The sequence below is a fragment of the Streptopelia decaocto genome, assembly GCF_964273445.1.
Source record: "Streptopelia decaocto genome assembly, chromosome: 3".
NCBI classification, from domain to species: Eukaryota; Metazoa; Chordata; class Aves; order Columbiformes; family Columbidae; genus Streptopelia; species Streptopelia decaocto.
The window spans coordinates 60,197,246-60,263,029 of record NC_138656.1 but is presented as its reverse complement, the minus strand read 5'-3'; the positions used below and the strand labels follow the sequence as shown (position 1 = coordinate 60,263,029).

At 42.0% G+C, this 65,784-nt stretch overlaps 2 protein-coding genes across 2 annotated transcripts; both read right to left on the bottom strand.

The window, feature by feature from the left end:
* Positions 1-31,349: 31,349 nt before the first annotated feature.
* On the bottom strand, positions 31,350-46,290 carry LOC309437918 (p53 apoptosis effector related to PMP-22-like; the record flags this gene model as incomplete). The annotated part of the gene is made up of 3 exons (XM_082048744.1): positions 31,350-31,564; positions 31,826-31,969; positions 46,080-46,290. 3 exons carry the CDS (start codon positions 46,288-46,290, stop codon positions 31,350-31,352), a joined length of 570 nt encoding a protein of 189 aa, XP_081904870.1.
* Positions 46,291-54,636: 8,346 nt separating this feature from the next.
* On the bottom strand, positions 54,637-65,473 carry PERP (p53 apoptosis effector related to PMP22). Its single transcript, XM_082049001.1, has 3 exons — positions 65,062-65,473; positions 57,758-57,901; positions 54,637-57,102 (listed from the first exon to the last, which is right to left on the bottom strand). The coding sequence occupies exons 1-3, from the start codon at positions 65,270-65,272 to the stop codon at positions 56,867-56,869; spliced, it is 591 nt and encodes a 196-aa protein (XP_081905127.1). The 5' UTR covers positions 65,273-65,473; the 3' UTR covers positions 54,637-56,866.
* Positions 65,474-65,784: the final 311 nt, after the last annotated feature.

Below are 65,784 nucleotides of genomic sequence, written 5' to 3'. Positions count from 1 at the left end.
AAATCATCCTGGATACTGTAATGATTATAAAAAGCAGGTAGTCAAGAAGAAAATGAGTTATAAAAGTTAGTCACATCCAAAGTAGTTGAAAAAAAAAAAAAAAAACCTAGCAGAACACTTCTGAATTAAAAAAACAAAACAAAACCAAAAACGGCAGTGCAATCAAAGCAATATTTCACAATGTCACATGAGTTCTGCCAAAATACTATTTCAGGGGAAATGAGAAATTCCTAACATAATCAGATGATCTACTTAAATTTGTCATTAAAAAAAAAAAAAAAAGACCACTGAAACTACAGGTTTTTGTTAAATTGAAATTCCTGTGCTAGTCCAAGATAGACTAATTGCAGGTCTAGACTTTTTTGCTGAATTGCTATTGTTTGTCTAGCATTATTTGGTGATAATTCCAACATCCAGGTTTCAATTTGAAAATCCTTTACTAAATAAAATCTTCAGCCCCTTTTAATGATTTTTTATTTGCTTTCTTAAAGATTTTTGACATAACAACTTGATTTCTAAATGGTAGAAGAAAAGAAAAAGTTTAATATACAATGTGTTCTTTGTCCGTGAGTGTTATCTTTCCTTTTCAGATTCAATCAACATTTTCAAATATGGCTGACTGAAGCTAAGTACCTATATCCATGCATAAACTACCCCTGAAAATGCAAAATTAGCATTTATTTCCCTCAAAGAAGATGACTGCATTTATGTAAAAGAGTAGAAGTGGATGTTACAGGACACAGAAATCCATGTTAGCTAAGATGTTGGCACCTCTGCTTTCACACACCCCCAGTAGGTACCAGGAGCCAGAAAAGCATTTTAAAGAGAGGAGTATACTTTCTGGTAATTCCTGACAAACAAAACGGCAGAGGAAAAAGCTTTCAGAAGATGCTAGATGGCAGCACATTGCTTCAGCTAAGCAGCATATTGGGTTTTTCATCTTCACCTTTCATCTTGTCCAGGGCCTTACATTACTATTCTGCCTGGACTATGTTACAGCTGAATGGGACTATTGTAATTTACGACCCTACCTGGGAGGCATGATCCCCACCTGATGGTCACCTCCTCTGCCCTGGCATGAGGTGCCCCATGCTGTGCTTGTTGCCAGCTCAAAGCAGTGTGAACATGCTGCCAAGCCATTGGGAACCATTGAAATAACTCACCTGTAGGGAACTCACCTATGGAGTAGGCACACAATTTCATTTGGTCTTAACTTTCAATCTGCCCAATCCACTGAAATCATTGCATCATTTCACATTTCATTGAAGATATTTTAGGTTTATTAAGGTCCTACTTTAGATGCCATCTAGAACCCAGGGCCTGACAGGACTGTCACAGTATAATTAATACTGAAGACCATTTCAAAGGCTTGCGAAGTATGAACCACATAACTGGATTAAAGTTTTGCTTTCTAGGTTGCAGTGACCAGAGATCTCTTGTTTTTGACTTTCACTGGAAGCCTAAATGATCACAGCAATACATTTTCTGCTGACAGAACTAATTTTTCCTTTTCTCTAAGAACAAAAGTGATTCTCTAAGCATGAGTCACTAGATGCTCTGTGGAGAAGAGATAATGCACCACTGAAGTTTTTGAAAGCACCCCTAAACTATCTTTACCTTGATTTGGCAATAACGAGAGAAGCCATTGTCAGTCTTGGGGAAGAAGTGTTTCAACAACAATACAGACGTAGTCAGACAAATAATACTACTTTCCCTGAATTCACAGGAGCTACTATGGATGCACCAACCACATCCACATCACAAGCCCTTCCCTTCTTTGCCTAAGCATCCACTTGAGGTCTTGTCTCAAACAATACCCAGTGGAGAATCTTTGTAGGCACCTTTGACAAGACCTCTCCATAACATTAACTAACCCCATAATGCCCTCATCAGATGTATCCTGTGGCTCATGGAGTCCTGCTCAAACAAATGGCCTTACCCATAGCTGACTTTTCTGTTGTAGTGGTGCACAAAACTGAGGAAGAGAGCTTTCTGTCTGGATTCAGAGACCTTCACAAGGCTGGCCTGCCATTTTATCACTAGGGCTATGAATCTATGACTAGAGAGAGCAGAAGGTGCGAGTCACCCACCCCTAGATACATGGCAGATTGGTGAAGCTGACAATGGTCAGCATGGGATTACGGAGATAAAATGCAACACTTTTTGGTTTACTCATGTCCATAGAAGTGCAACAAAAGAAGGCACGGACAACTAGCCCTCTTTTGACCTATGTTACAAATATGTTTTAACTGGCAATAAATTACATCGATATTCCCCAAGTCATGTCCAGTTTGCCTGCTACAGTAATTGGTGAGCAATGTTCCTGTTTTTTTTTCTTAGCCCACAAGCTTTCTCATCCAATTTTCTCCCTCTGTCCTGCTGAAGGAGGGAAGAAGGAGTGAGCAGCTGGGTGGGATTTGGCTGTTAGTCACAGTCCTCTTTTGGGATCTGTGGACTTCTCCTTTGAAAGAAGGAGTAGAGGCATTCTACTTGTGCTTTACTCTTCCTCTGCCACCCAAAAGTATGATGAGCACAGCCATAGACTGACCATTACTCCATATGTGGGACTTTTAACAACATCTCAAACTGAGGCAGGAGAGAGTCCCCAGAGTCCAGGCAGGAAATGTCATCCTTGGCCTTTGTTAGAATTAGGCTGGGTCTAGCACTAGAGGACAGCTCAGGACCTACATGCTCAAGCTTAATGTTGACTGAGCTATCCTGTTCAGGCTGGTTTTGTGAAGAGCTACTGCATAAAACTCAACACTGCACACCAACAGCCCTTGTGATCTGAGGTAGCCCAACTAGCAATACACAGCTAGTAATCTTGTCAAGGTGAGTTGTCCTGCCTCTTTGGCCTGTCCACATGAATTTGTCCATGAAAAGACTAACTGAGCTTATAAAAATGATAATGCATCTGTAGTATGGATTATAGCAAAATAAGAATGTATGTGTGGCCCTTTGTTACTGAATACAGCCATCTAGTGGTTAATTCTTGTTTATTCCCTACAGTTTTCAAAAGAGAACAGTGCTGATGAGAGACCAAGAGAACGAAGGTGCACAAGCAATAAAGTTCCCTCCCTCTTTGTCCAGTACATAAGGGTTACCCTGGAGGTCTGACCAGAGGAGGCCACTTAGCCATCTCAACCTGTGGCTATGGGTAGACTTTGCAAAAAGGAGCCATGGTAAGGTCTGGGTACTGAATCCCCGTCAATAACAGATGAGTACCTCCTGACAGAAATAGCAATGCTTCTATTGCTCCTTGTATTAATCCAGTGTTTGTGTGATTACCTATCTATAAAAATCCCATAGCCAAACAGAACTTCTTGGTGTACTTTTGGTCGTTTTCCTTTACACAGTTTCATTTGCTAAATAAAATATTTTGTTACTTGTTTTCTAAAAAGATCCTTGGCTGTTTTAGCATTTCTACTTCAGCTCAGAGAAATGCTGATTCAAGAATCTTAAAGAAACACATGAAAATTAAAATAAAAAAGAAAAGCAGAGGTATGTAACAGGTTTCATATAAATTGGTTCATACATCCTAAACAGGGTTGTGTAGGAATAGTTATTATTTAGCTAATAGTCAAATGACAAAATAATAAAATTGTGGAAGAAACTGTAGAAATGTCTAATGATTGATCTAATATTCCCTGTCACCAGGTGAATACTTGAAAAGCTCGCTGGTAGACCTGAGTAGCAGCTTCCGTTTCCTGCTGAATTACTATCACAGGGTAACAGAATTCAACCAGTTTCCTATTTCTGTTCTGTCTTCTGCCTTTGCCTTCCAAGATGATGTGCGATGATTCCTGGTGTGGGACAGGCACCACCACACACACAACCTTCTCTCCCCTGCACATAGGAAGCCATTGCCCACAGGCCATGCAAAGGATGGCAGCTCAAGGAATGGGGTTATTGCAGCAGAAGAAAAGAAAAAGCAGTTTTGGTCCTTTAGACCCAGCTGTAGGTCTCCCAGTACTATGCTGCCTATGTGCTGTGTGAGCTATCATGTTTCCCCCAAAATAAGACAGGGTCTTCTACAATTTTTGCTCCAAAAGATGCTTACTTTTTTACATGTATAGCTGCCTGGACATATTTCAATTGACTTTTTTAATGAACTGTAACTAGGGCTTATTTTTTGAGAGGGGCTTATATTTCAAGCACCCTCAAAAATCCTGAAAAATCATGCTAGGGCTTATTTTCAGGGTAGGTCTTCTTTTTTGGGAAACAGGGTATTTAGGGGCCCCACGCATGAAAGGAGGCAGGGCTCCCTGCTCTGTCTCTTCATGCTGCTTACTTCAATCAGGGACACACATTGCAGTCTAGCCCTTAAACTGTCAAAAATAAAATGAAATGGTATATCTCTCAGCATTTATGTTTGTATTCTCACACCAGAACAGCTTGTCTACCTTATGTGGCAACCTGCCTACAGAAGCAAACCAGCATTTCAATCTGAAATGCATACAAAAGAGCCAAAACCTATTTTAACAAGTTATAGCTACATCATGAAGACAAACTTTTCCAGGCACACATTATTATCACAGAAGACCATGTAAATTTATACAGGTTTGTGAGAAAAATGTAGAAATCTAGGGGCAGAGGAAGCATCCCAGTTCTGTGGTTTAACCTCCAGCATCACATCTGCAACATATTTCACTGGTAGCCTTTGATTGTATTTGAGCGTGAATATTATTCCACCTTGCAGGACGGCAATGGGCTGGTCCTGCTGAGCTCCCCCCTTGAGCTCGCACACTACCAGGTCAGGCATGTTTCTGCCACCCATAACCTCACAGCCCAGGGATTAGGGTGCTTGCAAGCCAAGGCCCAGGTTTGCAAGGCACAGCTGCATGACCTTGCTGCAGCTTTAGTTAGGACACTGTGAGAGTACTTAAGCTAAAGTCACACAACATAAGAGAAGTAAAAACAAAGACAGGAGTAAAGTTGTTGAGGCAGGATTAGTTCCTAACAACAGGACTCGAGACAAATGCCAACGTGAAACACTGTAAAACTCAAAGACATAAAGCAGGGAGTTAAAATGGCTCAACAAGACCAGGCATCAGCCTTTTCCCGAGGACCGATGGAGGCTGCCGCTTCCCCTCAGCACTGAGAGCAGCCTAGCCAGCAGGAACACATCACGTGTCTGCATGCCAAAATGCAGTGCAGTAGCACATGTGCCCCAACTATCTTCTCTGCATTTCACTGAACAGATTATTGCTGTATACTAGTAAAGTTGTGCGTACCTTGCTTGCACAATCTTCCTGCACAGCAAGAGATGCATGAGCAACAGCAAACCAGCAAAGGGATGGTTACAAATCGTACTGTGCTGAGAACATAGTAACACCAATGAGGAATGATGCTAATATCAGGATTTCCCTGGAGAAGAGAGGGTCATCTTGCAAGTTCTTCCGTTTTAGTTCTACTCAGTGTCACTGAGGTTTGGAGTGTTAGAGGGCTAGCTAGAAGCTGACCACACAGGGCTCTGTGTGTTGTGTGTGTGTGCTCAACACCCCTGCAGCATCCCAAATCAGCTACACCCCAAAGCAGCTGGCAGGGTCACAGCCCACAGCTCCTATGGGGACAGGGTTCAGCTGCGTTGGCCTTGCTGGGTTTCCACCCATCAGGCCAAGACCTTCCCATGCAGCCAGCCTGTGGTACCCTTCCTCCTCTTGGGCAGAGGTCACTAATCTATCTGTCCATCCCAATCTGTGGAGGACATATTAATAGCTTTAAATCACAGGTGCTTCTGGGAGCCTGTCCCCGGTTTCATATGAGGGTTTTTTAGCTGTGTGGCATGTTGCAGTTGGAGAAGACAGTCTCCAAGATGCATGAGGCAAGAAGGCAGCCTAAGCTGTTGCCTGGCTGCTGCTAATTTCTTCTCTTAGGAAGGTGAAGAGTGTGAAGTTGTGCTTGCTGACAGGCATCCAAGAGCACTGTGGATGCCACGGAGCAGAACCACTCCACCTACCACAGGCATAGGGGCTCCTTCTGCCCCAGGTACACGGAGACTGATGTCTGCCGGGCCAGGGACAGCTGCCAAACGCCCCAGCTACCACATGGCCCTGCAACAGAAGTTTCCTGGCCTGTCCTTTCTTGTGGCTTAACATTTCACAGAAAAATTAGAAGTGCCGCCAGGGGGCGGGCGTGGGCAGAGCAGCCGCGGCGGGGGCGGGGACAGCGCGGGCGGGGAGAGGGGACAGCCCCGGCCGGGGCGGTGGGGGGCAGCCCCAGCAGGGAGGGGGGACAGCCCCGGCCGGGGCGGTGGGGGGCAGCCCCAGCAGGGAGGGGGTACAGCCCCAGCCGGGGCGGTGGGGGGCAGCCCCAGCAGGGAGGGGGGACAGCCCCGGCCGTGGCGGGGGAGAGTATTCCCGGCGGTGTAGGCAGCAGCAGCCCGACAAGCCATTTCACTCGGCACTGGATGCCTTAGGAGAATACTCCTCCGTCCTTACTGCGGGGATAAATAAACACTCTTCTCACCGGTAAAAATCCCTGTATCAGGGTACAGGGGCGATTTAAGCAGGCAGGTGACAGCTAGCAGTTTCTGGGGAGTGGTAACCATTCACCTCAGATGGAGTCCCCTTGGGAAAGTCAACGTTTAGCTGTTTTATTATTCACAGAAAACGAGGTGGAGCTCCCAGTTCCAGGTGGGTGCAAAGAGTGAGGATGAGTTCGGGGCCTGACAGCATCTCCGTGGATCGATAAACTCCGCTCTCTGGAGCCACCACCACCACCCGGCAGGACAGACAGAGTCCGGCTTGTGCCTCCCACCTTCCCCTGGGCCACAGAAACACCCTCTCCCAGGCCCTGCCCAGCCCAGCCCTCCTCTCGGGGAGGCAGCTTTCTTGTGTCTGGATGTAAAGGTTTGCTGACCATCACGGCACTGGACAGACTAAGCAGTCAAATCCTGGGTCTTGAGACTGGAAAAAAATTGCCCTCTCCCTGCTATGGCACCGTTTAGTATCAAAGACATCTGGGCAGCTCAGGCATTTTCTGATTTTTGTGTGCAGTCATTCCTGATAATTTTAGTCACTGGTGTCTTTCAATAGAGGCACCCTGTCTTTGTCACTCAAAAAGACTCACACACAAAATGAGAGTAGTTGTCTCACATTGAAAAAAGCACATTCTTTTGTGTGGCAAATCTCTCCACGGTATCACTGGGAATTCAGTAACTGTTTTGGCAAAGGCTGAAAGTGGCACTTGCTGCAGTCTGGGACACCTTCAAAGAGCAGCTCCCCACACAAGTGCCACACTGCACTGGCTTGCGGTCACCGTGTATCTGCACAGAAGTTCTCAGCCTTTCAGTATATTTATGTCTGCAGTTTGCTCATAAATATTCTCTGCACTTCCGCATAAGAACTAACGCCAAGGACTCTGAGCTGGAAGCCCAAAGTAATTATTTCTCTAGCAAACATAATCATCACAATTAAGGCTGACAAGGACACTCTCCTGAAGCAGTCAAGGCCTTGTATGGGAAAAGTAATTCAAGTTACCTTGGTGAATGACTGGTTGTATCGTATTGGGGAGACCATGTTTTTTCATGCAGTGTGAGCCCTTAGGGTCTCCATCATATATTTCTTAAGGTAAAGGAAATAATCCAGATTTTTTGCCAAATTCCAATCTGGGTGTCTTAATCCATCCTACTGTAAATTCCCCTGTAGGTTCAACCACTGTTAACGCAACATATAGGTATTTTCCCAGTAGATGTCCACTGCTGTGATATGCTGTAAATCAGCTCCTTTATTAGGACTTGGGCAATGTGGAGAGGTGAAAAATAAAATTACTGTATGAAGTGGCGATATTGGATTCTTTTTGAAAGAGCTGCTACAGTGGACGCATTTCTGCAAGTCTTTTTCCAAAATATGTGCAGGTCGGAAATTAATCCCCAGTGCCAAATGCAGGCCAGCTAGGGCAGTGAAGTGTGACTGACAGAAAAGGGAGATAAGGAAACAGTATTTCAGTGTAGAGTTGCAATTTATTGAATAATCCCTGTGATCTTGTTCTCCCTCCTGCATGGGGGCAGAGGCCATGCACTGTGATTATGGCTCAGAAAAAAAGGAGGCAGAATGTAATCTCAGGTTGTTCAGTCACTTTATCTTTTCTTCAGCGCTTGAACATGCCTAACCAATTTGAGGAGACTGCAGCTTCCATCAAGGATATAATTCCCTTGGTGCAGAGGAGCTTAGGAGTTGGAGATTAGTAGCTGGAGAGCTGTACATGATTTCTGCTTTTCTGTGCACAGGGGGAGGCAGGAAGGACAGATTGGCAGGCTCTTTCTGATTGAAACCACCCCGATTTGGGTGGAGCAGGCATCGCAGCTCCAGCTGACGTTTCACTCTGTCAGTAGGCCAAGGTAAGCAAATTAAACTGCCTGGAGTTGCTACAATTAGACATTAATCTCTGCCTCACTGCTGATTAACTCCTTAATGCCACACTGCCTACCAAACAATTTGTTACTCAGCTGTAAACATGGATCTCCAACAGCTTACTGCCCCTCCTGTAAGCACAAGGGCAGTGACTCTTCCTCCCAAATCGACAGCTCTTGTTATAGACTTGGCAGAGATCATACCCTCTCCTCACCCTAGGACTGGCACAGAGCTTGCCAGGGCAGAAGGAAGCTGGAGAAGACACCTGCTACAGGAGAAAGGATTCATCCAAGAGAGATGAAGATCTCTGCCATGGTTCTTAAAGTGCTTTTAGAAGAAAGACTGTGCCTGCCAGGCTACTGACGGCATTCATTCGCTGTTCCTTTGGGCCTTTAGAAGGCCTGAAGCTGATTCCCTAAGCAACAGAAAATCAAAATGCAGTTATAATGTGGTTAAGCTTTTCAGTAGCTGGACAGGACCCAGAATGTATTTGTACGAGCTGAAATTATATGGTTAGACATGATTAATGTTGGTCTTGCATTGGCTGGAAAGGAATCACTTAGGTAACTACTTTACCCCTAATTTAGAGGGCATGACATATCAAGCATTTTTGCTCGTTATTCTAATATCTATAATTTTGCAACCCTTAAGTATGTTTATACCTGCAGTTCTCTCATAAATATTCTTTCACTCTTCACTATTGGTCAGAAAGATGAAGTGCTTGAAAAGACATTGGTAATGAAATGGTGCATTGTCAGAATGAAGCGCTTAGACTCAGATCAGCAAACTCCTGTTCGGCTGCTGTCTATCGTCGAAGGTTTCTGAATACCACAGGTGTCTGGCTTTTTGACAGGCACCAACAGGTAGGGTAGTCACAAGGCCATGGGAACCCTAGGTTCAGCTGCTTCCCATGAAAACATGACGATGTCCCCTTCCCTCAGGTTGAGTCTCAATTCTTCACATCTGTCTCAGCTACCAAGTAGCACAGTTCTGCAGCCCAGTGATGAAGATGTTTACGTGACTGAGAAAGGACAAGACGTGGAAACTGGATTAAAGCCACCTCTGTCCGTGAGCATGAACATACATACATACATATTCATGACTTTATAACAGTTCTTAAATGTATAACTAGTACTTTGAGCAAAGACAGAATCTTGGGTATAGTCTCTGAGCTCAGGGCAGTGATCCCTTCTGTCTATTGCTTTGCCCTTTAATTTACCTTGTCCTCTGAAGTGTCCCCATCTCAGGAGAGAGCATGAGTGCCACCTGGCAGAGGGGGACAGTGGGTGTGAGCTGCCCCAGGCAGCAGGGGCAATTGCATCCCACCCACTGGCAGCACGTTTCCCCACTGAATTAATAAATGTAAGGGAGTTACCAGCTCCCTCAGTGTCAGAATGACCACTGCTGAGTTTAGGAAGCACTTGGTGTCTTTGTTAATGGGGATGCTAAATTATAGGTCCAACATGAAGAAAAATGCATTTCTCAGCCCTGAAGAGTATCTAATACTCCAGCTAAGGTAGTTTTTAAGAACTGCTCCTGTCTTCAAACATTTCCCATCTTTCATCCATGAAAGCACAGCTGTCCTTTACTGCTTTACCCAAAGTGATTTCACAAGGGTATGATTGGCAGGCAAAACAACAAACTTCTTTTTGCTAAGACTCCTGAGGCCTAGGATGTCTGGCTGACTATACCTCTGTCTCATAATTTTCTGAGGACAGAACAATCTGTATTTTGAGACCAGGAGACCTCTTGCTCAGGGCACTGCTATGGGTTTGGGAGGGTGCTGCACTGCAGTCCAGAAGCACTAGGCACTAAGGAGCAAGCACGGAATGCACCTCACCGTCCATGTGCCCATCAAGGAGCTCAGCTGCACTGGGGAGATTAGTCTCTTGGGATTGTGCTCTCTTCTAGACTAAGTATTTTGATTTTTACTTTTTTTTTTTTAATTTCGCCTTAGCGACAACAAATTACATAAGCAACTTTGCTTCCTCTGGTAATTAGTGCAGCCAGCACTCCCATTGAGCATGACACCCTGCCAGCACCTAATGCCACTCTGCTCATTAGCAGCACCAGTATGGCCACATCACTATCACTGTGTTTGTTTCCTTACAGGTCACTCTGCCCCACACACTCACATGCAGCATGTTCTGCATCAGCAGGTTTGGAAAATTGAACCTTCTCTTCTCTAATCTGCCAAATAGAAGTCAGCTCTCGAATGGCTTTGTAGCTTCCCCTAACCCCAAGAGCTTAATAACTTTGAATGTGCAGGCAATGTCATTGTAATGTGACATGAAAGAGGGAAACTATGACCTCATCTGTTGCAGATGTGTACGAACCTGGTAAGCAATGCAGACACATGCCCACCAAGTGGCATATGATGACAGGACTTGGCCAGTCCATTAAATGATTCACTGTCAACAATTTGAAACCGTAAGAGAGAAACTCAGTTTTGGTTTTAATCCAAGGGTCTAGCACTTTTGAACAGGATCCCATGTTAGAAAATGTGTCAGAGAATATATGGAAGACAGGATTTCTATATGTTTCTCTGTCTAAACAGTCAGTTGAAGTATCACAGCTCTGCATGTGTGGTCTGCTTCTGGGCTGACTTAGCTGAGGTTTTGCTGTGAGCTTGAATAAGGACAACACGAGACCAAAACGAGACATATTACTCACAACAGCTCTGTTTGCAGTTTTTAGCCCTATGGGAAGTTTCAGCCTTCTCACTCACCATGTTCACATCCAAAATACCCTTAGATCATGGGACCTGCAACCTGGGCAGGGACAGCAAAAAACACCTGCTACCGCAGAAGACAGAGAAGCCAGTATCGTTGCTACAATGTTGTGTGCATCTCTTTCTGTATAAGGGAAGAAATTATTTTATTTGTGTACAAGGAATCAATTGTGTCTTATAGAGCTATGAAATCTGAACTATTTACTAAATTTACTCTGTCAGTTGAAACTCATCATATCATTGAGTCTTTTAGGTCCATGTCCTGGTTTTGTTAAAAACAAGTTTCTCTTTTAGTGATTTTGCCTGTCATCTAAAGCCTTCATATTAGCTGCATTTCCCTGGAGAACCAGACACATGTTTTGGTAAACCTAGCAGTGGAATGCAAACTTATTGATAAGCACGGATGGACATCTCGCGAGAGGGGTGACGAGAAACAAGTGACCATGAAACTGACCAACTGTGTATAACATTCCATTCACGTGAATACTTCCTATAAAAGTGGGAGATCACGAGGATCTCGTCCCTTTTCCCTTCTGCTTATGGCCGACATTAGGAGAGGACCTTGCTAGTCATCCCTGCAAACTGAGGCCTAGTGAGAGACTGAATCCAGCTACGGCTGGCTGTGGAGTCTAATCCAGGACTTTGGTTGCCAGCTCTGCAGTTGCTGGGACTTTCAAGATTGGTTTTGTATATTTTGTATATTTTCTCTATTCTTATTAGTAGCATTAGTAAAACATTGTTAATTTTTCCAACTCTCTTCTCTCTGTCCTTCTTTTCTTCCCGATCGCCTGTCCTTAATGGGAAGGGGGGAGAGGGAGGGGAAAACGGGGAAGTTGGGGGGGGGAGGAGGTTAACAATACATCTGCCAGGGTTTTTGTTGTCACCCCGCAATCTAAACCCTCGACAGTCCATTATCAAAATCTCAGTGTAAGCTGTTTTGGCCATATGTCCATGGGAAAGGGGTAAAACTTTCCATTAGAGTAGATGAAAGTAATATTTAGAGCTTTCAAGACAGTTAGAGTGCAGGTGGCCCTTATTTTATATATATATGGTCTAACATAAATTATATCGATGGAGCTGGGTTTCTCAAAAGATCTGAAGGGAACTGGGTGCTCAGTTGTGTTAAAAATTAATAAGAATGGGGATCCTTACATATCTCTGCTTAAAAATCCACTTTTTCTTTCTTATTTACAAATATTCTTTTTAATGTTATGACAAGTGGTAAACTAGATCAGTTACAAAATAAACAAATGAAGAGAAGACATACAAATATCTGTATGACTGAATTTCAGCCTTATCCATGAGCAGTGCTGTGCTCTTACTTCCAATTCTTTAGCCATTATTGCTTTGATTTAATGCCAAAAGGGACATGAGACAGATCAATAATGAGTGGCTACTGGAAATGTCTGAGAAATTTTCCAGACTTTCAACTAAATTTAGTAATTGCTGGGGCAGGGGTATGTTAAAAGGCTCTCTAAGACCACCAGACCATTTGTGCTGTTGTTGACAGTTCTTTCCTCCAAAAAATAACACACCTTTATAGCCACAAGGTTCAACCGGCTCTGCCCACTGAGGAAACTACCCGAGGGCATGTGTTTATAGTTTGCCAGGTAATCTCTAGCAGGGATTACAACCTTCTTACTCCAAAAGCTAAGCCTCTAGAAATGAAATAAAAATACGTCAATGTAACTACTGATAATACGGAAATCTACGATTGCTTTCTAAGTCAAACAAATGAGAAAAGCATCACTTCAAAACTTAACCAGCAACCACATAATAAACTAAACTGTGGTCAGCAACTACGTTTTATGTGGGTGGACTCACTGATCAATTTTTAAAGGCATTATAGCCTTGCATAGCAAGTTATTATTTTTACTACATAATAAAAAGCAAATCAAAATGTAAAAAAAAATGGGTGAAATGCCTAAAGCAGATCATTGATACCTAAAGTTTTACTTTAGAAGCTACTATTCTGGCTGTGGTATTCAATCTGAGAAAGCAGACTACTTTCTAGAACAGTTTGGAAACAGTAACATCCTTGAGATCCTTGTGAGATATTTTTAAGAGAGCCCTTAAAGGTCCTAATACTTTTCTACCTGGGAGATAAACTTGCCTGGTACAAGAGGATTAATAAATATGAATCCTTTGTTCCTTCCAATTAAGACCCATAATGATCCACAGCTGATTTTTGTTTACTACAAATTTTTTAAGATAAACTTCAAAGAACTCCAGGGCATGATAAGCTGCAGCTGAGCTTGTGACAGTCTTCCTGGTGAAAAAAGCATTGCTCCTAAAAACTATCTTTTGACTGTTTCGTGCATAAAAGGAAAATCTACACAACTGGAATAGGCATGTAGATACTCTATTAGAGTTGCAGAAGGTTCGCTTGTAAGTGTGTTTAATAGCATATTTGCACATGAAGTTTGTTTGTACAGGTATCAGAGGGTAACAGTGCCAATAAGTACTAGTAGCCTTTCCTAAAGCTGAGTTAATTCTTCCTTTCGTGAGTACTGTCCCCTACTTATTGCAACATGCATGGCAGATTGGACTGAGGGTATTTTTTCTGTTTTGGAGTGTGGATGCAAAACACCAGCCATATGATCAGATTTAACCCTTTCTCTAAGAGATTTTCATGGTAAAGGTCAAGTTCAGTGAGGTGTAAAACAAAGAACTGAAATAAAAGCTCCTATGCTTCAGCCTAAACTGAGAGTGAGGCTGAAGGCTTAACAACTTAAATTATGGGGCTTTGACTACAGAAAGCAGGATTACATAATCTCTGGAGGGGTAGATGTTAATGAGACCCTTTACAGGTTCTTTGGGCTAGAGAAGCAGATACAAAACCAGCACTTGAACTGCATTCCATAAAATGGAGTCATAGGCAATTTTGCCATTCACTTTCACAGGGAGCAGGCTTACAAAAAGACGCAGAAGCCACAACTATGGGAAACTTTTCATTCTAACACACAGTAGTTAGCATTACTGTGCTTTCTGGCAGCCTGGTTGAAGTAGATTTCCTCAGACTGCTGATAAGGAGCACTGTAGAGATGTCTCTGGTGGCTTCCTGCAATGTCACCAGCTCTGAGGAATTCACACTTAGGGACTCAAGGAGGGAGAGAAATCTCAACCAGCTGTAATGGGCAGAGTACAAAATGCAGGGAGCATTGGTAACTAAGGTGAAATTAAAGTTAGTATCTTCTCAATATTATTTATTTATTTTCTATCACACACCCCTCCCTTTTTTTTTTTTTTTTTAATAAGGCCAGTTATGTGATTTTATATAGAAAGTCTTTACTCAGTAATTCCAGAAAACATTATCTGGGAAGAGTGGGAAAGGATCCCCAAAGGGGATTATCAAAGTCTAGAGCCACTGCTTTATGCCTGATGTCCTCAGTTGACCAAGAGCAAAATGAGTACTGAATGTATACTCGTATTACAAACAAAAATGTCAGTACTACTGGTGCCAGTATCAGTAAAACCTCACATTTTGACTCATGAAGCACTCCTGACTTTGGGTAATCCAGGACAGGCCCAAGTCTTGTTAAAATTTTCCCAGCCAGTACACTAAAACCAAGTCTTTTCAGTTCTTTCTTTATTTTACAGACTTTCTGTTCCTGAGACCTGCCAGAGGCTAATGACAGAGGCCTCTGGCCCCTTTCCTGCAGCGTGAGAAGGGAGCCATCCCTCCTCCCGTCTCCATCCCTCCTCCCGTCTCCATCCCTCCTCCCGTCTCCATCCCTCCTCCCGTCTCCCGTCCTCAGAGTGTCACCCTCAGCTTGTTCCAGGAGAGGAGATCCTTGGCCCACACAGGTTTCTCTGGGTCAGGAGGTCTCTCACAGGTGCCCAGTCACAACAGTAAAGCATTGGGTCCTACAGGCCCAGATCTGTAGGAGAGTTTAGTCTCATGCTAACCACAACTCTTCAGTGTGGAGAATATGCACAAAATCTGTAAATTCTGAGCAGCTTTTTCTTCCCAATTTAAGATGATCAGGGATTAGAACAGGCAGAGGGGGTTTGCTTGGTTGTTTTTTTTTTTTTTTTTCTATTAATCCTTCAAAAGAGTAAGCACTTTAAAAGTTGGAAAAGTGATCTCACTCTTCTGACAAATTACCTATAAAGGCTGAGTTTGGCAGTATTGACATTTCATTCATTACAAAATAACACTTAGAGTTGTGACATGCAAGAGGCAAGACTGTAGTAACAAGTCCCTTACAGCCTTAAAATCTGAGATTATTGAAATCAATACACAAGTCAAGAGAAAGTGAGATGGACATGTAGCTAGGTTAACCTCCTTAAATGTCTATACAAAAGTTGCTCTGGCTGGGCTCACCTTCTCCTCAGCAAAGGAGTGCATGAGATGATTTTCCTCATAGACTCTGCTGACTATAAAATTACTAACTGTCAAAGGAGGCTGCACTGCAGCTGTCTAAATTTTTGTCTCAGATCCATTTCAAACCTTCCTTATTTTCATGTTTACTGCACACTTCTTTCATGTGAGATGCACCCAGCTACCACTTGTGGTGGAAGATGCAATCCTTCATTTACCAGCAGATATGGTGTAAGAAGCAATGATGGAAGCTTCCCCAGTGCTGGCTTATTAATGTGTTTCAGCTCTTGATTTAAGAAAGGAGAAAGGGTAGTTCAGTTCAATCAATCTTTCCTGCTGATGGTGCCAATAAATTGACTCCCTTTGCTTTTGGGAATTAGTAGAAAATAGTTTAAATTTTTGCTTTTTATTTCAAAGGAGAATTTTTCTTAAAATTGTAGAATCCCAAACCCAAACACAGATCTGTTGTACTCAGTATATGACTTGGAATATTAATATATACAAATGGTCTTGGTTTTGCTTGATTACTTTGGATTATCTGTTGTGTGTACTCAGAAAGCCAGAAGATCCTGAGATACTGTAGATATTTTACCTGTGTACTTGAAATATCTTGACCTTTTTTGTGCTGTTGCCTTTATTTTTCCCCAGTGTACAATGGATTTTTCCTTTGAAACCAGAGAAAACATCAATGGAGAATTAACTCTGCATTCGGGCTACAGAGAAGTGCTTTACATTGTCTGTGGGATTTCAAAGGAAACAGGCAAAGAATTAAGTGTAATTTGAAAAAATAAATCATATCCTTGTACACCTAAAGAAGGGCTTACCAAAGACCTTGATGGAAACCCAGCTGGAGAAGCTCTCAGAGATATTGCAAAGACAGGACCCTCTTCTGGGTACAGTGACAGCAAAAAAAGTGATTCCAGGCTGCTTTTTTCTTCCACAGCTTTTCTGTCGACATCACAATTGCAGAAACATTTTCTAATTCATGTCACTGTTAATCAACAAAGCTAAAAAACGTAAATGAGAGGAAAGTAGAGACTTGGTGGAGAAAAAGGTTTGAAATAATCCAACTGACTGTGCCTGAAACAAGTTAGAGAGCATTAACACAAGTCACTCTGCAGGCAGATCAGCAAGATATAACCTGTGGCAAGAGGTGTACGACTAACAAAAGGAGTAGTAAGAAACTAAAATTGAAGAGGATCCTTCTCTGAAGCTTTGAAAGACTGTCACAGCCATTGCCAGGTTTTGGGAAAGCAAGAGCTCTAGTTACATCTCATTTTTATGAGACAAAATTGATCCTTCCAATATTGACAAATGAGAAGACTTGAGAATCAGACAGCTTCTGATATGGACAAAAATCCTTATGGCTCAAGTCAGATCAATTTAGAACAGGGATTTCTAAATGTTTGTGCTGAAACTCAGTTGAGGTCAATTTATGTTTAAAAATAAACAGAAAATTAGTGATTCAAGACATAGCACCACGATACCTGGTGTAAAGGACAAGCTTTCAATTAGTTACCTGTATATTCCCACCTGGAGGCTCCCTGAACCAAATGTATCTCTATTTGTGCAGCCTCTCATTAGTGAAATTACAGATTTACATACATACTCAATCAAGAACTGTGTTTCAAGGGCTGATTTGCTTGTTTATTTACCAGTCTTATCAAACCGTGTAATTGATACGGCCCCACCGTTCATTATTTCCTGTTCTATTAGCAGTGAATAGGAAAATTCCATAACATTTGCTGCGGGATATTAAACTCATAAATCTGTTCAAAGTTAGAAGAAAAATAGATTAAGAGAATCCATTCCTTAAGTCTGCATATGTTTCTAAAATTGGTACCAAATTCCAAAGCTTCTTATTCTGCCAGGAGCCCTGAAATCCATTCATCGTTTTTCCAAAAGCTGTTGCCTGGATGCTGTTAGTCTCTGTTTTCATTCTCTCACATGCACAAGCGTTAGAGCCTTGCTTTTGTTAAATACAGAGTAATCCCTGAGGGGAAAAAAAAAATAAATCAGAGTAAATAGCATTAGTTTTCTGGTCACTTGGTGAGGCTGCCTCTGCTACCTGGCACCTCTGGCTGCGAAGCCAGGGATTTTTCATGTGCATATCCTGCTATCTATCTGTTGCATGGGTCAGTGGCTGTGCTGGACAATTACAATGTAGTGTTGTCCTGGGTTTGTACATGATTTATTAGACTCCTTTGTTTAGTGATTTCTCTGAGCCAAACCCTGCCGAGCCTGAACCAACACCCTCATGATTCATCATCCGCCTATGCAACAGCAACATGTTGCTCAGTTACAAGAACAAACCAAATTCTGCCGTTCGGCAACTTCCAAGACACCAAGGTAATCACACCTGTGCCATAAACTAGGAGGAAAATAACAACACTAGCAGTGCTAACGTAACACTGATGCTTATCCTGGTGTCCTTGGTGCACTGCAGCAACCCCAGTACCAGCACCACTGGTGTGGGTCACAATGGGGGAGGCTTCAACCTCTCTGACATATGAAGCCTGAACTTTCAACCAGGCCAGCAAAAAAGAAGAACTCTGCTGATTTCTGCCAGAACAGCTACAACTCCCAAAGAGTATGCAGGCTGCTCTGAATCAGCAACAAAGGTTACTGAAAATATTCTGAGTATTTTGAATGTGCTGCTAATGAAGTTACTTTGTGCTGTCACAGTTGTCCTTTCTCCAAAATATGGAAAATGACACAAAGGGCAGTATTGCTTCACACACTTCAATCACTGTGGTGTCTGATGTGAGCGACTTGGGATTTTGGGAGAAAAAGAAGTAAGAGAAAGGAAACCAACTTCTTAATTTCTTTTCAGATCAGGGTGGTGATGGTGTGGCCTTGGGTGTTGCCTTTCAGGAGTGTCTACGTTGGCATCCTGAGGAACAACAGGCTCAGATTGTTTGCCAGCTTTAGCAATCAGTTACAGCTAAATTCAAAAACATCCACAGTTTCAGCGTACCTTTCAAATACGCATCCACCCAACAACTCTACAAGATGCTGTTATGCATATTTTACATGGAAACAGATGTTTGGAGGAGGTCAGTGACACTGGAGGATTACAGCGCTCTGTTCCTGCGCTCACTGTGTTATTGGCCTTACTTTTCCGTTAATCCCACATACCCACACGTGTAGGCAAAACTGAGGTTTCCACTCAATAAATCACAGCTAAGCTCAACTCCCTGTAGGCTCCCTTCCCACCCAAACCCTCACACACAACAAAGTGCTGAAAGATAACAGCTTTCCTGAAGCAAATTATAACACCGAAAGCCCAGTTTGTACATGCAGCTCGCTAAAATCTTTCCCCACAGTACTCCCACATAGATCACTAGCTGCAGTTGTCACAAGATGTAATCGAAAAATAACACTGAAATAAATCCACTGCGGTACTTGAAACACTGGTGTTTCACATCAGGATTCGCAGTCATTTCAAGCCCTCCTCTTTCTCCTCCTCCTCCACACCGCCTGCTCTTTCTCAGGAAAGGAAAGAAAAACAAAACAAAACAAAACAAAACACAAAACAAAACAAAACAAAACAAAGAACAACTGGATCCTTTTTATCATTTCTGTGTGGATTCAGGGTTGTTGGTTTTTTTCCTGGATACTTAGGGAAGCCCTCTTTGGGCTACAGAAAAATAAGCTGTCCTGAATTTCTGCTATCAGATGACTTCAAGTGTAGTCAGACAAGAGGGCATAAAAATGTGGGTTAATATTAACTTGTTGAACTGGAATACAGACTCTTGTCTTGAACATGTGCATTTGTCCTTTGCCCCTGCCTCCTCCTTGACTGACGGCTGAAAGCTTTCCAATTAGTGCAGCTGCTGATCAGTCACTCAACCTTTTAGTCCAGGCTAGCTTGAAATAGCTTCAACACTAATAACTCCTGAAGAGCTATGAGCAAAAATCTTTATGTCTTTTCTGTGAGACATGGCGGCTTGTTTGTGCTTCAAGAAAAGCTCTTACTAAATCAGTAATATTTCAGCTTAAATCATTTGTTAATTATACAATTAAGAGTCTTCCCTTTGCTTGTAATCCATCTTGTACTACACAGGAAGCAAAGGAAATATCCCAGATGCCACTCTGGACTGAAGCAGAAGCCAATACTTTGCATTATCCTCAGCAATAGCAACTGCATTGGTCATAAACCCATGGTGTTGCAACTTCTCCAATCATGAAGAAAGATTATCACCTTTGTCTCTGGGTCCAGCTGTGCTTCCCCTGTAGCCTTGTCCCAAGATTGTTCCTCAGGTAAGTGTATGGAGACTGAGGTGCCCGGTGTGTGATGGCTCAAGGCGAGCAGTGTAGCCAGTGCTGGGGTGTCAGTTTGAACTTGGCTTCACTTTAAGGTGGCCTCTGACCCAGCCAAATGGGCTGAAGCCACAGTTATAGAGCTTGACCTTTGGTACTCACTCTTCAAATGGTCAAGGCATTCATCGTTCCCATCAGAATGGACATTTCTTCTACCTTTTCATCTCTTTACATCTAACTGCAGGAATATTTTTCTTTTTCACATTTATTGACACTTCTTTTTTTATCCTGTAAAGTAGTTCCTTAATGAATAATAAATCTTGGTTGATACCACCAGTCCTAATGACTTCCCGCGAGTCAAAGCTTTCATAAAACTCATCTCCCAAAGTTGCCTTTATTGACAGTGGTCAATGAGAAAATTATTTTCTGCAATTTATGTTGTAGTATTTTGATATTTCCACCCCTTGTGAGATAGATTTAAAAAATCTAAAGGAAAAGTTATTTAAAAACACAACCTAAGGATTTACTCAGGTTATTTTCATAAGGTCAAAGTCCTTTTGTTTTGATAAGATTAAAAAATGCATCTCATTAAATACTGTTTCTGTTGTTTCACGTGAATAAAAATAATATTGAAATAAAGTGCCTAAGTCTGCAAATTAAGTGTTACAAACTGTTCTAATCATTTTTTAATAAGAGTCCATATTAAACCAAACTTGTTCACAAACATTGTTATGGTTTTTTTATCCAAATCTGATTTTTCCAGCAGGAAGGATTGCTATATGAACATTTCTCACAATTTCCATTTTAACAGCCACCCAGGCTCTTACCAGCTGCAAAAACAAACAAGAAAACTGCAATGTATGGAAACAGAAACAGGCTAGTAAAGGGTTCAATGTAAGTCCATTAACCTCTAATTATATGAATTATATTTATTTCTAATATTACATTCTGCTAGTCACAGAGGATAGAACAAGGACTATTAAAGTTAAAAGGAAACTTTATTACGCAGATGGAGGAAGAAACATCCTGTTGGAGATATTCAATTATTATCATTACGATGGGCAAAGTTGCTGCTTTAAATTACCCCCATGAGGTTATGGTCTTTCCCTAATTTATGCCCACATGAAAAGAGTGGACATTTGCAGAGTTGTGAAATCCTCCTCCTTCCACCAGTGAATGAGAAGAAGGAAAGAGTGTCAGAGGAGGATCCGTGAGATGGGCAAGTGGTGTTTGCTTCACAGTTGCAACCTATTGACCAGGTAACATTAATCAGCAGGGAAGGACTACCTATTCAGTGGTGGTAAAACAGAGAATTTTCAGCAGTTACCTACATCTTTCTTCCTTGTTAAAGTAGGTGCTACCGGTCTGCATCACAAATCATATACCCCGCTTTTTTCTATGCCATTTGGCATTCAGAGTGGTTTACCAGTCATTTAAAGGCACCAGGAATTTCAATTGACACACTTCTGGAGATGAAGATGTGGGTCTTATACGTTTTGGATTTGAGTCAGGAGTTGCAAACATCTTCAAAATCTGTATACAAGACTGCAGTGGCTTATGAAACCTGTGAAACAGTTCACAAAACTTAGGGAAAAAAAAATTCAAAATACTATTAGTTGTACATACCTTTCAAAAAATCATGAGATTATTGAATAAGATTTGTTTCTCAGTGCAATTTCTGTGTAGTCTAGGATGAGTGAGGGATAACCAGAGGACCCATGCTAGAGAAGACACAGTCTAAACAAACTAGAAAAAAGGACATCCCTTGCTGACATGTTTAGCCTAGCATTTCAATCTGGACAAGTCAAAGTTGGCTGACACTAGAAATAATGTCCAGGCTGAAGCATTTCAGATTTTGCATCCCACTGCCTTGCTGCCTTGTCTTGGTTTCCCTTCACCGGCCATTCCTACCACATTTCCATTCCACTCATGGGGCTTTAAATATACTGTCAGTGAGTCTACAAGAGAAAATTCATTAGGTGACAGGGCCAAGAAGCTGCTGGTGGTGACATAAAGTGATTTCTCCAGAATGCCGCCTGCTACTAACCTACACAGAATGGTCCTTCCTGTCTTCCTCCCCATTTGCAGGGTGTTTGCAATCACTATTGGGATAAATGCTAATTGGAAATCAGGGCAAGAGGGTGGAGGCTTCCAAAACATAATTATAAAGCAACATGCTGTGTCCCAGCACTGCCATGGGAAAGCAGCTTGTAACTTTAATTTGGGTGCTGTGACGGCTTCTCTGCCAAGTGTCTCACTGCCCTGGAGCAACCGCTGAGGAGCTGCTCCCCAGCACCGAGCGCTGGATCACTGCACCACCTGCGCCTCCTGTCTCCTTGCTGAGAAGGTTTGGAGCAACCCAGCCCTAGCCTGAGGGGCATTTTCTGCCCAAGAACTGATACTGAATGTCTCATCGCCAGCGTCTCAGCCCAGGGTTTTCTGCCGATTCAGCTCCTTGGGAGTGTGCAGTGTATTTCTTAATCTGTTGTGACAGTAGAAATACAGTGGCTGCCGTAAAGCTGGAACAAAGGCTTTCTGATGGCCAGATCAACAGCTTTGTAATTTTCATGTGAGCAGATATTTTAGATGCCTACTATTTGCATCTAGACAGTATTTTGGCAGCCCCAAAGCCTGATAGGAATTGGTATTTGAGGGGTATCTATTCATATTTTTTGCTCACAAGAGGTGGATTATAGCACTACTTATCATAGCCATGAGGGAAGAAGGAAGCACGATGGTAAAGCTCTGTAAAACAGACACAAGCTTTCCCTTTTCAAACCACCCCTGCACGTTATCTCATTAATTTTTTTTACAGCCAGGTCAGTCCTAGCAATAAAACATCTTCATTTTATTAACACAGACTAAATGAGGCTTCCTAATGTAAGGAAAACACATGTAAGGAAAATAAAACATCCATGGAGCTATGATGAGGCACAGATCACATTTTTAGTGACAGGAGCATACAGCAGCAGAACTGTAATTATTTGGCGTTTGTCTGCAGTACCTCCCTGCCTTCAAAATGCTTTTCACAGGCTGTCAACAAGTCTTTATGTTTGTGTTTGACTTGGCAGGGACTCTGAAAACCCGGCAAATGGGTGAGGAGAAACCCATGTACAAGCCCAGTGATCTGTAACTTGGCTTAGTCCTTTCCGATCTCTCCTCTGATAACCTGCAAAGCTGTGCCTGTCTCTGCATTGCGCTCTCGGTTTGTATCTTATCACTAGTGACTTGAAAGAAAGAATTTCTTTAGATTAGGTTAGCTATACTACTGGTTTTAAGAGCAAAGCGGCTACTGTATTTACAACAGCAGAACCAGGCCAGTTCTGGGACAAATAGGTTTTTCACTATAAATCAGATCTCAGCTTGACTTTAATGCCTCAGGCTTGTTATTTGTGAATATTTTAATGTACTATAAAATAAAAATCAAATAACTAACACATCATACCTGCATACTTTTGAAATAAAGTGTAAATACTTCTTTTCAAAACCTTATGATTCTAAAATCTGGGAAAAATGCACTGGCAAAAGGAAGCTGAAATAAAGATTTTGTTTTGAGCTGAATTAAAGTTCATGAAAGTAGCCAGATAAAAAGAAATCCAAAATGTCCTGAAGAAACAATAATTTAGGCAAATTGAACACCAAACTTCTGGATTTTTTCACACAGTAAGCTACAAATAAATACAGATCAAAATGGAGCTACTTTATGACACAAGGTTGCTTAATATCAGTCCTATTTCCAATATTAATTGAGCCAGTACCCCACCTGTAGCAACGTTTAATACATTAGAACAAAGCATCCTTTCCCAAAACATGCAATGTATATGATCTGTGTAATATTCTATGTAAACTAATATTATAGGTAGAAGATGATAACCCACTATGATGCCTGAGGCCATCTTTCCTCTTCAGAGCTATTTTGATTGCTTCATGTTATTTACACTCCCATTGCAGGTTCCAGAGCCATCTTTGAGTTGTATCACTAAGAGGAGGTGGAAAAGTATGTGGTAAAGAAACCCTCCCCCTTTCTTTGAACCTTTACAGGGCTCATTCCTGTGAGAACCATGGTTCCCAAGTGCCCTTAGGAGCTTGCGAGGTGAAGGCAGAACATGTCATTTCAAGTGCACAATTGCAAAAAAGTGCTTTAGCAGACAGCTCTTGCATCCTTATTTGTGTTAGCTGCACAGATGGAGGACTGAAGAAGTTTGCTTTTACCTTGTTCTTCACTTTCTTTTTTTCCTTTCCAATGCTCCCTTGTGCTGGCCTAGATGCTGTTTAAGCATGCACTGTCACAGAGGTGAGCAAGACTCCCCTCCAGCCTGCTCATATGGACGCGGCAGGGGGTGCTCCCCATCTGGGTGCTGTGTGGCCAGCTTAGAATAATTGTTCTCTAGGCTGACCAAGGGAAAAGAAGGACCTGAAGGATGCCCAGGACATACTGGGGATGATAGTGATTATCCAGAGTGGCAGTCGTGAGAAGTCAGGCAGCAGTCAGGAAACAAGCACAGATTTGGAAGGCAGTGTGCTGCTTGGGGAAGGATGTCTTGAAGGGGATGGAGCAGACAAAATGCAAGTTCTTGCAGTCAAAACAAGAAATTCTGCTGGAGGAAGCCTCAGAGGCAGTCATGGTGCCCCAGGAGGAGGTCTGGGTATCCCTATAGGCAGTGGCAGAGAGAGAGGTACTCTTGTCATCTGGCTAGTGACGCACGTCAGCTGGAAATCAGAGACTGACTCTCAGATAATATTTCAGGCCAGCCTCCTATGGAAGATGGATGGCAAAGATGAGCTGGGATCAGATAATGAATGAGATTATACGAAATTTTCTCTGGTAGTCAGGGACAACACTCAGTGACTCAGGAGATCCTCACCTGTGCTGTGACACAGGGCAAGGTGTAAAGTCTCAGCTCTTTGTACGTGTCCTTTCGTTACTAATCCAAAGAGTATTTCTTGGTGGCAAAGCACCAGGCCTAACAATTATGACGATAAATAGGTGTGGCTGTTCCCTTAATTTTTCCAGGTATTATACATCACAGTATCTTGAGGAAGGCGTGACACAGTGAATTTTTTACTACATGAGAATACTTTTCTGTCTTGGACTAACCAAGAGTCACCAAGTCTCCAACCTCCATCTGCTCACATGTGCAACCCTCTCAGCTGAATGAAATGGCAGCTTCAACTTGCTAGTGTTTTTGTTTGGGACTGTAGGCTAAAACTGAGAGAAACTTTCTGCTCAGGTCGATAACAATCCCATCCTGCCCTGAAGGCATCAGCCACATCACACAAGGGCAAATAAGCCCTTTGGTCTTTCCCCAAACTCCCTTCCCTGGGTGTTGTACGAGGCAGAGGTGATGAGCAGCTCCTCCTTCTGTGTACTGGAGGACTCATAAACCAGTGTCCAGAGGATTTGGTGATTTCAGTGAGCAGCTGTAAGGCAGCAGAGAGAATGTGCTCATATGTAATGGGGTAGCTGCAAAGGTAATTTGGTTGCGAATCACCCCAAACCATTTTACCATCAGGATTGCAAGTAGGTTTCGGGTACCATTTTCAGACTAGACTGGGTTTTTCTCTTAAACAGAGTTCTTGTTTCTTTCTTCTTTCTAGGATGAATTCTAAAGCAGCCTGAGAAAGTCTGCCATTCTTCTAATTTGCTAACTTTTATTACTTCAAACCCTTTTTATTTAAGAAGCAAAGAGGGAGGCTTAAGGGATAAAAGCCTAGTTGTATTAATACTCCTTATAAGCTTCAGATATGAGTGTGGCAAGCACAGATGTGCTTGTCAGGACAGGGTGTGGTAAAATTGGGACAACTCACCAAAGAGCAATAAAGCTTTACAGAAGTGAGGTGAGAAAATTTCCATATGGGAGAAAAAAGAATAAAAAACTGGAAATAATGGTGGAAACCCAAATGTCTTTTATGTAACTGTGGTCCATTCTCACTCACATTGACATCAACTATGGACTAATCAATCACAGTATCACAGTATGTTTGAGATTGGAAGGGACCTCAGAAGATCATCTAGTCCAATCCCCCTGCTAGAGCAGGAACACCTAGATGAGGTCACACAGGAACATGTCCGGGTGGGTTTTGAATGTCTCCAGGGAAGGAGACTCCACAACCCCCCTGGGCAGCCTGTTCCAGTGCTCTGTCACCCTCACTGAGAAGAAGCTTCTTCTCAAATTTAAGTGGAACCTCTTGTGTTCCAGCTTGATCCCATCACCCCTTGTTCTATCATTGTTTGTCACCGAGAAGAGCCTGGCTCCATCCTCATGGCACTCACCTTTTATATTCTTATAGACATTAATAAGGTCCCCCCTTAGCCTCCTCTTCTCCAAACTAGAGAGACCCAGCTCCCTCAGCCTTTCTTCATAAGGGAGATGCTCTACTCCCTTAATCATCTTTGTTGCCCTACGCTGGACTCTCTCCAGCAGTTCCCTGTCCTTCTTGAACTGAGGGGCCCAGAACTGGACACAATACTCCAGATGGGGTCTCACCGATACAAAGTATGTATATATGTATATGCCTTTATCAAACATTTTCCCCTAACTTTTTTTCTGGTTTGCATTTTACTTATTTGTTTCATGTTTTGCTAAGGGCAAGGCTCTAGGGCACTAGTTCCTTTGTAAGAAATGGGGAGCTGGGCACATAACCCAGGCCTGAAGTCATTGAGTGACTCTGCTTCTCTTGGGTTTACAAATTCTGTGGAAAAATCCTGCGGGCAACATCTCTCTCTCTGAACTGAACTTGAACAATGAAGAGCTATTTACTCTGCTTTATGATGGGTTCTCCATGGATACCTAATATAATTTCTTTTCAGTATGATACAGTCATTAGAGTAGGTTTTCACAAAACTGCTTTTACAAAAGAACAGATGGCTTAGACAAACAGTGGCACAAGTAAGAGGGTGTATCATAAAAGCCACCCAAGAGAGAGCAGTTTGATTTACTTTCACCACATTTGTCATAAACAATAAAACTATTTTGAAAGTTGTACCTGTGAATTCTCCTCACACCCAGCAGTCACGTTGAAAAATTGTAAGATGCATCCACATTTCACTCTGATCATAAAAAAATGAAAAGCAACATTTAAAAATAATTACTACATCACTTCATATGCAGGAAAACTGTGGAACTAAGCAGTGTGTGTAGACAGACATGAGCCCTAATGTATTAAGTCACTTAAGGAACCATCTATGCAAAGAGCTCTGATGATCCCATCAGAACCATCTTCAATCCTAAGTTTATCCAGGTGCTTTTCTAGATTTTGGCACTTAGCACTTTATGGATTAAATTTAGCCCTATACATTATTATGCAGCTGCACCAGAGTAACATTTTTTCTCGAAACCAAAATTTCTAGTAAAAGCAATATTTTGACAGTGAGGAAAAAGATAAAGGAAGATACATATGACTGTCTCCCTTCCCCCATTATTAACTACATAACAGTGTTTCAATTCTCAGTTTTGAACTTCTGATATGACTCAGAAGTAACTCTTTCATTGTTCAGTTCACTATCCTAGCAAGACATTTTGATTCCCAATTTCCAAGAGTGTACAAATGGGCCAATTCTGTTCTCCCTTATCACAAACTTGGTAGTTTCTTTATTGTCTTAAATATAATCACCTTCAGAGCACACAGAAGTTCACTGAATATAGAAATGTACAAGTGAGTGTTCCAAGAAATTGAATGACAAAAAGTAATAACTGTTGCACAACTGAGATGTGTCAAAAGGAAAGATGAATTTTTTTACTGCAACCATGTTGTCTACCTAACAAAATGTGATTTAATTATGACCCAGATTCTGCTAATCTTACACACATTGAATTGTCTTTTATTCTGGGAATGATCCTGTCTGCTGTAACTCTTGTCCCTTGCTCATGCAGACCAGTGTCTTACTCCAGAAGTAAACAGAGCTGGTGAAATCAATGGAACATTGCATAGAGATACTATTGATCCTGAGCACATGTAAAAAAAAGGGGTTGTGCTTCATGGATGAAATGTCAGCCTCAAGAAAATCAATACATGTTTTGCAAGTGATGTCAATAGGGTCAAAACTTCACTAACAGCATTAGTTCATACAACAAAAGATGCACAACTTTAATACAGTTGCAAACTAGATTGCATTTGAATTATTGATTAAGCAGGCTGTATTTTAGGACCAAATGTCAGGTGTCTGAAACATGTGTAGTGAAATATGGACATAACTGCAGAGAAATTTGAAAAGACCAAGATGCCCACATGTTATACAAGCTCTGTCAGAAACACCAGAAATTAAATTTAACATACTAACTTACCAGTAAAAAGTTTTCATTATTTCTTCTGCCTCAGTTTTTTATCTGTAGGTTTGCTTGACGTTCCACTTGTTTTCAGCATAATTTTTCCTTTCCTTTTCAGTAGTATAGTTGAATTAGATTTAGCATTGTCATTAGGCACAGTGAAACTTTAAGTCGTTTATTGTGCTGCTTTTACTGGTTAAATGTGCACTTTTCTCTTATAGGCAAGACCTGGAGCAAGAACTCTGCCAAACAGAGGTGCAGAACTAAAGGGATGCCTTCTCTCACTCTAATTTCCCCTTTGCTTAAAAATCCAAACTTTCTGATGCTGATGTAGCTCAAATTAATCTAACAATTTGGTTAGTTAATAATCTCCTTGACCTAGCTGTAGACTAATATAACAATTCAGTTGATAACCTAGTTAGTTAATAATGTAGTTGAAGCACATCCTTGGCTTCTGGATTCAGCTTCTTTTTCTGTCAGAATCAATTGCATTTTGCATGCTGCTTTTGCCATGCTCCCCTGTCACAGCAGTCACAGGAGACAGCACTGGCATCTGTACAATATTTTTACACTTTTTCTCACTGTTTCCTTTTGCTGCAGGGTTTAGGATGTGTTTCTCTAGGGATCTGTGGTGAACTGGCTTGGTGTGACTAGAGGCAAACTACCCTAAAGGCAGACACTGGAGCTCTAGCCTCTCTGATGATTCTGCTTGTTGAATACCCACCCATCCCCCTCCTTTTATTTTTAGGGCCCTTCCCTGTGGAGCCTGGGCCAGGGAGCCAGGCTGGGGTCTCTGCGTCTGTGCTGGGGTCAGCCAAGGTGCTTCACTCCTCCTCTCTCCCAGAAAGGGAAAGTGGCAGCAGGGAAAGGGGACTGGGGCTGCGTCCTACAGAGCCATGGACACCAGCCCTGACAGTGCTCTGCCACCTTTAGTGGGGAGGAGAAGGAAGAGGAAAGAGGACAAGGAGGAGTTGGTGAAGCTGCTGAGAGCAGCAAGGGAGAGGAGGGAGGAAGGGGAATAATTTGTCACTGGAAATTTTCTTTGCCTTTTAATTATGTTCAGCTGTCTCATCAAGGTTGGAGTCAGTCCTAAACCTTGTTTTGTGCACCTTTCCCCACCTCCAGATGTTGGGTCATTGTCCAGCTAATGTTAAAGCATATGTAAATACAATCAGTGGTTGCTCAAGTTCCCTTTTGCTTCCTCAGGGGATTGTCACATCCATTGGTATAAAAACACCAAGTGGGACCATGCCGGCTCCCTGTTTGGTGAACAGGAGTGCCTTGCCCCCTGTGCCAAAACGAGCTGTAGCACGCTATAGCACAGAATTGTGCATATAGTTACTTGATTTCACATAGCTCACAGGCAAATAGAGACAGTCCAGTATTCTCATCCACTTGTGACAAAAGCCTCGGGAGACAGCCAGAACAGGACTGAAGAAAAATACAAGCTGTTGTGATGTCAGATTTGTAAGTTACTCTCTCCACTCAAAATCCAGCCAGCGTAGCCAAGTGCTCCAAGGCAGTGCATGAGGAGGCTTTGGAGGCTTCCACACTGCCCTCCTCTTAGTAGAGAACAAAAGCTTACTCACTTTTGAAACAACACAGACACCATCATTTATTAGCTGTAATAAGCATAATGAAAATATTTATGATAATTCTTTTTCCTGAACAGATAATATTACTTAAGAAATTGCAAGTCATTTTATGCAAACTGCTTTCTCAACTCTATTTCTTTTTAATTTCTGTCTAACTAGGAAACATCTTAATGTATTTGCAAGTTCCTGTCTAACTATTCTTGTCACATATACTCTCCTCATTGGTATGATTCACGTGTCATGTTTATTGATCAAAGTTAAAAGCCATTCCATACATAAAAGTGAATGGAGTTAACTGTATTTTCTTTTTTTTAAAAAAAAAAAAAAAAAAGGTTGAGTCCTCTGTCTGTATTAATTTTAGCTACCCCAAAAATTTACTAAAAATTTTTTCTGCCTCTCATTCTTTGCAGTAAAGAACATTAGGCAGGGCGCTTTCCATAAACTACAGGAAGTTAGAAAATTGCAAATGTGTTACAAGCTAAGAATCCTCTGTAGCTAAGGATTTAGATAAGACTTCTTTTCCACATAGCAGAAGTATCCATTTTTTTCACTTAAGATAAAAAATGGAACTTTATACATCTAGGATTAACAAGGCAGAAAACAGCAGTCTTGAGTATATGTCATTGTTTGCAGTATATCCTCGGTCACGACACTGTGGAGTATAAGATACTGGAGGGTATTTTATGATGTGATTTTCTCTATGAGAGCCTAAGTATGAGATGGTAAGGGCCATTTACGCATCTTACACTTAGGTACAACAGTATACACTTTCCACTTTTAAAATACTTATGAACAGCAAACCAATGAAAAAGGGGCCTTTTAACAAATGTTTGATACCTACATTTACACTGTTCCAGGTCCATTCCCAATATGTAGGGGGATCACAGCTTTGCTTAAATCCTTCCTGACCCTTTTACACTGGATAAAAAATAGCTGGGCCAGTATAATAGATGTTTTTAAAGCCATAGGTTTTGATACAGCAGATAAGGGAGGAAGAGGGTCGTGAAGAATGCCATACCAGGCGCCTCTTCAAACCAGGTCTATGGGTTGCAGAGGTAGCTTGAAATCCCCTCTGCCTCTGCCTGCTCTGTGCTGGCCCAGCAATGGCATGCCAGGAATTTTAAGGGTTTACTGATGCTCATTGCTTACTCTTACAAAATATTCAGAAACAAATACTTACATTCCACATGGGTGGGTAAAAGTCAAGATGCTGGCTTTAGTAGAGGGCTTTCTCCTGTCCTTTACTTGCCCTGTCCCTATGGCTTAAGTGAATGAATGAATGAATGAATGAATGAATGAATGAATGAATGAATGAAAAATGGAAGCAAAGCTGTGAAGAGTTGGCTAACTAATTTAATACTTTGGCAGTCAGTGGATAAAGGTATTTGGCTTCTTGAAAAATGTGCAAAATCTTCAGGTTAAAAACAATACGTACAAAATGGGATTTTTATGAGCTGCTTTCCTTCAGGAAGTTGATATATGTTGCTTTGTTTACTGGCACTTTAAAAAGCTTTTCTGAATTTAATAAAAAATATGAATGCATTTCAGATACAATGGAACCCACATACACCCCACTCATGGGAATGAATGAGGAAACACAAGTTTTTTTAATGTTTAGACTTTACCTAACCAACCCACATCAGATATGAAGGTCCAAAATAGAGTAGATAACTTTATTGCAAAATGCCAGTGCTGTTTTTCTACACACATTTGAAAAGTTTCCAGACTTTTCTACTGACATCCAATGATGATATTCTGGAAAATGTAGCTGGTCTGTCAGATATCTCTGGAATAAGTATACATTTTTACTCATGCTTACGGGGCAGAGTAAAAATATGTGGGCTTCACATTACCCAAGATCTGATCTTCGTAGTTAGGAAGGCAGCAGAAGAAGAATCCCAAACATATTTCCATGATGGCTGTGGTCCAGCCAAAGCCGTAGGCCCAGCTGAACATATTGATTCCTGTCATTTCAATTTCAGTCGAGAACTTTACTGGATAAATGACCAGGCCCATGATGGAGAACATAGCTGAAGAAACAGGAGAAAACAAAAACAGGTTAAGCTAACACATGCCATGTTACCTGCCTTCATAATACCTGTTGCTAAACACACCCACATTTAGGAGGATTTGAAAACTCATCTGCTGCTATGACAGACTTTGCGTTATTTTTCATTGAGAGTTCAGATGCGCACAGGCAAAGACCTGGGTACAGAATCAGCTGAGGGAAATACCAGTTCTAGTATGGATACATCTGCATAAGCTAAACTTGACTTCATATACTGTCTTACCAGCGACAAAAAGCAAGCCTCCAATCCCTCGTATGAAGTTGAACCGAAGTGTGTCAATGGCAAATGCTATGATGGCCAGAGCAAAACAGATGACTAGAAGTATAAAACCGACCAGGTATGTGGCAGCAGCAGCTCTTCCCCAAGCTGAAATCAAAAGGAAAATACATTAGAAAATAATAAAAATATCCTTTACAGTATTTTTCTCTGGTTTATAATGAAAGGCTAATTTTAAACAAATGTGAAGAGAAGGTCAGCTCCCAAGAAGGAAAGTACAGGAGCTTTTTCTCCTCTCAGAGGTGAACATTTTAATTCCACAAGAAATCATTCACAAAGTGCAGAATGCAAAAAAATGCCATCTTAGACCTCTTTTAGAAAATGCAATGGGGCTTGTGTGCAAGCTGCTTCTTTAGTTTTAACAACTGCATGTTGAGACAAAAAATACTGTAAAAATGAAATCTAAAGAATGGGCACTGTTGATAACAAATGCCCTTGCCTCAGCAGAAGTCATAAAAACAGCAATCTTTTGCATGGACAAGGAGAATTAGACTGTTCCTGGAACTAATTAAAGTATTTATTTAATAAAAAGTGCTAATACAGGTACTGCCACTCTGGCATGCAAATTTAAAGGTATGGCAATAGTCCATAAATGTCAAAATTCAGTGGCTTCTGCCCTTTCAGCCTTTGTTTAGCTCTGTGTCCTAAATTTATCTAAAGATTTGGAATCCGTTTTGTAGGGAAATTTGACCTCTGCTTTTGAACCAGAGTGAGAACCATTTCATTTTGAAAAGCTTGTTCAGAGTATTAATACTTTCATTTTCAAAGTATGCAACTTTATGTTATAACATGCCGGATCTAAGCATATTGTGTTGGCATAACAACTGAAAAAAATAAAGTATTTTTTATTCATTCAATAATTCAAGTCTTGAGGGACAACCACTGCTAAAAGAGATCAAAGTGTCTCCCCTTCTGAATGTGAAAAGCCCACTTTGACAATTTTTAAATTGTGTATGTAGATGGAGTAGGTGGTTAAAGTCTGCTGGGCATTTACAGACTTCGCCTCCACTCTTACACTATGTTTGTAAGGTCTTGGCTTCTAGCCAAATACATACAACAGCAGTGTCAAAAAATTATCGTAGCCCAAACAACCCTGACAATAATTACAACTCAAATGTAGTGCACACTGGTCATTAAAAGTTCCCAATGGAACTAAATAAAGATTTTTGATATCCAGGAACCTGACAATTTGCTTGCTTCGAGCACACAAATAATAAAGTGCAAAGTATCCTATGTTCCCCTGGCCAGTGTTGGGTAGGCACAAAAGCCACTGTCCTGGCCCTGGTGAGTGACACCTTGGTGCTCAACCTCTCTTCCCCCAGGCCTCACAACACCTCTGCTATTAAACTAGAAAAATGGATCAGGATTTTCCAGCTCTCCTTTTTTTCCCATCAGCCCATCAAAACCAATTTCCCTTTTCGTTTGATTTTCACCATCCCCCCTCCCACCCTCACTTTACAATCTTTGTTTAATTCTAGCATTACATTTTCTGTTTTGTGCCATGTCATTTTTCTTCTTTATGTCAAAAAGTTTTTATCCGCTTACAGGGCTTTTCAACTCTATTATTTTTCCTGTAAAAAGACAGCTGCCTGAGAAGACTCAAAGGGAGAGCAAAGCTGTGCCTTTATCTCAGCTTCTAGCTCAGAATTTTAGCCCAAATTCTTCTCCTGGGGAGTTTACAGGAGTCTTGGAGGTAGATCATGCAATGTGGAGGCACAGGTGGGAGGGCAGCACATCAGGCAAAGTATCAAGGGAATGAGCCAGGAAGAGGAATTTCTCATACTGCTACAGCTCAATTTACTGTGTTGAGGATGCTCCTGCTCCCAGCCTCCCTGCCATCTCTCTAAGACAGCAAAAGAGGGAGCACCTGTCAATAAGAGAAGTCACTCAGTAGTAGTCACCTCACTGCTCTTGGATATGAGTTTTCTAACTTCTGGGAGCACAGTGAAATCACAAGGACATCTAGGGATATGTTTTTTGTTAGGTGCATAACTGGTTGTGATTAGGTGCAAAATTCCTGGGGTGTCCTTTTCCAGAGCAGACTCAGAGCACCGCTGCCCACCCAGGGAGCACTGAGGCACCAGAAGACCTGGGGGTTTCAGCTCACCCCCTGCCACCACCGCTGCTGTGGGCAGCAGAGGGTCTGCCAAAGCTTGGCCTTGCTTCCCAAGAGGAGCTGATGGCAGAGCACTGTCCCCTGTGGTGGGAGCATCACCTGGGCTGGGGTTCAGGGGGCAGCACTTGGTGGCCACAGACATGTGTGGTGGCAGCTTGCCCACGCCACCATCTCCCTCCTCTGTCAGGCTGGTCCAGGTGTTTTTCCTGAAGTAGTGTTACAAATGCTATGACAGTATGAAAGCAGATTGGGTGTGCACCCAGCCTGCCGGGCACAGGCTATACGGCAAGAAGAGACATGCTTGTTGCAGCGTGCTCACAACTTTAGGAGGCATTGCTTAATCACCTAACAGCCAATTCTGTGACTCTCACTTCCAGAAAAGAGAGAAAATGTTAACTCAAGATCGTAAGAAAATCAATATGTAGCTCCAGGTAAGGCAATAGGACTGCATGGAAGAGTCACTGTGGGTTTTTTTGAGGAAAGGTACCCTGACTTCATCTGTCCTTTATAAAAAGTAGCAGTTATCAGTAGTCTAAGACCACAGTGTGCAAGCACCTTACTTGTCTAGGGTAAAAGGCAGCAAAAGCTACATGTAGGAATGATTGCAACTGTTTCTGTATCTGACATACTTATTTTTCCTTCTGCCAGCCAGAAGCACTAGAGTAGCTTAGTGTATTTACCAATATAATTAATACTTAAAATTCCTTAAAAATTCCAGAATTAAAATAATTAAACTGGTCAGAAAACACCAACAAGCGAGTGGCTGATCTGGTCCCAAATCTCTCCTTATCTGCCAGTATAAGGGGGGGTAGGTGGAGTGTTTGTTTTGGGGTTTTGCTGTTGTTGTTTTGTTTCATTGGGTTTCATTTTTTGTTTGTTTGTCTGTTCATTTTGGTTTGGTTTTGCTTTAACATAAACCAAAAGCATAAATAAATTGTTCTAAACTGCAAAGCTTTTTCCTAAAAATGTGAATCCACACTGAAGAATGGTTACAGGTGCAACATAACTCAAAGTACACTTGACTCTAGAGAGAAGGCAGCTGAGAGATGAAAATATCTAGGTCACCTGTCAAAAAATCAAAAACAGAAACAGAGGGAGCAGCAGGTTACAGGACGCCAGGCTGGGTCTGTGAAAATATTCAGCAATTTGTGAGACCTGTTTTCTCAGCCCACCCAAACAGCAGTGATTTTTTGGCTGTTTAAGAGTTAAAATGTGCTTATTAGGAAATAAAGAAAACAAACAAATGAACAAAAACCAACAAAAAAACACACCACACACACACAAAACAAAACAAAACAACCAACCAACCAACAACAACAAAAAACAACCACCACGACGTGTGTTTATGTGAGAATGTCCTTGCATACCAGCAGGATCCTAAAACAGTTGTGTGTCAGTCCTATTTCACCCTTTTTCAGCTCCTGTGTCAGCTGAGAGAACACCAATGAATACCATGGGAGGGTTTGTAGGAAGATGCACACCATTCGCTGCTGAGAACTCCTTTTAGCTGACAATTTTCTGAACAATTCTATCCTAAACCAAGACCTTGCTACCCCAAACTGTCAAAAGGAACCCACATTTTCATGCCTATCTCAAGCAGAACAAGGATAGTACTTCTAGTTACAGTGTTTTGTACCTCAATTTGTAAGAGTCCAGACTATCCATAGTGAATGCAGTAATATGTGACTACTGGTAATTGAAAATAAATGCCTGCCTTCTAAAATTCCCTGCTGTGTGAGGAGACCCCTGAGCTAATTAGAGACCAGAAAGAGCCCACCCACGCCATCACAGAGCTCACTGTAGCTTATGAGCAAGATAATTAGCAGAGACACTATACAGTAACAATGCCACTTTATTACTCTGCTATTAAAGCTAACACAGTTTAGAGGTAGCATGACTACCTCTTGTATTGCACCATTGAAACACATTCTGAATATCTTCTTGCTAACTGCAGCCAGAGGGAAGCTGACTGACTTCATTAGAGATCCGGAACCAATCATGTCTTTGGTTTCCTGCCTTCCTGATTTTACTCCCTCATGCATTTTCCAGTTTGCAAAAGTGTAAACACTGTTTGTGCTTCACATATAAGGAAATAAACTTCCTTGCTCAGCAGTAAATTGAGCCAAGATCTAGTCTTCCCTTAGCCTGATGTGTTTTGTGCTCCAAACAGTGCCTTCAGAAAAGAGCTGTCATGCCTTCAAAATATCATATGAAGTCTGATAAATATAGATTTCTATTTCTGGTGTATGTGGTTCAAAACATGGGAGAACACTCATAATGACATTCTTGTGTCTTTCTTGATCTGGTACCCCCAAGCCACATGATCTCTTGAGTCTTGCTCTTTGAGTGGCATTTTCTGAAAGCAACCCCAGAGAGTTCAGAAGTACTTCTCCTGGTCTAATCAATTAGAACATGCTTCTCCAAATTTTCCTCCTGTATTGAAGCTAAATACACTGGAAAGAAAAACACAAGTTTTTTGCCAGCTCACAGACACCAACAATTACCTACAGGCTCTTGCTGACGGATCATTTTAACACATCAGCAACTGCAGTGAATTGTGCAGCGATTTTAAGAAGGTTAGTTTTAATTCAAAAGAAACAGGGAGGAGGTGGAAGAAAACGCAGCAGACTAATATTTTGCTCTGTTATCTTTCATACCACCAAGGGAAAGAAACATAAACCCTGCAGTTCTAGCTCCAGTCTTGCAAAGCAATTCTTACAAGAAATAAAATCTGCCATGGTGGTGATTCATCCCTGTGTTGTACGTAATGAGAATGTTTCCGGGCTGAGTTTGCAGAGCTCAACCTGTTTTACATCTCTCTGATTAAAGGGAAAGGGCATTATTTTGGAAACAAAGCTGAACTCATTTTGGTTTCTCAACCTGATGTTCTTCATCAGGGTGTGGTGAACGCTCCAGAGCCCATGCTTTGCTTTGAAAAGGAAATGCTCTGGCCAAGTTTTATCCATTTCCTTTTGCTTTGTTCTCCTCAAGAAAGTTTCCATGTGAAAGTGAGCACGTCTGCAGATGAACAAGTGTTCTCCCTAGCATGATTCTTAGGATGGCCCATCAAACTCAATCCACACCTCGGTTTATCAGCTGAAGGGTTACGAGCTGTTGGTGTATTTGCAAACCACTGTAATCCAGGACTCTGAATTCCCTGTGTTACCTGTGCTATATTGGACAGTGCAAAATTCCATCTTCTGGAAATAGTAACCCTGTAACATGACAACTACAAGAAATTTCTGTGCTTTTTTGAAAATAAGTGAACATAGAAATCTCTGTAACTGTTTGTTGATCACATGAGCTGACACTGAAATGCCAGTGTGCATTGTTTGTACACAGACAAGATAAATCAGGAACTATTAAAAGTGGCTTCTTCTGAATAATCTGTATGTGCAGACTGGAGGCTGTTGACTGAAAATAATTTCAAAGGAAGGCTATACAAATAAAGAAAATCACGTATTAGTCATGGATCATTTATGAACAGAATAAAATGAGGAAAAAAATGAAAGGCATGATCGGGTGTGTATTATTCTCTGAGTTTCTACAGGGTGTTTCAAAAGGTGGATCCAACTTGAATTCATACTGCTTTGAAATTGGATTAATCTTTTTGAAACATACTGTACATTGCATCTGGATCCTTCTTAAAACAACTGCATTTTGTGAACATCTTTCCCTTGGGAAGTCAATACTGGATGTTTTTTTGGGGGATTTTTTGTGTGAGTTTATATAATTTGGAGTGGACTGCAAAATAATTGGTCCTTCTGTTTGGCATCCTTTTTGGTAACTCCATTCTTTTTCCCCTGGCATTACTTCTTCTTTAGAATTCATTGGCAGTTAATACGGATTTCTTATTTAATAACAGAGCATTATCTCATTACATGCAAGCCATTTTTCTGTGAGCAGGAACCAGCTTTTAGCTTGACACTACTTAAGAGACAATTATGGAAACAGAGAATTACCTATTTAGGTTCACAGTAAGATAATGTCATTGCAAAAGTTTATTGGTGATTAGTAGAGGGTCCCACATAAATAAGAAATAATTAGGACTTCCAATTATGCCGTAACAATGATTTTAGATGGCAACAGTAAGGGAAAGAACCTTATGCATAGGGCATCTATCAGTAAAATACAGTATATATTAGCAGAAAGCAGTCTGGTGTTGACCGGCATATAGTCTTGACCATAGCGTACTGCTAAGGCGACAGTTTAGTTTGGCCTGGTGGACTTTAACTCCTTTGGAGCAAAAACTTGTTAATTCCCTGACACTGACTTCACTCACAAACATACAGGCAAAGCCTGCATCCAAGGCTTTACCTACTTCTGCAAACCTTGTCTCTTACTGAGGTAAGCAATTCAACTCAGAAGCTACTCCGACTTGAATTTGAGGGGAGGAGCAGTTACATCTTGAAGGAGCGGTTCAAATTCATCTCATCATAAGCCCAGGCATGTACAACCTTGACTAGGAGCTGGCTTCTGCAAATCTTGTATTAATGAGGGCTGCTCCCTGATGCTTACTAAGTGCTATGGAGGCAGAAGTGGCAGAGGGCGTAGAGCCATCATCAAAGGGAGCACCGAGGGAGTAAGTTAGCTATTAAAATGATCTGCACGCAGTGCCTCAAAATTAAATGTTTGCTCATGAGAGTCAGGGAGTACCCCTATCTCACATTATCTTCAGAAGCAGTTGCATACACTGGGAACATCTTGGGATTAAAGCTCAGTCTTCTGCACTTGAATACTGTAACATATTTCCTCCTATTTTTTCCTATTTGTTTTAAATTAAAGCAGGATTACCTACACTTGGATGTGTATATGGAGGTTGGGTGGGTCAGGTAAATAAAACAGGTAAGGTATTGACTAATCAGTACATATGCATAAGCTCAGTTAATCAGAGTAGCAAGACTACACCTGAGTTAAAGCTGGGTTAAAATATTAAATGCAAATTAAACAGAAACAATGTCCATGATAACACAGGCTATTGAACTAGGAATTTTAATTGAAACAGCACAGTGAAACCTTTCCACAAATCTCTTTTAAAGTTTTATTTTCCCAGGGACATTTGAGGCTGAAGAGCACTGAATTTACATCTTATTTCCATGTGCACCAAGTATTGTTCTCACTCTTGATCCACAGTTTTCATGCTGTGAACAAACTTTATTCTGAAACCTTGTTGAAAGTTGCCTTTTGCACTAGGGAGTTTCTTTCTGATAGAGAAGAGCTGTGAATCTGGATTTAATCTTCTGTTAGAAGCAAAATTTTACTATTTGCAAAACAAATAACCACCGAGCATATAAGCAGAAATGGTACTTTGTGTTCATAAAATACATCATAAGCTCTACAATGCATCTCAAAATAAGCAGCATCACTTGCTGTTTATTGTTGATGGGGTTGTTAATGAACTGCACAGAGGCTTCCTATATTTGAGGCCTGATTTGGGCACTGTGTGCATATTCAACATAACAGGTGACCTTAGATGTATTCACTTGCAGATTAGTACTTCAGCAGGACTGTGTGTGACCTGAAGTATTGTTTAGTACCAGCAGAAGGAAGCCAGAAACCTCTGGGACACAGGCTACTGTTATTACGCCACAACCAACTTGAAATCCTGGGAATTTTTGATCCATGAGAGATAGAGTTTGACAGAGAAGCATGGCATAAAAATTGTCACTGACTCAACGTGTTCAAGTTTGCTTAGAACAATACAAGCTGTCAGAGAGAAGTTACATGGAAATGTAAAATTACAGTAGTTGAGAGTTCTGTTTATTTTCATGCACAGCTGCTTTCCTGCTTAAGTAACCTGACTGTTTAACCCTGGAGTGGAATTCAAAATCCATCTTGTAGTCCTTATCACCATTCACACTAAGAATCATAGAATACCAGGTTGTAAGGGACCTCAAGGATCATCTGGTCCAACCTTTCTTGGCAAAAGCATGGCCTAGACAAGATGGCCCAGCACCCTGTCCGGCTGAATCTTAAAATTGTTCAGTGCTGGGGAATCCACCACTTTCCAATGGACAGATTATTATAGTCCTACTGTATCAGATTACCTCAATAAGCTAGAGGAAGAGATGAGGTGAAGAGAAATGAGAGTTTAGCCACAAGTTTCCATATGTTTTCAGTAGAGATGCCTCCCCTCTGTCTGTGTGGGTGGTGTCCTCTCAAGGACTTAAGGTCCTGACGATACAAAGTGTTAAGCATCTTCACAAAGTCCTCAACACCAGCAGATAGTATCTCCTGATAGGGAGATAAAAACCCTCCACATAATTGCTCTTTTCCACACAACTTAACTATAATTATTAAAAGGAGGTTGGATAATAAATAGTGGGATGCCATCTGCAATTGCTCTCTGTACAGTTAATTGCTGAAGAGCATAACTATTATTTAGAAAATAGTCTGATTAAATGAATCTGCCACTAAAGATATAAGAGGACAAGCCCTAAAATTACAAGGGAATGCATGTTAATAATTGCAGATGAGGAATGAAAATTGCCATAGTAATTAAATGCTCTGGGTTTGATTCCCTTCTCTTACACCTCTTCAGTAACAACAGACATCTCCTACAAGCTGGGGAAAAATCAAGTTCGTTCTCTCTTTCTTGCATCAGAGTTCCTCAAATATACTGTTCTTGTGATATTTTCAATACATTTAATGGAGCCTGTGTTTTCTAGCATTCTGTTTTGAATAATGATTGAATATTCTATGTTATTAAGTAACTGATCTTGTATTCTCATTTCTCACTGGTTAGTCCCAGGTAACATTGCACTTTTAGGAGACTAATGACTTAGGAAAATATGTGCTTCTCTATACACTGTCATTAAAACTACTGGCAGACAGCATATATAAATATAACTGTTTCATGCTATGATGCAGCAGGAACAGCAACAAGCTTTTGTTTTCAGTTCACCCTGTGTCAAAGGAGTTAAGGTTTGCCCTGTAATCCAGGCAATGCACAGAGCATAGAGTTGGGCTCCATCCTGGGCTCTCCCATGGGCTTCCTTGGACTGATCAGAAACCTCCCCAGCCTTTGTTTCTGAGCTGCAAGGACACTTTTCGAAATCTACTTGAATTTTAGCAAATTCTGAAAGCCTCTAGGTGCAGAACCTTGACTCCAGGGAAAGTTTGCAATAAGGGCCCTGTGACTTGAGCTGTTTCCTGTTTCCAAAGCACAGTTACTTGTTTGCTTCACTTCTCTTCCTACTTGCAGACACCCTGGGGCGTCAAAGAGCCACCAGCCCTGCTGAGAGGGGCTGATTCTCAGCCCATCACGCTGGAAATATCCCCGTGTTACTCTGCCCAGGGCGCTGCTTCAGCTTGAGGCAGGCAAGGGCTTCCCCATGCCTGGGATTAAGTGCTGACTGTCGGATGTGATGGGAACATGGGGAAAGGCAAAGCAGTTTTACAGAGGCAGCGTGGCAACCAAGAGCTCAGTGTCTGATCTGTCCTGTGCCCCGGGTGTGATGAGTCACGGGTCCGCTGGAGAATTGAGTTTTCCCGAGGGAGAGCCACGGGGCCAGCAGTGCAAGGCCAGTGGGAGATGTAGTACCAAGAGATGTTCTTCACCGCTCAGAGACTGATCCTGACCACACTGTGTACCTCACTGTTGTATCATTAGCTGGGGATTGTTAGCAAGTGATTTCCATTTTGTTAGTCCTCCAGAATAATAAATGGTGCTTCATCACAGCAAAAGATTTCCTAGACCTAAGGGCCTGATATAAGCAAAACAGGGAACAAAATCTACCCATCAATGGGGGTCTTATGAGACTAAAGGAGAATATTTCTCTCCTCAAGACCATGCTACTTTTTGCAGCATTCCCTTCTTTCACTTAACCTGTAGACATACTCATCTGGTCCCATATTTGAAGTAATTTTTGTTCATTATAATCATACTGTACTAACTATCCTATCTTGTAGTATTGCATTAATACCAAAATAAAACTGAAATGAGCTAGAACATAGTTACCAATTATTTGCCTGGAAGACAAGATTCAGGAAGGTGTCCTTTCCAGAGGGCAAAATCATTCATCCCTCCACTAATCTTCACAGTCACTAAAACCTGAACACGTCCCACAAAAAGCCTATAATTGAATACTATGATGTGAAAATAACTGAAGATCTGGATTCCACTTGTCATGTGGAAATGTCTTTTCCTGATTGTTTCCCCAAGATCTCTGTTTGCACCATGCAAATCAGTGGACCACTTCAACCTAAGTTTAGAGCTTTAAGCTTGCAGTTATTTTAATAGTGGCATCTGCATGCAGAAGAGCTGCAGGGCCAGGTAGAAAGTAAGATTGGACAAGTCTAGCCAAGAGTTTTCATCCAATTGTGCATCACATTGGGACTAATAAAATAAAATCAGTTATATTCCCCCAACAAAACCCACACATGTTTAAACATCTTCAACGCCTGCAGTGGAATAAATTACAAACTGAAAAAATATCTCAGGTCTGTGAGACACACCTTATTCAAGAGAGGTTATATAGCCAAAAATCAAGAAAAACAAAGAAGTGCTGTGCCAGCTTCATGAAGGGATTTAACCTCTGCATTTTCTTTGCAAGCTCAGCCATGTCCCAGCCAGATACATTCCATATTGTACTCATTATGTATCCAAAAGTCTTTGTCTCTGTCTTTGTTAAGGTTCAAGCATGTTATAAACTTGAGTCCTCTATTTGTTTCAAGTGCCAGAACATTGCAGAGCTGCAGTTTGCATCTCTCAGTCTCTCATCCTAAACTCAATTCTTTTCAAGTAAGTGTCCTAATGCACTAAATATTTTTTTTCCTTGAAAGCTGTATTCATTTCAGCTAAATATGCTTGAAAAGCAAAAGACTTCTGATGAAAAGTATAAATGAGTGTCATATGGTTAAAACAGAAGATCTGAACTCATGGAGAAGATAACAGAATGTATAAACTCTTCATATTCTCACTTTCCACCAAGTTAATAAACTTTGTAGAAGGCCTAGAGTGTATAGATGCTTTCAGAGAAGATAACTGCACTGGTGGAGTTATTCTCCTGGCTCTCTAAAAAAAAAAAAAAAGAAAAAAAAAGTACAGGCATCTTGTCTTCCCTGTGATGTTTTGAATTCTGTCAGCTTACGCAGCTATCCAGAGACCCCAAACTCCACTGGTGCAACCAATGAAACATTCAGCCTTCTTTCCTTCCAAACTAACTGACCTCAACAATGTTGGCCTTTTGTCTTCTGTCTGTCTATATACATATGTTTAGCCAAATGGCAGAGATTCAAGGGGAATTACATTATAATTATATCTAATTATGATAGGATGAAGATGTCTGTAGTGGATTAAGATAGCTATATTGTTCAACCCATGTTGAGAATATTTGCTGGCAGCTGCTGGGGTACATCTGTGTATTACTTATATCAGTGAAACCATCCCTGTAGGAAGACCGAATTTCAGAACCTACCCACCTTGTGGCAGATTAGGCGGGGATGTTGAGAGCAAAGCCCAGAGGAAAGGAGATGATAATTGTGGAATAGAAGGGGGAGAGAAAGATTTCATCTCAGGAAAAATGTAAAACACTTACATCCTTTCTGTTTACACTACATCTTTTGTCTCTGTGCTCAGGAAGGCATGTAATTACAGTTTGTTTATCAAGCACTGTGTTTAACTTGGCACAAGATGAAGTTCAACATCCCACAGAACGCGATGCTGAATGCTTGTTTTCTGTGACCTTTCTGGAGCAGTGTGGATGAATGTAATCCTAGAATTATTAAAACCCTATGTTTCAGCACTAAGGCAGGTAGAATCAGGCTCAACACAAGACCTGGATGTTCATAAGATGCCGTCTCATGGCCAGCTCTTCTGACTGGAATCCAAATCCAGCATCAGGTGCCTGCACCCTGCATGAGGAAAGGCAGGAGCTCCGGAAGAAAAATCCCAACACCGCACCAACTCAGCAAGAACAGAATGATGGGAAAACCTGAAGACAGGATTGGATCTGAACACATCCAGCTTCTGGAGAGAAGGTGTCTGTAGGAAGGGGCTGGAAAGGATCAAGGCAGTAACATGAGTTTACATCCTTAACAGTCAGACCTACAGCCCTCTTATGGGTCAGGGGTAACCCACTCCTGCAATGGCCAAAAATCTACATTGTAATGGCAAAATCTTGCAGAGGTGGAAGCAGGCAGCGTAACCCACTATCGCTTGGCCTATGAACACATTTTTTACATGCAGGATTACATATTCTCCCATTGACTGAATGACTCTTTTGTCCCAGACATATCTTCCTTTTCCATCTTGAAATTTTGTCCAAGAGGATTTGGAGGATTTTCTTAGGTTTTCTAGGTATTTAGTAGGCTTGAAGAGGTCAGAAGATAGATGCATGCCCGTTGAGAGCCTAATGCAGTCATGCAGCAGATGAACAGCAGTTTTAATGCTTCCAGAAGCATCAGCTGACTCTCCAGTGTACATGTTGGGGAGTACTCTGCATGTGTGTACTAAGCCGAACATTTCCAATGTGTTAGAAGTGCTGGACTTACTGTGGATGTGATTCATGGTAACCCTAGACATTGCAGGATAGTCCATAGAGAGGATGACCTCCCTGGTTAGTCTGTAGATGCTATCAGTGAGAAACTGTATACAACTGCAGAATTTAAGCATGTAAGAATGAGGCAGGATAATGAAGTGAAATGCCAAACAACTGTGTAGGACCTGGAAGTAAGGTGAAACTTCTTTTGTACTATCAAGGGAAACAAGGTGAGACTTCTAAATACTTTCTGTCCTGTTAAAGCTGGCATTCATGACTCAGATAGTGCCTAACCTGGAGATCAGGAGGAGGACTCACTTTTCGTGGAAACTCAGGACTGAGAAGCCCTTTGTTAAACATCATGGTCTCTCTCCTGCTCTCCAGCACCATGTACCAGAGGCAGCAAACTGGCTGGATCTATGCCCAGCCACAGAGCTGACGCAGGAGCTCTGAGGGCAGGACTGGGAGCGATGCTGAATGGAACCAGTCTTGTCCTGGAGCCCCACACTCACAGAGGCCTGCTACAATTCACTCCTCACAGATGAATTTTGTGCATATAAGGCAGAGTTTGACAGTAAATAAAATTTCAGGAACAATTTTTAAAAGCTGTAATGAAAGATCCCTGAGATTGCTTCTGCAAGTGTTTCTACTCCCATTTTCAGCAAGAGCAGCTGAGATTCTGAGTCTTAGAGAAGACACTCTTCCTTTTAGTTTGAATTAGCATAAATTGTAAGAACACTTGAAGTTTCCTCCTGGCTTAGGCTAACAGTCCACCACTCAGAATAACATGTTTCAGACTGTGGCCAATAACAGATACACAGAAAACAAAAAAAGAGAGAGAGGAATGAAAAAAAAAAAGGGGGGGGAGGGGAAACATTAAAAAAAAATTAAAGAAAGAAACATGGGCATCTAGAGTGATCCTTCTCTTGGCCTGTTCTCAGTGGTTTACATCTTTTCAAGCTGAAGGTTGCACCTGGGTCAACATGTTTAATGGCATACTTAACCAAAACTCAACTTAATACAAACAAGAAATCCTTTCATCTTTTAAAGCTTTCTTTCATAATCACAAGAAGACTCTTTCACACGACCCACCTACCAGAGCAGTTTCAGGGCAGCATTCTGCAGCCTGACACTCCCTGGGAATATCTTGTCACCATCTTACATTTTTACCTCCTTGCTGACAATCAGGACTGGCTTATCACACTAATGCCAGGCTTGCCCACACTACTTGCTGTTTGGACATTTGATCAGCAGCAGCTGTTATGTTTTGGAAAGTTGTGATTTGTGAGAAGAGGTTAGTAGCTGCTTCTAAGAGAGGAATAAAATCTTGGAGGCTGTAATATTTTCTGCACTGGTACATTACCACATGTGGGTTTTTTGTACTATGCAATTATGGTTCAAAAGCAAGGGGTGAGAGCATTTTTCTCCTTCATCTTCTTAGTCAAAAGCCTTGATGTGCTTCATAGACAGTCCCTATTGCCCATAATTTCATATATAAATGACAGATATTAGCCGATACGGTTATGAGAGCTGAGGAAAGACGAGCCCAGGACATGACCCACTGCTTCAGAGCCTGCTCCCCACCACCCCTGCAGGCGCTTACCGTAACCCATGAGGGACTCGCAGCTCCATTCCCCACCCTGCTCAGGCCTCCTGCAGCTCTGCCATAACGATGCTTGATGTACGTAGGGCAAGGTCTGCGACTCCAGCCAGCCCCTGCCCGACAGCGCAATGATACCAAAGATGACGCCTATGCCCAGGAGCAGGGGTAGGATCCATCTGCACCGCGTGTAGTCGAGGCCGTACTTCACCATCTTCCAGGGTGGGGAGAGGCTGGCGGGACGAGGGTGGTCGTCTCTGCCACCGACTCAGCGACACGAAGCGAGGGTGCTTCTGCAAATCTCCTGGAAAGCGAGTGCCAGTACCTGCAAGAGCGTGTGCAGGTGTTTGAGAAAAGGTTTTTAATCAGGAGAGACAAGGAAGGGAGGGAGGGAAGGATGGAGGGAGGAAGCTCCACCTAGATTCAGATGAGTAAGAGCTGCTGTTGAGCAATAACCAGTTGAGCTGGGGAGAAGCTTTGAGGCTGAGTTTATCTGTGGGATCCTCTCTGTCCTGCTGACTAGGTAACAAATCGGGTGCTGTTTATGTTCGGCATTTAACACTTTCCTTCCTGCCATTTACCACCAGCAGGAGCATCTCACAGCTGTGTTTACACCTTTCTCTCTCCTAAGGGATTTGCATGATGGTAGGCGAATACAGGAGAAAAACCAGAAAACTATTTGCATTAGAGGGTGGTTGCTTCTGAAACTTGCCACCTGGAGGTTGAAAGCTGCTTTTCTTGGACTCCATTTAAAAATAAAATGATACATTGTTTTTTTTACAATTAAAAAGAAATTCCTCTAGCTGCTATAAAGGTAAGGCAATAAAGAATGTGTGACTGCCCTCCCTCCTTTGGTACATAGCTGCAGGGGAAAATAAACAACAAGATTTACCACTAAAAGTATAGTATGGTGTGGGTACAGCTTTAGTGAGAGAACAAAAACTGAGCTTTGATTTGACTGTGCCTTCTGAACACTCCCTGTGCGTGGCTCTGGCTGCATGTGTACTGCCCAAGGCCTGTCAGAGCCTGTCTGCAACGTGCTGTGAGAGCAATGTAGAGATGAACCATCATCTCTCTGTGCCCCGAGAGGCCACCAGCCAAGTGCAGGCAGTTTTCTGTCTTTCAGCTCAGAAGCGATAAAACCACGTTTGTATCACTCTCCCTTTGAACATACAGGTGCTACAGCTGCTAGTATTTTGGCAGCATTCAGACATGCTTACATGTGGAAGCAGCTGCACCTCTTGCAGATTGAAGCTGGTTTCTGTGAAATGCGGTTAAGCACAGAGGATGCAAAGTATCCTTTGCTCCCATGGTGGATATTGTCAGAGGGGTCTGCATGCAAGTACAGGCCTTGTTTACTCACAGAGATGTGCTACTGTACCATAGCTTTCACAGTGAAATCTGACATCGACACTGAACTGCAAACTCCACAGCATTTTGCTGAATTAGTATTCATAAATCAACAGTGGACTAAATAAAATAAATTAATAATTTACATTGAATTTATACACTGTACGAGGGAGTGCATGCAGAGGCACTGAGCTTGCATTGACCCACACTAGAACATCCACAGCAATAAGCTGCAGCACTGTGAAGAAGTAGTAGCTCTGTCCTGAATGTAATTTGAACAGGTTAACGTGACACTGTGCCTTACCTCTAATAAGAGATAACTTATTAGTCTGGTGGTAGATTATCAGTGGTGGGGCTGCTTTGCCTTTCCTTCACCAGCCGGTGCAATTCTGGTCAGCTGAAGCATCCTACCAGCGGTTCCCCCATGGCACACAGCCCAGCATCCCTGCAGCTGTGAGAGGTCCATCAGAGGTGTTCAACAAGTCTCTGTTAGTGCAGGAGACATTTTTACAGCTTTGGCCTTTGAATTTGAATGTCACTTAAAGAAAAAGCCAACTATGCAGACACCTCAGCTGCTGTTCTGGGTTGGAAATAAGGGACAATCTCAAGTATTTTTTGGAAAGGACACTTTAGGGAACCACCATTTCCTTAGACTATTATGTATCTTCCCTTGTAGTCCACATTTGTACTGTCCACAAATGCACTTTATTTAACTTAAACATAATGTTTAAAATGCAGTTTAGCAGTTCTATAACACTGTGATATACTGGTTTTATGCATTTATTTTTAATATTTACATTAAAACAAATATCATTTGAAGTTCACCCTTCATACAATACGCTGGTACCTTCAAGCTGTCCAGTTCTGTTTACACATGTTCTTTCTGTTGCCTTAGCTGAGATAGAGATGAGCACAATAAACACCAGAAGGTTGAGAGAACACAGATTTGGATTTGGATATTAAATGTTGGGTTTTTTTAAAGATTACTTCAAAATACTCATGCATGTGGCAATAGACTATAGCCCTCGCTCAGCTGTCTATATGCAGTCTCTTGCCAAGTTTCAGTCTTTCAGGAATAGTTAGTTTTCTAAAATTCAGCCTTTTTTTCTTTTTTCTTTTTTTTTTCCTCTCATAGAAAATAGCCATATCAAGTTAAAGAAATTCTGCAGCCAAAATCGAGTATGAAGTCAGGCATTCTCAGGTATTTGAGAGCCAGTAGTTGTTGAAGAATAAAATCCTCTTCCCTGCTTTTTGAATGCTCAGCCATGTTTCAGATAGGCATTTATGACGAAAGGATTTATCATCAGTTTTTGTTATAACTCACCTGTGGATGAAAGCATCTTGTCACAAATGTTAGCGTTTGTGAGATGATACTGCAGAACACATTATCATGCTGTGAAAGAAAGATGAGTAGTGTTCAGTCACCGTGGGTGTTTCTGTGCCTTGCCCATCTTTGTCATCCTTATACAAGCAATCTTCACATTCAATACAAGGGTAATTTGTGATGTCTGTAACAGCAGAGAGGGGGATGTATTCAAAGATGACAAAATTAGGTATTTAATGTAATTCTGATACTCCTATGGCAAACCGATAAAAACTATTGGAAAATTGCTCTATCTTTTTCAGTGTATAAGCTGGGTATTTACATTAAAGCAAATGCTTTTGCATTTCCACTATGTGTGGATAGTTGCCCTGGGTTAAGATCGGCCTCATTTGTTGAAAATGGAGACATATTCTCAGTGTTGAGCCTGGTAGACAGTAGTGTACTTTCTGCATCTGAAAATATTACTTAACCTTCAAAAGCAGCATGGCCAGCAGGTCAAGTGAGGTGATTCCGCCCCTCTCCTCTGCTCTAGTGAGAGCCCACCTGTGTCCAACTCTGGAGCCCTCAGTACAGGAAAGACATAGACCTGTTGGAGAGGGCCCAGAGGAGGCCACCAAGATGATCAGAGGGCTGGAACAACTCTGCTGTGAGGATAGGCTGAGAGAGTTGGAGTTGTTCAGCCTGGAGAAGGATCTGGGGAGACAACATTGCAGCCTTTCAGTACTTAAAAGGAGCCTGCAGGAAACATAGGGACAGACTTTTTAGAAGGGCGTATTAACAACAGGACAAGGCATAATGGTTTTAAACTAGAAGAGGGGAGATTTAGACTGGATATTAGGAAGACATTTTTTATAATGAGGGTGAGAAACACTGGCACAGGTTGCCCAGAGAGGTGGTAGATGCCCCATCCCTGGAGACATTCAAGGACAGGTTGGACAGGGCTCTGAGCAACCTGATCTAGTTGAAGATGTCCCTGCTCATTGCAGGGGGTTGGACTAGATGACCTTTGAAGATCCTTTCCAACCCAAATTATTCTATGATTCATTGCTACTTGAAGTAATCATGTAAGCAGTAGGATATTGTTAAAACAAACAATTATGTGGCATTAGAGCTAAAAATATGCCCTTTTCAGACAAGACACAAATGGCTTTCTTAGTGGAAGAAGAAGGTGACAAATGGTTGGCAGTAAATATTCATCCACCTTTAGTCTTCTGACCTGGTCAGCTGAGTTATATGAACTGCAGTTATTGCTAAAACTACAGCCTGTAGAGAGATACAACCCTGTCAGCCAAATCCTGCTTGAGCTAAATTGTACCTTGTGTTCAGTCTCTGTACCCTGCAACACGTAGGCACCAATAGTGTTCTCAATATGCCTAATATTCCATCCATAAGCACATGCAGAAAAAGACCTTCCGGCATCAAAGGTGTTCACAGGGTAATCCAAGCTTCAATTCCTTTGCATTAATTACAAGTATACTGGAAATGCATTTTGAGCAGGACCTGAGCCCAGTTGAGATCTTGTAGTTTTCCACGCACCAGACCTTTCTGAGGGACTCTCCCGTGGCATCTTGATGCTGAGGATCTTCTGTGAGGCTTGTGGTGACCTGTGAGTGGTCGGTGCTCAGTCCCACAGCTGCCCAGCTGGGACGGGGTTCCTCGAGCTGCCCTGTGCAGCGCAGGGAAGATCTGCAGAGCCTTGAGACCCCTCTGTTTGTTGGCCACTGCATTTGGAGGAGTATTTCCACAGGGTCTTGTTAAGACTTGTATCAAAAGCCACCCAAGACCTGCTTGCTGTCAGAGCTAGAAAGCCTGCCCCATGAGCAGAACTCGCTGACTCTTGTCAGTAAAAGCAGGTCTGCCTCAATGGGAAAAACGCTTGGGCTTAAAAGACGCTTTCTTTCCTTAGAGAGGCTACGTGTGCAAAATCAGATTATCACAAGAGCAAGTTTTAAGAGCTGAGTCGCAAACATGGGGCTACATTGAGGGTTGTTGTTTATGTGAGCAATTCAAGACCATATTAGGCAAACACAAATTAGGAAGACACAAAATCAGAAAAACACAGAATTAGGAAAATACAATAATCTCTGTGTGCCTGAGCACGGATTTAATTTTCAGCTAGTTTTTGCTAAAGGACATTGTTTTTTCAGGGTGGGCTCTATACTGGAAGAAGGTTTAATCCCCAGTTATATCTTGCTGCTGCTCTGCAGAGGTTTGATGAATTCAGCCTACCTCCCAAGGCACATGGTTGATACCAAGGGTAACCTGTAAGCCCACCACGCAGTTACCAGGTGAGATGGCTTCTGGCTTCTGACCATTGTGTCTGTACCTTCCTCAGGCAGCTGTCATGAGCACAAGCTCTCTGGTGGGCACTCATGAGGTATGTTGCATACAACATCACGTAAACAGCCACATGTAAACAGAGTAGCACAGTTCAGCCCTGTTCTACATATGGGATAATTTTACTTAAGCTACATGCTCTGGACCCCTCAACTTCCCTGTGGCATAGCTAGGCTAGCTAAATAGTCATCCCATCACAGTGGACCATAACAGTAACTCCTTTTAAAACATACTGCCTTAGGAGAAAAAAATCAGCCTTGCATATGTAATTCCGAGGTGCCACACCTTTGCTATTTACATTTCTTTGTCAAAGAAATAATTTTCATTCACTGTGCTTTATGGGTCAGTTGGGAACAGCACCAGCACCAGCACACCAAGCATATCTTTAAGAGTTTCAGCCATGAATTTTGAGATGCTCCAGCCAAAAGAATGGTTTCAATGAAACCAAAATGTTATGTGGAAATAACCTCTTCTGTTTTAAACATATTATATGGAATTGATTTGGGAAGCTGCCTGAAATGAAAACGGTGGTCTCCTATCAACATTTTCAACTTTTCCTATTGTCTTGATTCAATATGCTGGTTACAGTTTTCCCAAGTTTTATTTTGCAGGTTGTTTTGTCTTCCTGTTGCAAATCAGGACAGAAATTAATTTTCAAGTATCACAATCCATCTAAATTATTTTTTTTCACTTTAAGTTCTGCGCATTTCTTGGCCTATGGGATTGCTAACACCAAGAGAGCTTAAAAATAGGCTATTTACTGACATGGCCACATGTCAGCTCCTGCCCTAATTATATGCCTCTGTGTGTATCCAAGAGAGTCAACTAATGTACCTTGATCTGTGGTCTTTCCCAGTGCAGCACAGTGGTGAACAGGAGTTAGCCAGCTTTTAAGCTCACAGTTCCACGTGAAGCACTCACTTTGAATCTTTCTGGGCCCTCTCAAACTCAGTGAAGCCCAATTTCCAGTGTGTCCCCTTGACACTTCGTAATTTTTATTACTTATAAAATATTACGTATTCGTAAAGGTCTCTGTGGAAAATAGTATGTGTTGCTCACAATCCCATAAATAAATAAAAAGCAATAGACATACCAAGTCTTCTATTAAATATTATCCAATCCTGCAAAGACAAACTCATTAAGAATATCATTCATGGAAACATTTTTATGTATTATTTATATTATGCAATATGTATTGCTTATAATACATTATTATTTATTTATATTATTTATAGTTATAATATTTTATTATAAAGCTCTATATATTCCTGCAAGTTTTGCACTACAGACTTTATGACAAATAAATCCTTATTAAATTTAGGTGTTCAAATATCACAATAAAAAAAGACCCTTTGGATGATTCTGACAGCTCCCAAGTAATTTAAATATAATTTTATAGAGGCAAAATTTGAGAGCATTGGCTTTTTTTCCTGGAATTTCTGGATGTCAGGCTCCATAGCTGGAGTAGCATGGCCCCCACCTTTGGATGCCAGGCAACCCCAGGAAAAAGGCAGCTTACTGCATCAGCGCAGACCTGCAGGGTGGGTGCATCTGACCTGTCTTATAAATATGCAGTAGATACACAGCAAAATCAACAGATTCTTGGTCGATGGGATCTATATATGTGAGTTGCTGTGCCCTTGTAGTAACACTGACAAGTCCCAGGTGCTGTGAACTCATTGCACATGGATTTCGCTACTCGTGTACAGACACCTGTTACAGGAATCACATTCAGAAACTCGGCATCCCAGTTTTTAGCAAACATATCCTCCAGATTTTATTATACTTTATTCTGGTTGTATCATCTCCCAAGTTCGTTTAAAAATCTGTGCAGGTCCACCTACTAGCACTGAAAACCCTGTGTTTTCAGGGTGTTGCTCTGTATTGCCAGTAACCCTCCACTGCTCTGATTGTGGGACCAGGACCTGAGCTCTCTCAGCTGTTGAGAATCTCCTAAAGAATTTCAGTTTCCATTGATGTATGTGTTTGCTTCACTGTGAATTCAAAAGTGCTCGATCATCTCAGCAATTCTTTGTGTGTGTGTGTGTGTGTGTGTGTGTAACCTTTCCTTTTAGCACATGGCTGGTTTTGTTTCTGTAGTGTTTATCAACATACCAATCTCCGTCCCTCCTCAAAAAACAAAACAAAACCAAAACAATAGCAACAACAAAAAACCAAAACCAAACCAACAAACAAAAACAAAACAAACAAAAAGCCCAAACAAACAAACGAAAACCAAAACAAAACAAAAAAAACTACACCACCACACATACACACCTTGAATGATCTGTTACACTGTCTTTGATTTATGTATGTATGTTAAGCCCAAAAATCTTTAGATATAGGATGCAAAGTTCAGGTGAATATTTCTTAAAAATTCTACTTTGTCAATAAATTTCCTAAAAAATTAGTCACTTGTTAATGCCAACTAAAAATACAGAATCCTGAGGGATGTGGCAGCTGTTTTCCGTATTCACAAAAATTAAGCATTAATCATCCCATTAAGGTCAATTAGCCTTCCCTAGCACCCAGTCATGCATGTTTTTGATTGCTCATAACTTCCCCTGAGACAAGAGCCAAGTGTGCTCAGATTCTCCCAAATTGCTCTCTCCTCTCCAGGGTTGGGTCAGAAGGAGCTGCGCTGCAGCCTGAAGCTCACCGGAGTTATTCAGTGGATTTTCACGAGCACAGAATTAAGCTGCAGCTGAATACAGACTGGGGGGTAAACAAAAGTACAAATGTTCTTCACACCAAAAAAATGATAATTATCAATCCTCCAATTATCTTCAAAGCATTTAGGAAAATCTAAGAGGAACACAAATATTTTCATTAACTCTGTATTTAAAATGAAGAGTCATTAAAGGAAGGAGAGTGAAAAACAAACTTAAAAAGCAAGCTGCCACAACCCAAGGTGTTAAGTGTGTTTTAAATCTAAGATATATAAGGAAGAAGACAGCTTATAAAATCAGGAGAATGGTGAACCTGTCTTTCCAGAAATCAGAAGTCACAGGCTAGTTTAAGACAGAAGCGACCAATAGGAGATTTGCTCTCTGCACAGAGGCAGAAAAAGTTGTTCAAGATACAGAATGATACTAGCACAGGGCTACATATGGGCCATACATAATCTGAGGTTAGAAATGGGAATATTTCTAATCACGGGAGAAGTGCAGGTGAGCACTTCATCTTTTTCTCCGTATTTAGAGTTCATGGTCGGCATATGAAAGCTATTTGGTTTAATTTTGATTAAAATAAGAACAGGCTTCCCACATCTGAGACCTCCTGCAGACCATAATATATTCAAAATGTTCAGGGTTCCCCCTCAGACTGTAACGCATTTAAAAGGTTATGGCTTAGCAAAGAGCTAAGCCCTCAGCTGTGTTTTGCAGTATACACTCAAGCTTTTTGCCCAGAAAATGAAGTGTTGCCTCCTGCCTCCTAACTTTAATAACCCGGCACTTCATGGATACTGATATTCACATTAAGAGAAGTATTTGCTTGAGTTCATTAAATGAATCTGTGAACCACAAACAAGACCAAGCTTCTACAACCATCATTTAAAACAGTTTTAATTAAGCCACCACATTTGAAAGGAGGGCCACATACATTATTATCACTTGAGAGTAGTTAATAACTATTTGCAATAGCTTTCTCCTGAACATCTTAATTGTGTAACATGCTGGTTATGCTTCTAGTCCCTCAGTATATTCAGAGCCAAGTTCATTTTACATTTGTGCTTTTTTGACAAGTTATGACAATAAAAAAGAAAAAACATACAAAAGACTTAAGTTATGCTAAACACTATTACCATACCACCCTCTCTTATTAGAGAGAGTGTTCATTTTCTTAAGAATTTTCTCCTCAACTTTAGCTGTGCAAATATTTTCAAGACTTGGGATTCTCTGCTGGTTTTGGAATTCATTTAAAAGTAGGTAATATCATTACTTATGATACAAAGAAGACTACACCGTATTCCCCACCAGCCAGTACTGTACAAAAAAAAATTTTAAAAAGGACACATTTGTCACAGGATTCTGTTCTTCAGCAAGAATCATAAATACAGTTAATCGTATGCACCATGATTAAGCTTGAGTTCTAAAGTTTGCCGTTGTTCACATTCTGTGAATGCCTGGAAGGGACCTGCAGAAGTGACCTGGCCTTTCCAAAACAGAATCACATGCAATATACAGATTTACCAACTTTAAAAAGGTGTTACAAAACAGAAAGCTATACAACATATAATACAAGAAATAACGGGCATTGAAAAAAAGCTTAGTTCTAAATGAGTTTAGCTTTAGAGTATGCTGGTTAATGCTTTATAAGTTCTACTTTGTACATACACATGAATATATATACTCGCACACCCTCTCCTAAGTACCAGGTTCACGACAGTAAGAAATAAGCCCCCAGCTGCTCATTACACACAGTGATGTGTAGCATTTGCTTTCCACCCTACCTGTACCCCTCTCAGAAATCTAACCCTGCTAGAGCTAATTCCCCCATAGCTGGAAGAGGAGATCCACAAATCAGCCTCTTCCTTCTTCCCCAGACAAAGGAAGCTCTGACAAAGATTATAGACCATAATTAAATCTGCTGTAAGCTGCTGCAGGTCCATGACCAATATAGACATGGCTCTGCCTCACTGGAATACTTATTTGGAATTGCTGGCTCCAGAAACACAAGCTAGGAACCAGCCAGATTATACCCCGAGACGGGTGCCTATATGAAGTTTGCATATGTAAATTCCTCGCAGAACTGCTTTTCTACTTTTACCTGTTATCCCTAGTGACTCACAAAGCATTCCCAAGTTCACTAAACCCTGCAGTACCTACAGTGTGCTTTAGAAACTTTTGGAGGTTTTCAACACCTTATGCTAAGACTTCCCTCCAAAGCACAGCTGATAACACTGCAGTTTTAAAAAGGTAGACATAAAGAACAGTATGTTTCTGCTCAAAGGTATTTTCTAAACCAGCATTTCTCGAATACCATGTAAAAGCATATGTAGTTTAACAACTGAAGGCTTATTGATTCTCTCTGTGACAATGTATATTAAATTATATGTGGCTCCATCACAAGTCCTGCTGTGGCCACAAAAAAAAACCAGTAAGTGTTACTTTAGCCACTGCTATATACATCAGCTCTATGCTTTAGAGGAGATCTCTGTCCAACAGCACCAATCGGTGGAAAATAAACTTTAATTTTATTTTTCCCTTAATTCAAATAGCTAATAGTCAACAATAGTCCAGTAAGAGGAATGAGAAGAGATTCTTGGGCAGCAGGTGACTGCAAAAGTCTCAGGGAAGTTCTTTCCTTGGGACTGACTTTGGTGGAAAAAAACACATTCTTTGGAAGGCTGTTAGTTTTGTTGTTTTGTTTCATTTTTTTCTAGTTCAATTTAAGGCAATTTTGTCAGAGGTGAAAACAATAATTTGTAGGTCCCTCTAATGGCTTGTTTAAAATCTCTCCTCTCCCTTTCTACCCTTGAAACACTACATCTTTATTCATAAGCTTGTTTGAATACAATAAGGATGACTCAACTAGTTGGGAGTGGAAGGAGCAAGTAAACCACCAAAACAAAATCAGCTTTAGAATACATAAATAAAACTTTAGGTAAAAGCTATTTGCTTAAAGATGCCCATGTTTTTACTAATTTATTGGCAGGGCTAGTAAGAAATACTCTGGGGAAACAAGGTGGGTTTTTTCAGTCTCCTGTAATTGCAGCAAATTTACATCAGAGGTTCTCCTCTTGTTTTGACAGTTGGTTGCACTTGGATTTAATCTTTCAATTTAAGTACGGTGCTCTCTCTGGGGAGGAGTAATAACAGCTAGGCTTGATGTTTCCCAGGACTTCATCTTCCCAGTTGGGGAGGCAGCAGAAGAAGAAAGCACACCCTATTACAACAACAGTGCTGGCCCAACCAAAGCCATAGGCCCAGCTGAACATGTTATCTCCTGTCAGTGGAATTTCTTCTGTGAATTTCACCGGGTAGATAACCAAGCCTATGATCTGGAATGCAGCTAGAGAGAGGGAAAAAAAAAAAAAAAGCAAGAAAAGCAGGAGTAAATGACGATGAATTATATTACATTTCTGACAAAAAAAGGTACTTAGAGTTAACTGCATACCCTTTTAAGATAAGTATGGACTAGTTTCAGTCCTACAGTTAAATCTGCATTCTTGCAGAGGTACGTGACTTCTGGCCAAGGCAGATCCCCACACCAGTCTGGTTGCAGCATCTGTGGCTCACACTGCCTGGTTGCTGAAGCAGTCACCTGCATGCTGTGACCAGCCCTGTCCCACAGCCAGGTGCCCTGGTCTCTGCAGAGCCAGGTACCTCCTGCTGGTACCACAGCCCTGGTGCTCCTCCTCCCCTTGGCAAAGTGGGAAGCACCCAGGGCTCTTGGCTCCTAAGTCTTAGCATGTGATATGCAGGGTCAAAGGTGCTGGTTGCCCTTGTACCCTGCTTTTGGGAAAGTGCTGGCTGACAAAGGCTGCTGGAGCTTCCCTAACCATTATCCTCCCAGAACATCAATCAACCTTCCCTTGTTTCCCATGAGAATGAGTCATAAACTAGACAAAGGCAGCTTATTTCATAAGGTAGGCTCCACCTAGCATGTTATTCTGCCCATGCCTGTTTTACATCTAAAACAGCCTTGTCTTTGTGCCCAGCCTTACCAACGACAAAGAGCAAGCCTCCAATTCCTCGCACAAAGTTGAAGCGGAGTATCTCGATTGAGAACGCGATGACTGCGAGGGCAAAACAGATGACCAGGATCACAAAGCCAACGAGGTATGTGGCAGCTGCTGCTCTCCCCCATCCTTGAAGAGAAAATAAGAAAGATGTTACACACAGCAGTGCACTGAACTGTAGGTCATTGCAGGTCTTTGGTTTCCTTTAATCATTTTTTGTTGAAATCCTTTACTGTAAGAAGCACGCCCTACATCAAAGCAGTAATGGATGCCTCCAAAGCACAAAGCTGCAGAGTGGAGAGTCACCATCATCAGTGGAGCAGCACAGGACTCCCTACCCATTAACTTGTCCTGCTGAAAAGAGGGATATAGTGCTGCATGGTAACAGAGAAAACACCTCCAAACTCCATATCTGTAAGAGACCCACAGACATCTGAGCAGATAGGGCACACAACTGCTGAGAATGTACTTTATCATTGCTGTTCCTGTTCAATATGCAAGTTTACAAAGCCACTTCCATGCATGAGGAAGTATGAGAGCCGACAAGAGGGTATCACTGCAGGAGATAACTTCTGGGAAATAAAGCTGTCAGCATACAGCTTTTTGCCCGTTTGTTTATGACAAGCATAATGCATGTGGAGCAAAATTAGAAGGACCAGAGAGGGCAACAAAGATAAGAAAACCTTCCAGAAAAACAGCCAGCAATTCCCCTTTCACAGTAACACAGGATTGTGAAAGGCCCTCATCGTGGCCAGATCCTGTCCTCTTTAGAAACCAAGTAGGAGTTCAGGTGAGCCCAATGCAAACAACACCAAGCAAAGGTGTTGCTGCCCTGGAGGCAGGATACCTGCCCACATGGGCTAAACCATACCAGCTAGTGCTTTGTTTTCCACTCAGCTGTCATCACAGCTCACTTTGCCTGCCTGCAGAATGTGGCTTTCTACTTTCACACATTCAGATAGAGGTAGGGCCAGATCCAGAGCTCCCCCTAATGTAAGAATAAAAAGAGTGGCGAGACCTAGGTCGGAGCATTTTAAAAAAAAATTAAATAAAATCTTTCATCAGAGCTGTCTGTTCCAACATGGCTGAAGCGACTCTGGAGACACCCTGAGTAGCCTCCAATTGGAGTAGCCTCCAATATTTCTGTGCAAAAACCAAGTGGAAAAAGACTGTGAGACAGAGAACCTTCTCCTAAAGAGTTAAAATTCTCCAGCTTAACTCACATAGTCTACTAGTTGCGTAAATGGGGAAAAACTAGTCATTTGAGACAGAAAATGCAGTAAAACTATCTTAGACACCTTTACTACGTACATCAATTTACCCTCTGAAAGCAAAGCATTGTTTTACAGCTATTTTCACTAGATCAGTCTGAACCGGTTTCTTTCTCCCCTGTTCCAATAGAAAAAGCGAAATACAACAGCAATCCATCAGATGATAGATCTCAGCCCAAAACTCACAACCACCACTGCTGACACTTGAAGACAGTCATGCTGGCATAGAAAGAGTAAGGGAAAGGGTTTTCTTCCCTCTCTCCTTTCTTGGAGCTACTCAGGACAGCAAAAACTTTTCAAACTAGTTCTTCAGCCAGTTGTGCATGTTCCATACCTCTTCACTAAGAGAGTGCTGCGGGGTGAGGAGGAAGGGAGGGAGGACACCCGATGAGTATCTGGAGATTAAAGCTACGTCAGTGGTCTGATAAAATCTTTCCATACAAAATATTCTCTGACGTACCTAACACAGGTGCTGAGTATTGTCTTCATGACAGGTTTTGTTTAGGGATAAATAATATAAGGGGGTATTTGACCATTACACACAGCCAACCCAGGAAAAGTGATTTGGACTAAATGACCTAGGAATGCTATTTATTGATATTTGCCCTATTAAGAAAAAGAAGCACAACAAGAAGCAGGAACACTTAGTTATCAAAGCACATTCCATTTGAGATGCATTACATATGCTGGCACAGTGTGGGAAGCAAAGTCTTGCATCTGTCTGATAAAATTTAGGTTGCAGACTCAAATGCATGTGGAAGTCACACACCTTGAAGTTTGGTGCAACACAAACACGACTGGAGGAGATAAGAGCCAGAAAGTCCCCAGTGCACTCTCTGCTATTATGGAAATATCCTCTCTGTTTAATTTACAAGTGCAACAAGCTTTTGGACACAGGTCAGCCCCAGCTTCACTCACAGTGATTTATTTTCTCGTATCTGGAGATATGTAAATAACAAGACATATAGCTGTAGGAGATGTCTTGTCAGGAAGATTAATTATCAAGCTTTGTTTCAGGTGTTCATAAACAGGGCAGTAGTAGGTACCTGCATTATGAAATTCAGTGGGTTTTGTGCTCACGTGTGACAGAGCTTGGTGCTGGTGACTCTGTACCTTCCTCTCCTTGATTACCTTCTCCAGCAGCAGTTTTATCAGCAGGTTGATGCTGATAACACTGGGTCACAGGTGCTGGCATGGTGTTGGATGTGTTTACTCTGGGCTGGACTAGACAGTAGCCATTGAACAGCCAGCCTGCCACGTAAGTAATGGTGGGAGCCATGGGAAGAACAGCAAAAACCTCTGGACTTGTACATGTACACAGTGTAAGAGAAACCTCAAAAAATTAACTGGAAGCGTTTTAAGCAGTGACTGATATAAGAGCTTGGGGTGGGAGGCTGCACCCTTGCCGAGCACAGGCTACAGCCCTGGCACGCTCCTTTCCCTGCCAAACCACAGCTACCCCCACCAACAGGGAGATATGTCAGTGCGGGGGCTGCTGCAGGGTATCGACTGAAACAGAGGCTTCTCCATGCAGGGTCCCCTCATCCTGTACCTATTAAGTCATCTTTCCAGGTTCCTTCTCCCTCCAGAGGCTCCGGAGAGCTGAGTGACCCCCCGCAGAGACCCAGCTCTGCTGTCTGCATCTGCAAGATCCTCCACCCACAGCTCCCAGCTGCTGGGAGGGGAGAGGTGCGGGTCTACACACTCACTGTTTGCTGCCTGAAGAGCCTGAGAGACCTGCTCATACACAGTGAAAGACACATCAGCCCCAGCATCTAGCTGGTTTGTGCACAAAAGTAATCACAAGACATTTAGCCGAAATTTAAGTTTTCCATAAAATCAGAAAATTCTCAGGTCTCTTCACTTGGGAGAGAGAGTACTTCTTACTCAGAATAAGCATAAATATGATGTCTGTTTATGAAATCAAACAATAACACCACAGTAATTTGAAGCTGCATAAATAAAAGAGAAGAAGAATAGGAGAGTAGAAAAGCAGAATGGTTGGAGATATTAGCATTCCCCAGGTCAGCTTTACCTCAAAGAAGAGTCAAGTGTTTTGCATTTAATCAGCAGAAAAGTATTTGTCAATTAGGTGGTGTTGAAAGAACATTTTAAAAAAAAAAAAAAAAGTTTGGGGGACCAAAGGTCTATAATTATTAAGGAGGATTAAGAGTTTTATTACACAGCTTCATTAATGACAACTATGGAAAGGAACTAAACTCAAAATGTTATTGTGCAAATAACTAGGAGGGGTCAGGATTATTTAATGATGAGCACCAGTAATATGATGAAACTAAAAAGGGGGAAAAAAAAAAAAAGAAGGCAACAGAGCCTTAATGTTAGGTATATTTCCTGATTTTATTCACCCATGCTTCAGCCTCACCAGGGAGGAGATGGAAGCTCTATAGGGAAATCTAGATTTCCTTTTAGAAATGAACTGGGACTGGGAAGATAGTCTAGCAGAAGATGACCTGCTACAGGATTTGAAGTAACAAGCCTGTCTCACCTTTGTTCACCTACAAAAGCAGAAGCTAGTTCATTAGCTTGTGAGTAACTGCAGTCTTAGAGTAGAAGTTTTTACCATGACATGCAAGGATGAGGTATGTTTTTATACTGCAGTTATAATATTTTTCTTTATATAAATGGCTGTAGCAATTCTTGTTTGGACTTGAGAGCCTGTTACATAGCATGCCCAAAAATATCTGCTTTTGTTGATGAAACAGAGGAGTAGTGGACTGCGGGCAAGAGAGCACTGTCAGTAATATTTTCTTGCTCACATAATGTGCAAAATTCCAAGGTAGCATGACTGGTGAAGGGAAGGTATGTGCATACCCACCATGAGCACAGGGCAGCCCAGAATCTAAGTTTTGCTGGGAGGGCTGGTTGGGAATCACAGCTCTGTTTGGGCTTTAGGGGTGCACACAAACCAATTGCTATACTACCAAATTATTAAATAAAAGCCCACTAATACAAACTTGGCTTCTCCCACTCGGCTCCGCTGGGAGCTCAGGAGAGGTACAATCCTATAAATTTCCAATTTTTAACACCTCCAGGTTGCTAGCAGTGGAAGTTCACCTGCCTGGGGGCCAGCAAAACCCACTGGCAAGGGTGCCAGCCTTACCTGCCTGCTAGGATCTTTCACTGGGGAGTTTCAGTGAGTGTTGTCTGGGTGTAGACAGGGACACCAACCCCTACACCTCTTCCATTAGCATTTTCCGCATGCCTGCACTCGGCTGACACTATAAACTAAGTTAGTTTATCTCTAATACATCCTGGCTTCATAAATCAGAAGCATGCCTGGAAAGAGGCGCACTGAAAAGATAAGCATACCTGTAACATTCCTCCTTTATTTACCTGGCCCCTCTGTGGAGTCGACACACGCACTCAGCTTCACCAATAGTCTGTGGTATCAAAGTCCGTGCCTCTAGGGACACAGGTACAGTGGCACAGCCACAGTGAAACACGGTTCACAAAGGCCGGGTTCCTACTTCTAGGTTCCACCTTTTTGTTCCTTTTTTTTTTTTTCCCCCCCTCTTTTTTTTCTCCAGCACTTACTAAGGATCCAGATGAATGGTTCCCTTTCTCTAGGTTGGTTGTGTACTTAATAGTTACCAAGTGGCTGGTAGGAATATAAGAAAGAGTTAACCTCCATGGGATCACCTTTACCGAGCACATACACACCTATCTTTTACAGTGGTAATTCAAAGCAAAGTTGCTGGGAGCAGCCCTTCAGAACCAGGAGGACACAGCTACCCACAAATACTGCTCCTAGACTTAGAACCTCATCACTATAGAGACAATCACCCTCTCCAAGTAACCACATTGCAAACAATCCTTGTCATATCTGATGACTTACTGATATGTTTTAAACACACAATCAGTTTAATCCTGCAATGGTCTGAACTAAGTCATCTTGAGTCATATTACAGTGCAGCGCAGCAGCTCTACATTGCAACATTTTGATAATACACAGACACTGCCAGCCAGGTATTTCCCAGATACAAACCAGTATAGAGCTCTAAACAAATCCTTCCCCACCTCCCTACCAAATTACATCCTACTTTTTCCCTTTCCACTTCTTCCCTCTCATGTGGCATTTGCAAATATGCATTAAGAAGCAATGTTTAGGAGACGTTCCTATTTGCAAATTTTTGTTTGTCTGTACCTGCCCCTTTCCCCCCACTTAAAATAGGTGACTCACTTACTTTTCCACCTCCTCAGTACACATGCCACAGCTCAACTAAGAAACTGTCTAATGGAGATTTCTATTGATGGGGATCCACACTGAATTTTGTTTCATCAGGAGAGGTACAGGATGGTTAATGCACAGTAGTTATTGTATGCAAAGCACAAGTTTTGCATCTCAATTAATTAACTTTTACTTTCCTGCAGCAGTTCAGTAAATGCCTGCTAGGCATTTTTCCCTTTGTAAATGCCCTCACCTATTTTGAGACTAATTGCATTAGCATAGGAAAAAGGAAACTAAATAAATCAAACCTGAACTCATATGTTGCATCCTGTCTCTAGATGTAAATAGTATTTGAGTAGACAGTGGCATTGATGTCATGAAAATCAGAGGCAAAGACAAGCTGATCTAAATAAGCTAAAGATTTAAATAAATTTTGGACTAAATAAGCCAAGGCTTAAATAAGTGAAGTCAAGGCTACTATTCTTCTTTGACAGCTTGTTAACTTGAAAAAACAGCAGAAAGTTGCTTTTGCCCCACAATGCTCAGGGCTGATGCGCAGCACACACCCATGAGTACTCAGGGACAGGAAAAGCAGTGTCACGAAAGGAGAAGGCAAATTTCAGCAGCTCTGCTAATGTATTAGCACTTCTTCCCTGTGCAATGCAAATTTCAGCAACTCTACTGCACTAGCTTTTCTTCTCTGTGTAATGGAGGAGACAGATATTCTTGTCACACTAACCAGGTTTCTTCCACCTACAGTCCAACCTGCAGTCATCACCTGGCTGAGAAATTAATATATTCAGTATTTAGCTTAGGCAGAAGTGTTGCAATGGAAAGCTTCTGGAAGTCAGTCCACTGTGCTCAGGTGGGAAGGGATCCGCGTGAGGCAACAGTCCCAGCTCTCCTGGCTGAAATACACCCTTCCAGCTGCCCAGTCCCCAAAGCACCCTTGTCCATGATCTAAGGCAGGTTTGCTTCTTTGTCCAGAAGTATTTTGTTTAAGGGAAAAGCAGATATAACCAGATCCACGTGTTCTAGCAAAAAAATCAAAGAGCCCCCCAAAACCCCAGAAATGGGGAGTGTGCAGGATGAGTACTACTGGTGATGTCAGATGTAAAAGCATTTCAGTAAGTTGAAACAAAGGCATAATTATCCCCTGATTTAGGCCCCAGTGCAATAGAGAGGTATAGAGAGGAAACAGCATTTTTTCTGTCTGCAAACTCACATCAGGATATTTTAAGCTGCAGGTCAGGAGGCATCTGAATATCCAAGTTCCTTTGGCCAAGCAGGGTTAATTTAAGGTGCTCTCTCCCTCCAGAGGGCCAGGGGAAGACCATTTTTTTTTATTGGCCAGGTCTGCCCTGCGTGAAAGTTTCCATGCTCACTATCTGAGCGGGAGGCCACCAGCACAGGGAGGGGGTGCTGGCTAGTGCCAGGTGAGGTTACTGGGACTGCAGCCTGCTGATAGTTGAGAGAAAGCAAGCTGAAGGGGCTTGTGGCCAGCTGTCTCTTACTTTGGTTGTAAAATAACTCTTAAAAACAAAACAAACCACACCACCCTGGCTCAGTGTTGTACCAGTAGAAAAGATTGCTCTGAGGCAGTCTAGACCTATATTCCTTTGCTGGTTTAAGCCCTGAAACAATGTTAGTACTGGTTCTGCAAGAGAAACCCCATCCCAGGAAGCAGCTGTGTCACAACAGTGGTGGAGCAACCGTGCATGAGGTGAGCCCCCACTGCACCCGCTGCTTTCCAGCCACTGTCCCCGGGTGCAGCTGGTGGCAGGGACCAGGGTCCCACAGAGAGGAGGGCAAGGAGGCTCCCAGCTTACCGTAGTCCATGAGGGACTCGCAGCTCCAGTTGAGGTCCTCCTCACCCCGGGTGCAGCTCTCCCATAGCGAAGCTTGCTGCACATAGGGCTCCGACTCGGACTCCAGCCAGCCCCTGCCCGCCAAGGCGATGATGCCCATGATGATGGCCAGGCCCAGCAGCAGGGGCAGGAGCCACCTGCATCTCCAGCAAGCGAGGCCGCACACCACCATCCTGCCCGGCCGGTGGGGAGGGGGACACTCAGCTGGACTGAGCGCCGCGAATGCGGCGGGGACGCTCCGACGGGACGGGAGGCTGCGGGCGTGTAAGTCCGAGCGGAGTTTTAAGGCGGCGGGGAGGAGAGAGTCCCACCCACATTCCTCTGACTAAGCCTGGCGGCGGCAGCAGCAACCGGTGGGACCGGCGGGGAGGAGAGAAGGGAGTGCGGGGCTGGGTTCTGCTCCTCGCCCTGCTTGGCTCCCTCCCTGCCCCTCGAACCCCCTGTCCCCTCATTTATCCTCCCCTGACCCAGCCTTGCACTTAGTCCCTGGCTGGCTGACAGCCTCCTGCCTCCAGAAGCGCTTCTCCGTCGTGACACCGGCGCCGCCAAGTATAACCACAGCAAAAACCTTCATGTTCTGACTGGGTTTCACAAGCACTAGCCTCCTCTTGGGTGTGGAAGCTCATCTTTCTCCTTTCTGTTCACTAGACAGGCCAGCGTTACCCAACACTGATAATACTAATG

Coding starts and splice junctions, on each gene's coding strand:
- PERP (XM_082049001.1), bottom strand. CDS start 65,272: ATGGTGGTGTGCGGCCTCGCTTGCTGGAGATGCAGGTGGCTCCTGCCC. Junction 57,902..65,061: donor CGAGTCCCTCATGGACTACG/GTAAGCTGGGAG, acceptor TTTCTCTTCAAG/GATGGGGGAGAGCAGCAGCT. Junction 57,103..57,757: donor AGGCTTGCTCTTTGTCGTTG/GTAAGGCTGGGC, acceptor CCCTCTCTCTAG/CTGCATTCCAGATCATAGGC.